Here is a 72,089-nt window from a genome sequence, read left to right as displayed (position 1 = left end):
TCTGTTGAAGGCATTGGATGAAAACACAGCTCGCATATCAGATGAAAAGATTAAAGAGAAATTGTTTGACATTCTCTATGGTCAAGATTCAGGAGTTATTCTTGGAAAGATTGTTTCAATATCATCATCTGAATCTTCGCAGACGTCAGCGGTGACTGATGAGATTTCATCAGTAGAATCTTTTGATTTTGAAGTGGACGAAGATTGGTTAATGGATTTGAAGAAAGCTCATGTTGATGATGGATGGTCTATGCTTGCAGATGAGATATCCAAGACCACATCATCAATGAATGTTGATAAAGATCCAAATGTGTGACAATCGTCAATTTCAGGTTAACTCCGTTAACTCAACTCCGTCAATTCAAACTTAAGATCACTGAATCTATAACGCACACTTCATTACATTTAAACTAGGGTTTAAATGACGCTTAACACTTACTACATGTGTAGTCTTTCGGGAGTTGCACCGAAACGCAAACGAGTTGACGCAAACGATTGATGAATAAACGAAAAACGTCAAAACAGTAATTATGTGATAATTATGTGTTAGACTTATGTGTTATGTGATAACATGGTTATAAACGTTAACTCAAGATGTAAACAAGTTAGTTTAAGCTAGGAAAAGTAATACTTAGAAGTGGAGGGGCCAAAGTGTAACATAGATTATTATAAATAATACTAATAATAAAACCCTAACTTATTATTATTCTTCCCCACACCAAAACCGATCAGCCCACTCCCTTGGCTCTCCTTGGCTGCCGTCCACTATACACACACATACAATCATCAAATCAAGCCTTTGATTAAAGAACTAGGTGCTAGGAAGGTATAATTGATTATCCTATACATCCTTGTTACTTGATTTTGATGTTTGTTGGGTTAATTGTAAACCCTAAGCTGCCGATTTCATGAATACATGTAATCAATATGATTGTTGTTGATTGAGTAATGATTTGATAAGTAGAATTGATATTGTAACATGTTGACTGTTGTGTCTTTGATTTGAGTTCAAACAAAAACCCTAATCAAGTATGTAATATGTAATTGATGTGCATGGATGGTGTTTATGGAGTCTAGAGGATCATATGAATGTATGATAGTTCATAGGTTGTTAATATATTGAGTTTGGATGCAAACAGTTTCTGGACAGAATGTGTATTTGATGTTTAAGTGACTGTAACGAAGTGTAAACGTGAAAATTGGTTGAGATTATTGGTACTACAGTAAACTAGGTTGAGTCTAGTTTCTAAAGAATATAAACTTGTAATTTTTGGACAAGTAGAAGTTAACTTTTATGATTTTACAAAAACGTTGTGCAAAGCTGAGCTGTTAGACCTGCTGTTAGGTTGTTTTGTAAATGTTGTATCTCATGAACTACGAGACCAATTGGGTTGGTTCCACTTCTGGAAGTTGACTCATTGAGTTAGGAACCTAGCCCAAGTGGTCTTGCATTTATTGGATTTTTCGTTTAACGGGAATTGCAAACAACATTCTGTTGCGCATGAATTTGACTGTTATGAGTTTGCTGTAATAATTTGATGATTGTGAGAAAATTATGTGGAATAAAAATATAATTAAATATGTTCTGGAAACCTAAGACATATATGCTTCTGTGATGATTTTTGGTAAATTAATTGAGATGCTATGATCGGTGGAATAGTATAATCTTTTAAGTAGAATTTCTGTCTCGGTGAAACTAGCTGCTGAGTTTTGTGAAAATGCAAGAAATATGATACTTGCTAATTTATTATCGTATTTTGACCAAATTGCCCTTGAGGGGAATGATTGCAAGATAATTGTCATGATTTGACCAAAATGCCCTTACGGGGAATGATTGCTAGTGATGTACTTTATGAATACATGACACGTATATGATTGCTTACACATGTAATGTGTCACAAATACACTTGTTAAAGTCACACACGATTCACAAACGAAACACGAAACATGTTATGTGCATAGGTATTATGTGCCGGGTCTAGAGACTCGATAATATTCCGACACTTAGAAAAATCTCTTTGTTGTTTTAGAACGCTAGAGAGAGTTTTTCTGTGACGCGCATCTTGGTGATTTAATTTGGGAAATTCTTCGCAAACAGTGAGTTTCACTTTCCCCTCTTTAAACTGTTTTCAAACCCTTTTCACTTGGGGGAGATAACATACTCCACAACGCATTTAAGATTTTGTTATAAATTATATATCACTTGTAAAGGCTAAGTGGCAAACGAAACATTTGAAGTCCTACACATCGAACCGGTTAATATTTAGAATAGCGAGTCACTGTTGAGTAGTACTACTGGGTTTGACAAACCCCACCCAACGCTAAACTCGACTGGAGGTCGAGCGGGTGTAATTTTGGCTAACACGTACCATGGTCTGGAGGACCTGGTGACAAGGCACTTAATAAACGAGTCAGCTTCGGTGTCGAACACTTAGTAATACTTGCTTTATAGGCTAGCTACCTATAGATATATAATTGACGTAACACTATCTGGTAACGCAAAACGCTGTAACGCAAAATGCTGTAACGCAAAACGCTGTAACGCAAAACGCTGTAACGCAAAACGCTGTAATGCAATACGCTTAACGCAACACGCTGAACGCAAACGCTAATCGCTTTATTTTTATTTAATCTTGTGAACTCACCAACCTTGTGTTGACACTTTTAGTATGTTATTCTCAGGTAGCCGAAGCGGGCGCGCGGTTTAGGAACATGCATTGCTTGAAAACGCTTTTATTATGCAAACTTATTTTTAACGGTTATCATTGGTTTTAAGTCGTCCTGCGTGACTCAACTTTTGATTAAAGGTTTTTACGCTTCCGCATTTAATTACTCGTAAACGTTTTCATGGTTTTTGAAACTTTATTTTATGGTTTGATTACAACTGATGATTCCGATCCTGTTAGTTCACACCCTCTGACGGTAAAACTCCGTTAGTGGATTTTGAGGGTGTGACAAAATGTGATGGAAATTATCATGCCTACCCAGGTGATTCTTCCTGATAATCTTTATAAATCTTATGATTCCGTGCCAACGTCACCTGAGGTATCTTCTAAACCATCTGATTCGTTCGTTTGTGAAACTTGCGCTAAGAGTTTAAATTCAACTGTTGTTTTGTTCTCAGTGTGGTGAATACAAGTCTAAACTTGAATCAATTCGTCACCACAATGAGCAATTAGTTTTTGATTTAACATGTATTCGTGATAACTATCGACAAGTGGTTGTAAATAATCAAAAATCTAAAGATAAGATTGATGCCTTGTCGATTAGTAATCATGACTTAAAAGCACAGGTTGGATGTAAATTAATAATCATCGAAAAACAATTTCAAAAAATTTTGGAATTAAGAACCAAAATAACTAAGCTTGAAAATGAGGTGCTGGAGTTAAAGAATAAACTGGATAAATTTAGAAATTCATCTTTTTTACTCAATGAAATCATTGAAGTTAACAGCAATCACCGAAAGGGTGGTAAAGCTAGTTTAGGGTTTGTTGAAATCCCTCCTCCTTTTCAAAATGATTACACCATGCGACTAGACACGGTAGATCTAAAATAAGTGGACATTGACTATCCACTGACAGTAGATCCTCCTGTGACTGTTAGTAAGGTTAACTTAATCGACGAAAAGAAAGTTAAACCAATTGATTCGATAAAGGTTGTTAAGAAAGAAACAAATTGTTTAACTCCAAAATCTCATATTCAAAGCAATCTGGTTTTCTGTCAGACTAATAATGATGTTGTTATTGAAGATGTGGTTGAACCAGTGGTGATTCACAAAAATGAAAATATACCTATTGAAAATCATATTCTTTGTGATCCACAAACTTCTGAGAAATCAAAAACTGGTAAACCAAAATTGGTTGGTACACCAAAGACATGTGAGAAGAAAGTTATTTTTGAAAAGATATCAAAAACATTTTCAAAACCGAGTGTTAAGGGTAAAAACTAGAAAGTTTACAAATTAAAAGGTGTTGACAAGATGTTTGCTGATGAACTCTTTCCAATAGCTCTTGTTAAACCTGAGTGTGTTGAAAAAGTTTATAATTGTGATCACTCAGATTTTCTTAATCGTGATGCATCAGTGATGCCTATTGGGGAAATGAAAAAGATGAGAACAAAACCCCAAAAGGAATCTAAACCAGTGTTGTTTCAACTGAACAGATTTGTCAAATCTACTGGTTCTGATGTATTAAAAAATTTTGCACAGTGTTTAAATCTTGAATACTTCCAAAAGAAGAAAAGTGAGAAAATTCAACCCTCCACGTCTAAACTTTTATCAAAGTCATCTTTGACGTGGGTTGAATTGAGAAAGTGTTTTTATTGTAATGTCAAAGGGCATTTGATTGTTGATTGTCCTTATAGAAGAAAACTCAAATTGCCATATGCTGTTAATAAGGTTTCATTAACTTTTGGGCAATTTGAGACACTTGAACGAAAAGCTAAACAACAAAGAGTTTATCTTAATTCATTGTTAAAATCTCCTGAAACGTCTCACAGTTCTGATAATGTTAATTTTTTGAGACAATGAGCTGATAAACCGTTATCAGCTTGGAAGCCAAAGATTCCATCAGCTGTTGCTGATCATGTTGAGGATGCTGGTCGACCTAAGACTATGGTCTGGGTTCCAGTTTCTCATTAATTATTTAGTTTTTGTGTAGGGATATCCAAGAAGTTCTATCAACGATATATGGATTGTTGCTAAATCAAATTTGTTGATAGTGGATTATCTCAGCATATTGGTTTAGTTTGATTTGATTGTTAATTGCAAAGATTTGAAATTCATAAAAATTTTAACCGGCAAACTTGTTCACCATTCATATTTTTAAAATACAAGATTTCTTTTTGGTGAACAAGATCTTCAAAAGAGTTATCCATGTTGGAAGATCGTTTTCATTTTTCGTTATTTTCTACAAATTTTGTGTTATCGTTTATATTTTTAGAGGGAGAAAATTAAAAAAAATCCAAGAATATTGTGTTTTCTGTATAAAAAATATAAAAATACAAAAATATGTTGTTAATTTTGAAAAATATAAAATTTGAGAAATGCGATCCGACATATATGGGAAATAATAGTACATTGAATTAGCGGGCCTAACACATGAATAAACTAGACTAAAAGTGTCGTAAGATCAATTGCATGATGTGTATGATAGGCTTAACAGATCGTATAAGTGTTGAAAAGATGTAAACCTAACTGCTTGCCAAATCTAGTGGTGTTACATCTTGATGCATAGTTAATATCTGTATTAAGTACCAAAAAGTTTAAAGATTGCTGTGTGTGCATACGTTCATTTTGATAAGAAAATTCAGCTTATTTTTCTTTTAATTTTTCAAAGAAATTCAACTTCATTTTTACTCAAATCTTGGATCCTCTCCTGCGCGATAAGATTATCCGACCTAAGGGTTAAGATTTGGATATTCTGCTTTATTTTCTTGGTGTTTCGTATAAAGCATTGGACTTTCTCCGCGCAATAATACGGTATTATCCGAATTGATTGTTAAGGCCTTATACAACTTCAACTTATTTGTATTTTTTTTTTTTGTTAAAAATGGAACCTTATTTGCATGTAGTAATACCGATCTTAAGGGAAAATTTAAACTTTCTGCTTTATTTTCTATTTCATTATTTTTACATGAGTCACAGCTAATCAATTAAAGAAAAATGAAACACGTACATGTGAAATTCACTGTTTAAGAGATATAAAAATTGTGTCTGATGGGTGGGATCCACATAAGATTTGTGCTTAATTGAACCTTAATACGTATCGTAAAGTTACTGAAGGATCTGTATAAAGTTTAAAGTGGACAATTATATCTGCAATCATCATTGGGTTATGTGCATAATAATGTCGAAATTGAAGTGTAGTCTAGGACGTTACTAGTCAATATGATCCCATTTCGTGATCTTTCTCACAAAAATATGTATTGCTTACATTTACTGCTTTAATTTTCTTTTCGTTATTTTGAGGAAAATACAAAAAGAGTTTAGGTATGTTTTGATATGAACTTTGAAAAATCAAAAATATTTTGGGTGTGTTTTAACATAAAGTTTGTAAAAACCAAAAAGATTTTCTTTCCAATTTATTTTTGATCTTCCGACAAGCGATATACATTTTCAATTGTTTTTGCCGAGTTACAAAATGTTTTCACCATTACACATTCTTGTTCATACTATTTTGTGCTCAAATGTTAAATCAAGAAAAAACTTTACGGTTTATTGATGGAATGTGTTGATTGACTGCAGTTTTGATAGAGTGATGATTATTCAATCCTTGAATCTTCTCAAGATGGTGAATTTAAGGTATAGCAGAGTGTTCATGTTAAGGGGGAGTGAAGATGCTGATCGTGTGTACAAGAGTGATGCTGATAAAGATTGAAGACGTACAACTAATGCCAAGGGGGAGTTTGTTAGTGCATTGTTTACATGGCATTATATGTATAAAGACACACGTGAAGACCAGCTGAAAGCGACCAAAAGTTAAACGAACTCCAGCAATTGTCTAGGGGGGAGTTTGTTAGTACATGAAATGTGACAAATGCGGGAGTTGAACCGACGAGCCGCTTTGTCTTTGTAATGAGACTACAATGTGGCGAATGAGCTTGCTTGAAAGGATTAACGAATGAAGATTTTCCAGTGTAACGAATAAGAAGCTTGCATGTAGCAAATGAAGTGTGATTGGAATGCATGACATACATAACGAATGAGATGTCAAGGCTACATGATTAACGAATGCAAATGAGCATGGCATTCATGAACGAATGGAAGCAAATCATGTTAACGAATGTGCCATATCAAGACCTAACGAATGGGCAGTTAGCATTAACAAATGTGTGCATGTATATAAATAGGATTAGTTTGTTTGTTAGGCAGTTACACACAACCGATATTCCTTACGAGACACAAATTGTACCGAATCTCTGACGAATTTTATAATGAGCTTCAACGAGTTATTATTTACCTATCGTGTTCATACTCGGTCGTTTTCGTTTACCGATTAGTACCGAAACGCACAAAAACATTCACCGTGTGTTTTCGGTTTCGTAGACCAATATCGAGTTCATCGATCCTCATCGGGAAAAACAAGAATGCTTAGAAGGACCTTAGGCATTAAAATAAAGACTATTTGCATTATTATTTTGTTTTAGAGTTAGTTGTTTATTTTGGACTATAACTGTCATGTTTGGAATTTGTGTGTTTGAATTGGAAATTGAAATAAATAAATAATAGATATTGTCATAGTTTATTTTGTATGATAGTACCTTGTGAGCTGTGAACCTATGGTTCACACCCCGGTATTTCGGCCGTAGGTTGAGGTGTGACAATAGACTAGTGCTAGCACCAGTTTCTCCAACATAGAATATCTGGTCTCCGCGTCCACCAATGTCCTATTGATATAATAGATAGGAGTTTGGACTGACTTCCTATCCATCAGGAGAACTGCCCAATTGCTATATTAGACGTAGAAAGATACAAAGTTAATGGTTTACCCGCAAATGGTGTCGATTATAGTTGGTAATACCATTAAACAATTCTTGACTTCTTAAAACGCCTGCTCTCCATCTGGCGTCCATTTGAAGTGGGCTTTTTTTACGCATTGCGAAGCGTGGTCACAAAAGGAAAATATTTTGGCCTGATTATCCAAAACTCGATTTAATGCTACCAACCTGCCATTCAATGTTTGAACCTCTTTAAGAGAAGAAAGTGAAGGCATTCTTGTGATAGCTTGAACCTTCTCGAGATTAGCTTTAAATCCGTCATTTGTCGCCATAACCCCCAAAAACTTCCCTTCTTCCATCCAAAAGAGCACTTACTTCGATTGAGTTTCATAAATATTTCTTTAAGCTTTCCGAACGTATCTTAGATACCCCACAACATTCATTCCTCTTTAATTACTTTGATCATGAGTTCATCCGTGTAAACCTCTAAATTGATACCTATTTGTTCCTTGACAACCTGATCCATGAGATGCTGGTAGGTAGCTCCTGCATTCTTGAGGACGAATGGCATCATTTTGTAACAGAAGGTTACTTGATTTGTTCGAAAGGTTGTCTTATCCTTGTCACCAGCTTCCATGCGGATCTAGTGATACCCCTTATAAGTGTCTAAGAAACACTTGAATAGGAAGTGGGCGAAAGCATCCATCTTCAAATTGATTTCAGGAAGCGGGGTAACAATCTTTTAGGCAGGCATTATTCAAATCCTTGAAGTCAACACACATTATCCAGGTATCGTTTCTCTTAGCGACCATGACTGGGTTTGCTACCCATGTTTGGCATTGAATTTCGTGGATGATCCTCCGCATGTAATGAGTCATGTACTTGATCATTCATTGCCTTAGTTTGATCAAGACCCATCTTTCTCTTCTTTTGTACTATTGGCGTGAATGTCGGGTTGAATCTTAACCTATGTTCAACTATGCTTCGCAGAACACCCGTCATGTCTACGGGTTGCCACACGAAAATGTCAATGTTTTTGGTGAGTAGCTGTTTCAAAAATGTTCGAATAGTTTCAGAGACATTCGGTCCTATTATTATTGTCTACTCTGGGAACTTATGATTCAATACACACTTTTCTGGCTCTGTTCTCACGGATAGATTTGGTGTTTTGACACACTGTAAGACCCCGGATCCCGAGAATCCTACAATTGGTAATCATATTAGAAACTTTACAAAAATTTAAAACCCAAAGCAATTCATTTTATTTTGAAACCAGTTTAGAGTAAAAAATCAGCGGAAAATCCATAAGTATCAAAATCAAATTCCCACAACCGAGAAATATGCCAAAAACCCAATTTGAATGCGTTTAGTAATAATTGAAAAGAAACAGTTTGCATTATTAATTTCCCCGACTAGATATGCCTCCAACCGTCCAAGTAGTCTCGAGCACGTCCAAGCGGTAAACATCCACTTCTTAACCTGAAACTCAAACTAACATACACACAAAGTCAGCTAAAGCTGAGTGAGTTCAAGTTTTAATAAATGACATGAACAAATCATTTCAACATTATAAGTATAAAACCGTATAGGAATAATAGGCAAATGTACAAATGATAAGTACATCTAGATATAATGACCAATTAATAAAATCGCGGTCTAACACGTGTACGGCCTAAGTACATACTACGGGATTTTATAAACCCGTTATAATGATGATAATGGCACACGAGCCTCCCCCCCCCCCCCCCACGGGATTTAAGAACCCGCCACGAGATTTAAGAACCCGAGTCGTATAGTTTGGCCCGACCAAATTCATCATTCACACCAGAACTAAGTAATACTACTAATCATAGGCTGTAAAGTAACATATGCATACACATATATATAAGTTATCCCAAGGTACTCAATAATATCCTACGAGAAATCATTTAAACAGTTTAACGAGTAAAATCAGTTAGGTGTGTATGCTAGCCCAAAACATGAAAAGAGTCAAAAAGGGCATCATGAACTCACCTGATACGAGGCACAAAATCACCATGAGCTAGAGAACCCCTAAGTATTCCCACAACTCAAACGGCTGTCAGTTTACACACAATAATTACTAACGATACTGAATGGACTCGTTTATCCTACGAGGCGTTCTAACATGGTTCGAGTTACCTAAAGCCTCAACCTCACCAAGTTCAATTATAACATCCCCTGGAGCCTTGTATTTACCAAAAACACCCTTAGATAATACCGGGAATAAAGGATTCCCAAATTACCCCCAGAAGTTGCTAGGTGAGACGCATATGCGCGTTTATGAGTTGTTTATGCACTTAACACCCAAATCAGCCCCGTGTGGACCAAATTTAATAAAATCACAGCCTCAAAGTCCACACGACACCGCACGAGTTGGATGGGTCGGTAATTCGCAAGCACAATGCACAAACTACCAATAAACGCGAATTCGCGTTGTACCGACCCGTTTGAGTAACCGACAACCAATTCAGCCCCAAAACTTAAAAAAATAATTTTCCAACAGTCCATATCTCAAACCGAAGCTACCCGAACTGAATTGGTTGTTAATTCCTTCAAATCTCGCGCTAAACGCAACAATTTAACAATCTAGACAACCGAATACTAGTTTTCAATCTATCACTATTTGACCAATCAAACGAAAACCATAGCTCGCGATATTAAAGTATGCTATATTAGACATACCTAAGAAGATTATGGAGCAAGAACCTCAATCAAAACAGTCCTGAAAGTGCTAAAAAGGACAGCCACCGATTAAGCCTAGAATAAGCAATTGACGGTCAATAAGCGAGATATAATGATGCATTAAGGTGTAAAAGACTAGTATGGACGTTAGACTAACCTTGAATTGATGTTTCACACCTTAAACTTGGCTGGAAAAAACGAAAAAGGGGTGGGTTTGCTGCTGTCTTGCTGCCGATCAGAAATCACAAAAGGAGGGGGGTAGGGTTTGTGATATAATATAATATGTTACACTCTAGCCCCTCAATTTAGAAAGATGTAACCATTAGGATGAAAATTTAATTAATTTAACTTACGGGAATGACAAGGAGGTCCTCGAAGCATGCCGGATCAAACCCGAGAATTATACAAACTATACATAGCTTCATCATTAAACCAAAATTAACGGACGTTACACACGCTTTGACACTTCTGTGGTAAAGCAATCTTTGTTAACATGAATTATTTCTACGCCTGTAGGAGTTGGAACATCCACTGTTCCATGCACGGTAGAAGGATTAGCATTGAAGTCACCAATCGCTTCACGGCCAAGAATTACGTCATGATTGGAACGCGCTGGTAACACCAAAAACTCTATGTCTTCTATTCTGGAATGAATCCCATCACTCAGGCTGACAGGGAAAGTGATCGTCCCTTGCAGATGCATAACCTCATATTTGGGGCATACAATTGTTGTAGGCAGGCTTTGTTTACATCATTGAGTTACTCAAAAAAGTGCACCTACATGATATCAAACGTTCTTCCAGTGTCAAAAAATGCATATTGTGACCGATAATGACCAATCAAACCCATGCTGACCAATGGGTTTTTCTTGCAAGGAAAGACGACAACTTCCCCACACTTGTCATTATTATTTACTACTCGTCTTTGATGACCACGAGTTTTCCTACCTTGTATCATATGTACATTCAAATCTTTAATCTACCTTTTCGGTTGACCATTTTCAATGCCGGAGGGTTGATTGCGGGCCCTTTACCTTTACGTTTTTAAGCAAATGTTCCAACTTTCCTGACTTGACCGCTTCCTCAATTTCATTTTTCAAGCTAATGCAGTCATCTGTGTTATGACCAATGTCATCATGAAAGATACAATGCTTGTTGGGGTTCAAATTCTTCCTACCGGTCGCTGGTTTTGGCTTTTTAAACTCAATATTTTTAAAAGTCAAACTTTCAGTTGGAGTTTTTGTAAGGGTCTTCACGTTCGTAACTCTGATATTTTTTAACTCGGTTTTGGCTTTTTAAACTCGATATTTTTAAACTCGGTATCTTCCTACCAGTCTTCACGTTCGTGATTCTGATCATTGCACTTCTGTCCAATCAACGCTCGCGCCTCAAGTCCATGGAACTTTCCGCGAGTGGTTGTATCCGCGACCAAATGGAGGACTCTTATTTCCGCAGGTGGTTGTGTCTAATCAACGCTCGCGCCTCAAGTCCATGGAAATTTCTAATCATTGCACTTTGTCCAATCAACACTCGCACCTCAAGTCCATTGCACCTTAGTCTCTCCCCGATACACTTGGCGCGGGACATCTTTTCCCAAAACTTTCTCTATTGTTGCAAAACTTTTGCTGCTGTCATGATCGCGTTCTAAGACTTAGGCATTCCAACATGACCAGTTAAACAACGGATGAGTTCATCGCTACGGACGTTCTACCTGAAAGCACCCCACATCATGTCCTCGCTAATCCCTCCAATATTCAACCCCTCCTTGTTAAAGCGGGTGATGAAATTTAATTGACTCGTTATCCTGGCGGACAGCTTTCAAAATTTCTATGAGATCAAGAGTGTGCTTCTATTGCTAGCTGAAAGTTTGTGAAAACTTCGCCACAAGATCATTCCAACTCTGAATTTGAGCATCGGGTAACTTTTCAAACCATTCGCGGGCGGTTCCAGTTAGCATAAGCGAAAACATATGACACTAGTATAGCAAGCTCCACCCGCTTACCCCTGGTCACACCACTGTAAAATTAAGAAAATGATCGCTAGGTTCAGTCATTCCGTCATGCTTTCCTAGATTACTAGGGATCTTCATGTTTGTAGGGAAAGGCACGTTAGCAATTCGTAGAATAAACTTAGACTTTTCTGCAAATGCCACGGGACAGTAGGGTTTTGTGAAATTCACCTCCACGTCACTATAGTACTTGGTGTGCTTGACCATCGTCCTTGGACGACTAGTACCTTCATGAGCATAGTTTTGACTATCATCAATATGGTAACCTTCATTGTCACATCGGTATGTTTTTTCATGATACCCGTGGGTAGCATAACTCGGATCATACCTATGTTCGCAAGACATCCTCCGGTCCATGCCCCGACCTATGTCGCGGCTTCCTTTCTCCCATTTTCTCCTGCTATAGTCGTGGTTCTGACGCTAACACCAGCTTGACTACAACGTATTGTTGGCAGAGGAGATAGAGATTGTGAAAGAGATTTTTCATACGTCAGTGTTCTCGACGGTACCTACTCATTCTACAACATACGTTCGTACTCTTCGTCAATTCTTTCTTGTTCTAGATGTAACCATTCTTCAGGAGTTTGCATCCTTCATCAAAATCCAGATTGCAGATATCCGGGGAGCATGTCATTCTCCCTAAAATGGAGAGATCCACCGGAACCAGTTTCCAGATCTGGTATCCGTTGACGCCGTCGGTTTTCTACCGTAAGGTGCTCATTGTCCTCAGGGCTAAGACCACCCGTGGTGGCGCCTCCCCTGGAAAACGACGGAGTAACATTCAGGTTCGCCTGATTCTAACTCATGTCAACCAAAACCACAAACAAAATATGTTCTAGAAGAAAAAAGGATGGCGCCAATAAAGAAACACCAACTTAATCAAGGGTTATGGTTAAGTCTATGTCTCAACCAGGTTAGGGTTTTGATAGCATGGTTCTGGCCAAACGGGTTTGAATCAGATCTGAACCTGCAAAACATATCACCATGAGCTTGTTACGAGAATGATAAGATGAGGGTCTTCTCGTAACCATCCTCCGGTGTGAGAATCAGTAACAATTCCGAGGAAATAAAGTACTGAATAATATTATGTGATTGATGGTACCTCTTTGTTGATTGTATGAGGGTATTTATAGCCAGAAGTGGTAGAGAATGATTGGCTGGGCTGTCATTGTCCAAAGGATATTCCATTCACCTGAGGGGACACATGCTTTTTTCTGACTGGATGCAATGGTTAGCCATGTGCAAGGTCGTTTGGGAGTGCCCCGCTGGCTCCTTTTCATAGTTCAAGCTCTCACGTGTTCACCCTTATGAAGGTAAATGCCACTATCAAGGGATCGTTTGGTTATCAAAATCCATTTCACCTAACGGTATTCTTTTTTATCTCCTTCCGCCTGCAGATTGCGTTCGCGTGCTTTTAGAAGCATTTTATATAGTCTCGGCGGATGGTTCTTGCAGATGATTCCATGGAGGGTCGGATTCGCAAGGGTGGTTTGGTGGATTAAGAGTCTCTCTGGGCTTAGCACAAGCTCTTTAGACCCAATCATTCAAATGTATTTGGTGGATAAATTATAAAAAGATTTGGAAAGTTCAAAAAATTATATTGGCAATAAAACCCTTAAATTCCCTTACCCCATTTACTAAAACACGCCATCCTCTCACCCACGTCCCCTATGTCTTTTAATCGAGTTTTAAACATTAAAGATTTTGATAGTTTGATTTAATCGACTTGATCAATTTTAAGCTTTCAATATTTGCATGTTCATTTGAAGAAAAAAACGTCATTGATTTTGTCAAGAGGTGATGATTTAATAAAATAACATAGTTTTTCATTGATTTTGATGGTTCAACATAGAAAATTCAATCCGTGATTTTCAATTTTTTTCGGTTTAGACTTCATTTTCCAAATTTCTTTTTCCACTAGAATTTTGTTTGTGTGATTGAAGAACCAAAGTAGGTGGATTGTGATAATCGAAGAACAATGTGGTTGAATCGTTTAGGAGAGGAAAGCCAAGAGAATTTTGGTAACCTTGAAATATTTCATTGGAAAATATAGAATTCCATCACATGTTGAAAGAAATCTTAAATTCCTTCGATTATTAAAAGATTTCAATTTCCAATTCCACTTCTAACAAACCAACCACAAGTTTTCATGGAATGTATTTAAATTCCAATTCTGATTCCAATGAATTTCATGAACTAAATGGGACCCTAGTTAGAGGTTATTATAAGGTTCTTATCTCAAACAACTGTCAGGGATCTAGGTCGCTAGCTTTATTATAAAAACACTTTTATGTATACAATGCTAACAAATTTTTGATGGATTAAAGGGGGTTAATGGACCTCTTAATTATTGGCCCTCGCTTTAAACATTATCCTCACACTTAACCCTCCAACGGTTTTGCTGTTCATATATTCTTATCGGTTACGGGATAATATCATATAGATTTTGTTTCTAATTCTAATTTAAACAAACTCTATCAATCTAAATCAAATTAGTTAATATAATAAATTAAAAACATGTATTAAAAAATGAATTATTCATTAAAAGAGTTTCAAACTAGAAAGTGACTCCTACCCCAACCTATAACAAATCCAAAACCACTTTCTTGATTTTACATTATTAAATAACGTAGGGTCTTTGTTTGAAATTAAGATGACCACAATACAATAACAAACACAAGCATACAAGTATAGTCGCAAAAATCCCATATAGACATTGACGAATCCTTGATTAATTGCTAGTCGATATCTCATTGACTTGTAACCGATTACTCCATGTTTGGCCAAAATCGGACAAATTTGAAAAATTATATATATGTAATTTGCAATATATGTATATTTGAAAATTTTCATATAAAATTCAATCTGAATAATCCCGATTAATTATAAGTCCATACCAGGGACGCAAACGAGCCGAGCTGCCTGCGAGATACTCGAGATCGGCTAGTGAAAAAGCTAGATCGAGCCGAGCTTAAATGAGACCGAGCTCAAGTCTAAAAATAAGCTCATTTAATAAACGAGCCCGAGCTTCCTAAGCTTGATTAGGCTTGCGGGCCTAAACAAGCCTAGCATAAACAAGCGATGTCATTTATATTGATTACACACACACACACACATAAGGAATGGTTAGAATGAAAACCCATTTATATGATAAAACTTTAGAAGCCCAATATCAACCATTGATCTTGGAGATCAATGGTTGAGATCTAATCTTCTAAAGTGACCCACATCAAAAGTTACAAACATATGCATAGTTTAGTAATCAAATGTTTGATTGCTTTTTGTAGGTGGGGACATATTTCCCACTCACTCTCTCTCTCTCTCTCTCTCTCTCTAAAAAGCTGAATAATGACATTGGGAAACGTGTTTCTCTTTCCAGACGAAAATGTAAAACATGTAAACCCTATGTAAAACATGTAAACTCTTGTAATTAGGAATTGAATATGTGAATGATTTGTGTAGGTGGGGAACATTTTCCGCTCACTCTCTTTCTTTCCAAAAAAGCTGAATACTGACATTGGAAAGCGTGTTTCTCTCTTCAGATGAAAATGCAAAAGATGTAAACTCTTGTAAAATATGTACCCGGACATAATACATGTAAACTGGTAAATGTAAAATGTGTAAAGCACTATCTCTCTAAAAAATGTAGGCAAACGCATTGGGATATGTGTTGAGTTTGTCTCTCTAAATATAGTGCATGTAAACTGGTAAATGTAAAAAGCTATAACCATGTAAACTCTTTAAGACATATGTAAGTGTAATACAAGTATTACATGTAAAATTGTAAATGTAAAACAAGTAAAAGCCTGTAAACGAACTAAGAGTTAGGTGAACTATTCATGAACCGTTCGGACGGGAAGTTCGTTTATTTAATAAACGAATGAAACATGTACAAAAAATTTGTGTTCGTTTAATTAAACAAACGAACATGAACACATGTTCCGTTCGTTCATTTATATTCATGAACGTTCGCTTATGTTTGTTTATGTATTAATATAAATAATTAAATATTATCTGGATAGGTCATCTGCTTAAAGGTTTTATATTTGTTAATTTGTGTTCATTTAAGTGTTTTCATTTTAGTTCGTTTATATTTGTTTTCATTTACATTTTTTCATACATGTTCGTTTATCTTTGTTCAGTTATGTTCGTTTAAATTTTAAACAAACAAATACAAATGTCCATTTTTAAATAAAAGAACATGAACATAAATATTTGATCGATTAAGTGTCCGTGTTCTTTTAAAGTTAAGTGAACGAACACGAACATGCCCTTGTTTGTGTTCATTCGATTCGTTTACAAGCTTTCGTTATTCACATTGATGAATACATCGGTCTCAATCTCTAGGCTCTACGTATTTTATTTGTGTTCGTTTGTGTTCGTGAACCGTTTCGTGAACACATTAATTTCCTTAATAAATGAACAAGAACATAAAATCTCGTTCAGTAAGTGTTTGTAAACCGTTCGTGAACAAATTATTTTCTTAATGAACGAACATGAACAACACATTGTTCGTGTTCGTTCGGTTCGTTTATAGCCCTATGTAAAACATGAAAACTCTTTAGACATATGTAACAGGTAAGTGTAAGACGTGTAAAACATGTAAAATCTTGAATACATATGTAAGTGTAATACAAGTAACTGTGTAGTACAAGTAAATGTGTGAAATACATACACAGCAAATTACATCAAATATATATGTTTACACCTTTTTCTTCGTTTCTTCAATATCATCATCGTCATCGTCGTCATCATCATCATCATTGTCTTTGAAACACAAAAGTCCACCTATGAACACAAAACAAATTCAAATTTTAGAAAGCTAAAATTAAATATACAAAATTACCAACTACATCTACACCAATTACATAAATTACCAAATTACATTAATTACCCAACCACGATAAACGCAAAATTACACAAATCCCAGTACATCTAAACAAATTACACGGATTACCCAAATTACATTAATTACCCAAACTACCCAACCATGAAATACCCATAATTATATCAAACACCAAACTCCAAACAATTTGCTAACTTTTTAAAACACCAAGCTTCAATAAAAGTTTCTTCAAACTCAAAAAAAATATACATACAAAAAAACTCTGCACTTTTATTTTAGCAACTAAAAAACTCTCAAACACTAAATTTAAACTAAATAATTAACAAAGTTCTCAAACAAATTACATGTACCTAAATGGAACCAAATCCAATACCTATTGACCCTAAATACTAAACAATATAAAAAAAATAAATTTGATATCATCAACGAAAAATAAAAGTATCAAAATAAATGCATATATACCTCTACATGTTATTAACCAATAAGCTGGCAATTATTCCAATACTCAGTGCGAATTGAATCCGAACGAATAATACCATGCAAATGCATTAGATGATTGCAGTAAAATTAGGTTAAACGGATTAAGAAGAATACTTGTTTTATACAAGTAGGAGGAAGTAGATTTGGATGGCAAGGATTCCAATCAACGATCTGAACTGAGGTTGGTTTCCGGAGTTTGATTAATTTTGCGTCGGCGGAATCTTTTATGGGAATAAGGAGGAGGCGTTGCATGCTATTGATGATATATATATATATATATATACACACACACACCAACAAGGAACTTTCTTGCTCACTATGGACCTGGTTGAGTGGTTGCTACTTTTATCCTCTTTTTTTCCGGTTTATTACTTGAGATTGGTTCGTATAAAGTGGCAATGTTAAACTCAATGGCCGGATCTGAATGATGGCGGTGGGGACTCCATGGCCGGATTCGGATGGTGGCAGCAGCCTATCACAAATCCTAAATTGCCGCTGGGAAATATCCATGGCCGGATATTCAAAGGTTGATGATTTTGATTTGATGGTTGGAGATAGAATCATGGAGATGGAGAGATTTTTGAGGTTGAAATAATTTAGAGATATTCGAGAATGAGAAGAAAGAGAATGCATATAGCCTAGATTTAAGACACTAACAGGAAAAGAGAACAAGGTGCAGTAAGTTAAAATACCAAAAACGCCCTTCACTTCAATTTAGTTTGACAAACGTGGACACCTTTAAAACCATATATTGGGTTTCCATAGTTTTCTCATATAACTTGGTTTTCAACCAAGTCTTCTCCTATACACACACATATATAGGGGTGCGTTAACATACAATAATTACTCAACGTACATTCGGTACGTGAAATACGTTCAGTGTTAAAAAACCAAAACCGTTAAAGTCAAACTTCCAACCCTAAAATGTTTAGGTTAAACTTTAAAACGTTCAGGCTTAAAACCTAAAACGTTTAGGCAAAACAACCGAAAACGCTCAGGTTTAAATCCTTGTACATTCAAGGTTAAAAACCATCACTCAAAACTCAAAATTGATCGATTGAAGCTTCAAATTGATGATTAATTGGATCAATTACAAGGTTAATTGATCAATTAGGTTCAGCAATTTCAATATCAATTTGTCAATTTGATCAACTGACCTGTGAACAACGATTGATGGTCGTGATGGAAGAAGATAGTGTTCACGAGGTAGACGATGGTCGTGACAGTGGATGGAATCGTTGGACGGTGACAGATTGCTGAACGGTGATGGTGACATTGGACGGAATCAATGAGAGTAGAGGTAGACGAAGACCGGCTCGCGTAGTTGTGATTTTAGGGTTAACGTGGTTATTGAAAATCGACGTTCCAGAGCGTCGCGTACCTATTGCACAATAAAAGATTAATGTATCGGATCCATTATTTATACACGCACACACACCCCTGTGTGTGTGTATGTGTGTATTTAGGATAGGTTTAAATACAAAGGAAAAAAAATGAGAATGATGAGAAGAGATTTAATCTATTGATTTTAGATTTGAATGACAGAGATTAATTTAAGAGGAAAAAATTGATGGAAATGGCATAAAAGTAATAACCCATTTTTGTTGACTTTCTCTTTCAACATGTAAGGCATATGCCAATTCCCCCATTATTTTACAACGTCCATAACTTTTTCATACAACATTGTTTTTTAAAAATATTTCACCATAATAACAAGCGTGTATTTTATCTTTAATATGAGTATCATATTATTATATAAAAATAAAAAAATTAGTGGGTTTTTATATATTGTGCTTTTTAATTGGATTTTTCTACGCATTGTGTTATAGATTTTGATCATTATGTTTTTCAATTGGTATTAATATTTATAACAATTAAGATAAAGATTACGTTATTGTGTCCTTTTGTTCGTCATTGTGTATTGTGCTCATCATTTGTGTTTCTACTTATCATTTTGTTTTAATAATTGTGTAATACGCTCATTATCTTTTGTTCGGGATTGATAAGTGGCTTCTATTTAATTTGAGAAAAAGAGTATTATGTTCATGTCGTTGTGTATTATGTAGTTTCAATTGTGTTTTACTTTTCAAGTCGTTGTGTTATTTGTATTTACCATTGTGTTTTTACGTTTCATGTCATTGTGTTACATGCATTCACCATTGTGTTTTACATTTCAGGTCATTGTGTTATATGTATTCATCATTGTGTTTTATATTTTAAGTTATTGTGTAATATGTATTCATCATTGTGTTTTATGTAATGGATAGTTTGTTGTAATTTATCATTTTATTTACATATTATTATACAACAATGTTATTAATATTAAAAAAAAAACATAATGATGATTTGAAAAACAAAATGACAAAAAAAAAATTACGAAAAGAAACACAATGACAAACAAAAACACACAATGACGTAATTTTTTTTTTTATAATTTTTGTACAACAAATTCATATTCATATTAAAAACAAAAAAACGTTTGTTATTAGAAAAAAAAATACATCATATAAAAAAGTTATAGAAATTTTAAAATGATGAGAAAATTGACATGTGACTTGCATTTTAAGAGAGAAAATATAGACTACTACTTTTATGTCCTTTACTCTTCGGTCCCAAATTGACATATGCCAATTAATTATAGCTTCTCACACTTTTATTTTTGTTCACTTTTGTAGAATAGCTAACCCTATATATTTAGTAGTTATTAATTAATATATAGTTATGATAAAAGTATTAAATAATATATATTATGTTATAGATGAAATTATAATTAAAATAATATAAAATGACTATAAATATAGAAAAATTAATCATAAAATAATAAACGAGTAAAGTGCGAAATAAGCTAACCTCGGGTCGGTTGTTTTGCATCCTGGTCCATACTCACCACCCACCAGTGAAGTATACCGACTGACACGGTGGTCCCTGGTCATAATGAGAAGCAGTAAGTAAAACACACACGTCTCCTCATGTATGAATTAATTATTGACATAAATACCCCTCTCTAAAGCAAAGGCAACTATCTTCCTCTACTGATCCAGCTCAGCTCAGCTCAGCTCAGCTCAACTGCGTGTATAATTAATTAAATGCTGCTGCTGGTGAGTTCCTACTTGAGAGATATTAAATGTTCTGCTGAATTCAGATCTGTTGCAGTTTTCTGACCGGAAAATTGCCGATTTTCCAACCTAAACGCGATTGTAAGGTGCATTGCGTTTTCGTTTAATTTTAATTGCAATTTAGTATCCGTGACTTGGATTTCGTTCCGCCAAGAGTTAGTTTTATTTATCTGTACGTAGTTTGTGAATTGATTATGCTAGATTACAATAATCTGTTTGTGCGTGTGTTTTGGAATTTAGGTTAATTTTATAATATCCAAGGATAATGCTGCTGTGATTTGGTAGCTCAAACTTCGGTTTTATATTTTTATTATTCAAGAGCTTTGTAAGTTATTATTAGGTAAATTGTTGTTCAGAGGCAACCAACCTACTATAGGAAATCTAAAGAGTAAAGACAATTATAGTTGTTTAATCTTATGCCTATGCTTTTGGCCAGCTGATATGGGTTTTACACCCAGGATGTGTGCTGCTGACTCTGTTTCCTGATTTCTTTCCTGCAATATTGGTTTCTTCATTTTGCCAATGTATGAAATTATGTTACCTGGTTAACAACATCACTGACTTCTCTGTAAAACAAATATATTTAAGTGAGTTTCCCCTTTATACCTTTTATGCTTCCTTCTTTCTAATTTCTTTTCTGGTCCAAATTTAAACTTCTTTATGGAGCAATAGATGCTTTGGGAAGTCAACTTCAATAAGATAATAGTTTCATTTTCTTGTATTTGTCAACTGCCTTACCAGTTTATCCTGATTTTTATGACTTCTTTATTTGCAAGACACCAGGATATCTGGCACCGTTTTGTCCATATATCGAGTAAATTGCTTCATATTGTCGCTTTATTTTGCATAATGTTATGTATTGTTTTTCTGATAATTCTGTTCATATCGTCTTAAAGCAGGTCAGTTGCATAATGGAACTTAACTCTGGTCAACTGGCCAAATTAGTCTTCATAGTTTTCCTTCTTCCTCTTGCTTATGCTGACTTGGACTCGGATAAACAAGCTCTCCTTGCATTTGAGAATGCTGTACCACATGGTCGAAAGCTCAACTGGAGTAATGCTACTGCCATCTGTACTTCTTGGGTAGGAGTCAACTGCACTTCTGATGGGACCCGCATATTTTCCCTTCGACTTCCTGCAGTTGGGCTTAAGGGCCCAATACCGCCCAATACACTTGGAAAACTGGATGCATTGCAAGTTCTAAGCCTTAGATCAAACCGCCTTAATGGAATTTTGCCATCTGATCTTCTCTCTCTCCCTTCGCTCCATTATCTGTTCCTTCAAAGAAATAACTTCACTAGTCACATTCCAGCCTCCTTTCCTCCCCGGTTGATTATTTTGGATCTCTCATTTAACTCTTTCACCGGTAACATCCCATATTCAATTCAGAACTTAACTCAGCTAACTGGATTGAACCTCCAAAATAACTCCCTATCTGGGCCCATTCCAAATGTTACGTTCTCGGGCCTTAAAAATTTAAACATAAGCTACAATCATCTCAATGGGTCGATTCCATCTTCCCTCCAAACATTCCCCAGCTCATCATTTCTCGGGAACTCTTTTTCATGTGGGCTACCTTTGAACCCGTGTTCACTACCTCCCTTTCCATCCCCACCCGTTGGCCCGGAAACACATAGCTCCGAAAAGAAATTCCCCTTATGGGCCATCATCGCGATTGCAGTTGGAGGCGGTATTTTACTGCTCGTGCCACTTATTATTATTATTTGCTGCTGCGTGAAGAAAATGAGCAGCGACCCGCGTCGGGTGACAAAGCCGAAAACTTCTACTGGGAGGGGTGAAAAGCCAAGAGAAGAGTTTGGTAGTGGGGTTCAAGAGCCCGAAAAAAACAAGCTGGTTTTCTTTGAAGGGAGTTCTTATAACTTTGATCTTGAGGACTTGCTACGGGCTTCTGCTGAGGTGCTTGGAAAAGGTAGTTTCGGGACTGCATATAAAGCTGTTCTTGAGGAATCAACAACTGTGGTTGTTAAACGGTTGAAAGAAGTAGTAGTTGGGAAGAAAGAGTTTGAACAACAAATGGAGATTGTTGGGCGAGTCGGACAGCATCAAAATGTTGTGCCGCTTCGTGCGTATTATTATTCAAAGGATGAGAAACTTCTTGTTTATGATTATATTTCAGCCGGTAGCTTATTGACCCTCCTTCACGGTATGCTCTTGCGACATCATTAGAACCGTTAATTTTGATTTGTTTACATGAACGGGCTGATTTGGTCTGTGTCTTTTTTCTCAAATGAGTCAAATAAAAATTATAAGGTATAAAGGATCAAGTCAAATGAGTTGAACAAGTTTGAAACTCACCCAAAGTCTGTTTTTAATACATACAACCTTGTAAACCATTTTGTCAAAGATTTAGATTATTATAGTAGTGTTTTTGTGGGTCCAAGTGGGGTGCAAACGAGCCAAACCGCTCGTGGGCTATTTGAGATCGGCTCGCTCAAAGCTTGAATCGAGCCGAGCTTAACCGAGCTCGAGCCTAAAAATAAGCTTGTTTAATAAACGAGCCGAGCCCGGGCATCACTATCGAGCTCAAGCTGGCTTGCGAGCCTAAATGAGTCTATTATTTATATAGTTTTTATTTAATGAAGTAAATATATATGTATAATAATTCTTATTGTATACAAAGTTATGATATAATAACAAAAAATATATATAATGCTACATAGAAAAGTTATAATTTGTAAATGTATATTTATAATAATTATAAATGTTAATAAATTAATTGATAAATAACCAACGAGCCAATCCCGAGCTGACCTCTCTCTTTCGTAAGTTGAGCTTGGGCTTGGCTTGTCTCGTTTATACTTCTAGGTCCAACCCAACTGGACTCAGCCCATACCAAAATGAGCCCGTTTCAGCTTGTAATCCAACCCGCATGACCTGCCCATTGTTTTTGAGTTATAAGTGAACTCCAATGAAATTGCAGGAAGCAGGGGCTCAGAACGAACCGGGGTTGACTGGGAAACCAGAGTCAAAATTGCCTTGGGAGCAGCGAGAGGCATAGCCCATATCCACTCAGTTGGAGGCCCAAAATTCACTCACGGAAACATCAAATCCTCAAATGTTTTAATCACACAAGACACAACCGGATGCATCTCAGACATCGGGCTGGCCCCACTGATGAACTTACCACCTGCTTCCTCCCGTCAAGCTGTCGGGTACCGAGCCCCGGAAGTCCTCGAAACCCGAAAACACACCCATAAATCAGACGTCTACAGCTTCGGTGTACTCCTCCTTGAAATGCTAACGGGGAAACAACCGATTCAATCACCGGGCAGAGAAGACATGGTTGACCTCCCGAGGTGGGTCCAGTCGGTGGTCCGTGAAGAGTGGACCGCGGAGGTGTTTGATGTCGAACTGATGAAGATTCAGAATATTGAAGAGGAGATGGTGCAGATGTTGCAGATCGGGATGGCTTGTGTGGCGCGTGTCCCGGATATGCGACCCGCAATGGATGAAGTTGTTAGAATGATAGAAGAGGTGCGGGCGTCTGACTCAGAGAATCGGCCTTCTTCTGATGATAACAAATCACATGTGCAGACACCTTGATTGAAATTGAAAGTGTAAGTTTGTGAAGAAACAAAAAGTTATTTGATTACTAGGTTTTACATTTAATGTGTAAATTCATCTACTTTTGAGAAAGATTGAATTTGTTTGATTTGGTATGCTTTAGGATTATTTGTAGTGATTAAAGTTGCTTAGATATAGCCTAACGATGACATTTATATCCACATTGACATTGTTTTTGCTTTCCAAGATCCATATTATATGGCATTATATTTGCATGGGATGATTTCTAGAAGCACAAACTATTTGATCATATCATATTGTATGATACATATGTTCATAAACAACTCTTCCAACGGCGGAGCGTACAGATGCAAGCAAAACATTAATCTTAGAGTTGAAATTGTAGTTCGACTGATGTGCTTGAAAGGTTTTATATAAAATGATCAACTTCGAAATATCGATCTGGACAAATTCGAGATCAAGTAGAATGAATCATATAGTAACTCATAGAATTGGAATAATTCCCCTGCCTTCTCATTGATTTACCAACCTGTATATAATGATCATACAATTCTAATTTAAGGCAATGATCCACATGCCATTAAACAATATCAAACTATATCAATTTGTCATACAAAATATCTTCTCTAGTTATGTAGAATATCTTCTCAATATCATCTCTAATATACCCCCGCAGTCTAAGCGGGAGGATCACGGATGCTTAGACTGGCTCTAAAATCTTCAAACAATGCACGTGGTAATCCTTTGGTGAAGATGTCAGCGAATTGATGTCGTGATGGCACATGTAAAACCCGAATGTGACCTCGATGAACCTTTTCTCGAACAAAGTGAATATCAATCTCAATATGCTTGGTACGTTGGTGTTGAACCGGGTTACCCGAAAGATAGATCGCACTGACATTATCACAATAAACCAATGACGCCCGAGTTAGGGGACGCCCTAACTCAAGTAGAAGGTTACGAATCCAACACAATTCAGCCACGACGTTAGCAACCCCACGATACTCTGCTTCGGCACTGGATCTCGAAATAGTAGACTGTCTTTTCGAGGACCAAGAAATGAGGTTGTCACCGAGATAAACACAATAGCCGGAGGTAGATCAGCGAGTGTCCGGGCAGCCTGCCTAGTCGGCATCGATATAAGAAACCAATGTAGAAATATGACTCCGATGCATGTAAAGACCTTTAGAAATGGTACCCTTTACATAACGTAAAATCCTTCGAAGCGCATTCAGATGAGCGGTACGTGGTGCATGCATATGCATGCAAATCTGTTGTACGGCATAGGAGATATCGAGTCGCGTAAAGGTCAGGTATTGTAACGCACCCGCTAACCGCCGGTACAGTGTCGGATCTGTAAGAGGCTCGCCTGCATCGACACTAAGTTTGCCCGTAGTGTTAACGGGAGTGTGTGCGGGATTACATTGCGCCATGTTAGCTCGTTGAAGGATATCCATGGCATAAGTTGACTGGAAAAGAAACAAGCCATTTGGATCTCTAGATACCGAAAGACCCAAGAAATAACTTAACGGTCCAAGATCCTTCATTGCAAACTCACCGGAGAGATGGGATAAAATACTGTCTTTCAGTGTTGCTGACGAAGACGTGAGGATGATGTCGTCCACGTATAGTAGAAGGTAAGCCGTGTCCTGACCACGCGTGTAAATAAATAACGAGTGATCACATGAACTATGTCGAAATCCCAAGGTGTTGACATAATCCGTGAACCGTCGATACCAAGCCCAGGGTGCCTGCTTTATACCATATAAGGATTTCTTTAACCTACAAACATGGTGAGGTAGGTGAGGATTTTTAAACCCCATAGGCTGATGCATGAAGACAGTTTCAGACAAATTCCCATGTAAGAATGCATTCTTAACGTCCAACTGACGAATGTCCCACCCTTGAGCTAGGGCGATGGATAACACAAGGCGTATGGTAGCCGGTTTGACAATCGGGCTAAAAGTCTCATCATAATCAACACCTACTTGCTGGGACCTGCCATCACACACAAGGCGAGCCTTATACCTTTCAAGCGTACCATCCGACTTTGTTTTATGTTTGAATATCCACATACACCGAATAACATTCATATTCGGTTGACGGGGTACCAACTCCCATGTATCATTTTCGATAAGTGCATTGAATTCATCTGTCATGGCATGGGTCCAAATAGGGTTGGCTAAGGCATCGGTTGGGTTGCGTGGAAGGGGTTCAAGGGTTGCGTAAGTGTGGAGGTTAAAAATAGGTTTAGGCTTAGAAATACCGGCCATGCTACGGGCAGTCATGGACCGGGCCGGAGGGGGTGGTGAGGAGGTGTGGGGTGTCGTGACCGAAGGTGGAGAGGTGGGTGTGGGAGGGGAGTCGGGGTCTGGGGTGGTGTTGGGTGTGACGGTGCGAGGTGGAGTAGAAGACGGTGAGGAGAGTGTAGGAGTATCTGATAGATTAGATGGGGTTTGGGCCGTGAGGTGTGGGGATATTGAGTGGGCCGAGGCATCAGGTGAGGGATGTTGGGCCGTACCGGGTGAGGTATGGGTAGGCGGTGTTTGAGTGGGAGAATCGGGAATAGGAGGTGGATCTGGAGATGTCCAAAACACCGAGGATGTCTCGGACGAAATATTTGAGTGGAGAAAATCGTAGGAGGGAGGGGGGGTTTGCATGGTAGCAAAGGGGAAGATGGTTTCATTGAATATGACATGTAGGGATATAATAATTTTACGGGTGGATAGATCATAACATTTATATCCTCGATGGTTAGAAGGATAGCCTAGAAATACACAAGGGGAGGAGCGGTTTTGGAGTTTGTTGATGGAGGTGGACGGGAGGAGGGGGTAGCAAAGGCACCCAAAGGTGCGGAGATGAGAGTAAAGTGGTTGTGTGTGGTATAGAAGCGAGGTGGGGGTATGGTTTTGTTTAGTTTTTCTAGGGAGGATGTTGATAAGATAAGTTGCGAGTTGGAGTGCGTGATGCCAGAGATTTAGCGGGAACAGAAGCGTGGGTGAGGAGTGTGCGAATGATGTTGTTGATAGAGCAAATTTTGCGTTCCGCTTTACCATTTTGAGATGAGCTGTGGGGGCAAGAGAAACGAAAGGACATACCGTGTTGAGCACAAAAGTTGTGAAACGCTTTATTATTGTATTCGGTGCAATTATCACATTGAAACGTTTTAATATGGCTGTTAAATTGGGTGAGTATGAACTTATGGAAATTGAGAAAAATGGAGAAAACTTGTGATTTATTAGTGAGGGGAAAGGTCCATAAGTAGTTCGTTAAGTCATCAAGGAATAATATGTAATATCGGTGGCCACCGGTGCTAAGCACAGGAGATGTCCATAAATCACTATGCAATATATCAAAAGGAAGATAAGTACTAGATAAGAAATCATAAAATGGTAACTTAACATGTTTACCAAAAACACACGATTGACAAATACGTTTAACAAGAGGTCTAGTACTAGAAATAAATTTATGTTTATTCAAATGTTGCAATAGTGAAATTCCAGAATGCCCTAGTCTCTTGTGCCAGAGATCCTGAAAGAGAGCAGCAAAGGTTGTTGGACTTGTGAACTTGGTGTCGGAAGAGAGTGTGAGTGGGTAGAGGTCGCCAGTACTATTGCTGCGGAGGATAGGGATCCGCGTTAGGTAGTCCTTCACAAGAAAACCAAATGGGTCAAATTCAATAGAAAACATATTGTCAATAGTAAGACGACGAACTGAAAGTAAATTTTTAATATGATTAGGTGCATAAAGGATGTTGTTGATATGTAAAGGTTTGAAGGTGGTATTGAGTTTGGTATAGCCAGCCCCTAGGATAGGGATTTGGAACCCGTTTCCCACGACAATATTATTCGAAATGCAATTATTGAAAATTTTTGATAAAGTACCTGTCGTGTTGGTCATGTGATTCGTTGCACCGGAGTCAAGGTTCCATTGCAGATCGGGGTTTAAGGTCATGGTTTGAAAAGCTTGTTCAAGATTGGTAAGAATGTATTGTTGTGAAGCAAACTGTTGTGGTGGGTTGTTATGGTGGGTTTGGCCAAAATGGGCTTGAGGTGCTGGGCCGAGCAGGCCTGCTTGTGAGTTATGTCCAGGAGTAGCAGTAGCAGGGGGACGGTTGTAGTATATGGGTGTGGCAGGGTGAGGAGAGGGTGGTATATGCATGTTATTGTAGGGAGTATTAAGCCCCCATTGGTTGGTGTAAGTGGGATAGAACGCACCCTGAGCTGGTTGACCCGGGGTAGTGTTATGACCAGGGAAACCCCGTCCCCGAGATCGACCACGACCTTGTCCCCGAGAACCACGACCCCGACCTCGACCCCGTTGAGAAGAATCAAAGGACCCAACCACGGTTTTCAGTTGTTGACCCAGATGAGCCGCGACCAGATGTATCACGAGGCGAGTTGGTTAGGCTAGTGTGTAGGGCCGTACCCGTAATGGGGTTAGGATTGTAGCTTGCTCGCCTGGTTTCTTCTTGTGTGAGTCTTGATCTAGCTTGTGAGAATGTGGGCAACAGAACCGTTTGATTGATGAACATACCAATAGCGTCGTATTCTGTGTTTGTGAGACCGGTCACCAACTGTAGGACCAAATTGGCATTGGAGATTGGTGATTCGACATTAGCTAACTGGTCAGATAGTACCTTTAGTTCTTGGCAATAGGCTGAGATGCTGGAAAAAGATTCCAGTTTAATGTTGGTGAAACAGGTTTTCAACGCCATAGCTCGAGATGCTTGATTGTCTTGGAAAATATGGGCAATGGCGTCCCATGTTTCTTTTGCGGTGGCTTTTGGTTTAATAGCATTCATCAGTAGATTGTGCCATAGATCCATTGCTTTACCACGGCGTCCAGCCTATCCCAAGAGGCAAGAACAGTAGTTGACGATGCATCGTGTTGTTTTTCTTTGTCTGCGGTAGATGAGGAAGATGGGGCAGTAGTTGGAAGAATATGGTCAAGTACCTCATAAACCGTACAATGGATTGTAAAGAGTTCGACCCATGAGGTATATTGACCGGTTTCAAGATCTAGTATGAGCGGGATGAAGTTGCGGATGTTATTAACTGTTAGAGCGGGGTGTATTGCAGCCATGAAAGAGTATGCTGTAAAACACAGGTTGTAGGATCGAAAGAGGTGGAAGAGGCCGAAGAAGGAGGTGGATGGCGCTAGGGTTTTAGTGGTATGATACCATGATAGAATTGGAATAATTCCCCTGCCTTCTCATTGATTTACCAACCTGTATATAATGATCGTACAATTCTAATTTAAGACAATGATCCTCATGCCATTAAACAATATCAAACTATATCAATTACAAAATATCTTCTCTAGTTATGTAGAATATCTTCTCAATATCATCTCTAATAGTAACAAAACTCAAAATCAACAATCTTTAAATGGTATACGATAATGAAAAGGTCATATGAATTGGTCTTAAAATATTTTAATACAGTCTCTGTAAAACTACAGTTTGTAAGATAAATTAAATCTAATCTCAAAATGAAAAATTAATAAAAAAATGCAAAAAAAACCTATTTAAGATTTTTATTACTTTATAAAACCAAAATAATTATATATATATATATATATATATATATATATAGGGGAGGGATATTTTGAGAACTATGTTGAGTTTTAAGAACTTAAGAACTCAATTATAGGCCACACATTTAATTAAATGGATTGGAATATGTGGTTGAGATTAAATCTGGCAAAAAAGTCAAAATAGGAGAGAGAATAAATATGTAAGTGGTTACACTAACTTTTACGTCCGTTACACATGTGTAAAAAGTCGACTTGGTGCATAGAAAATTCTGTAATTTTTTTATGTGTATGTAATTTACATATATTACGTATGTGTAAAAAAAATTCGAAAAAAAAAATCGTTACACTGAGTTCTTTCAAGTTCTTAAAACTCAAAAGGGTTCTTAATTGAAATCTCCACTATATATATATATATATATATATATATATATATCAAAAACCATCTTTATCTACACTTTCATTTTTCACTATTCATGAATTTATGGTTCTCCCGCTTACACGTATATGCGTTGTTTTATAACATTCACCTTCTCTCTCTTTCTATCTCACAAACAGACTCTCTTTGTATCCCCCACCACAGTCTCTTCACCCTGCTACGCCTCTGTGGCGATCACCTCGCACGCTGCGATTCACTCCCTAGGAGGCGGTTGTGGGTGGTCATTGGTATGATGATTCATTTCTTATACGTTTGAAGGTTATTTAATTTAGATTTTAATTTTAGTCTGGAGACATGAGTTTCAATGAGGTTTGGTTGATAACGGCCTTTATGACTTGGTTTGGTTGATAACGACTATGATGATCATATATATGAGCTTATGACGATTGTCCCCCACCGTTGTCGGGTTCCAATTAGGAATCCTTGGTTACGGTCAATATATGTTGTCAACTGATTTGGTACATGATGTTGAAAGATATTTACTTGATTCATAACAAGGCTACTATGATAAGTTGTGAACTGATTTGGTACACAAGATTGAGAGTGAAGAAAATAGGATAAAAAATCTTTAATTTGTACAACTGGTAGCTCATCCAGTTCTTTGGTTTCATGAGAAACAACTTGAACCGGAAGGGTACTCTAAAAACCGTTGTGGGCCCTCCATATAATAAGTTCCATGAATCCCTATTGAAGTCCTAAAGTTTGTTGACAGCAACGTAGGCGAGTCAGTTAACAAATGCAATGCCCGTGTGTAGCCTTTTTGTTTAAAACCATGTACATGAGGCTCGAGCCGGTTGCAAGGCAGTATGCGATTTCGACTTTGCACGGTCTGAATCAGCTGCCCCTTTTCGCTATAGCGCTTGTCTAGCTGCATGCATTTTATGATTTGATATTGAGAAATGTTACCTTTTACTAGTTATAAAATAAAATGTATGATTTAAGATCTTTTATAAAATAGCGTTATAAAAGTTTGTAAGTCTTTCATTAGTTAAAGAATATGTTTGCGAGGAATCTAATATAAATAGAAATGATTCAAATGAAACTGGAGTCAAAAGACGATTGATTAAAAAAAACAAAAGTGATCCGATGGAGGTCTTGAGTCAGGTCCTGTTTGAGAATGTGTGTGTGTATATATATATATATAGAAGTATAGTTTGAAAACACTCTTGAGTTGAGAAAACCCGTGAATACCCTATGTAACATCGTTTTTTTTTTGTTACATGTAATATATGTTGTTACATTTAATACAAAACATCGAAAACATAAAAAAAAATATTTTGTTATTTTTTTTTTTACATTTTTTTAGTAATTTTTATATATGTTTTCAGGAGAGAGAAAATGTAAATAAACTTTTACATTTTTTATTAACTTTAGTTGTGGACTACAAGATTTAATCTTTAATTAAAAACATGTGGTTGAGAATGGATTTCTAGAGTTTTCACAACTCAAGTGGGTTTTTATTCTAACCTAACCCTATATATATATATATATATATATATATATATATATATATATATATATATATATATACTAGTTTTAAAACCCGTGTATTACACGAGATTTGTCGATGTGCAAATTAATACAATGAATTATTTGAAATAAATAGAAAAAAATGCTAAATATTAAACATAAGAACATAATAATATAAAAAATATGTATTACAAATATATTCGAGTATATATACTACAAATACTAAGAAGCTTAGAATTTACAAAAGTGAGAAGTGTAAAAAGGATTACTTGCAAGAAATTGTCATAAACATGAATGTAAAGTGTATTTTCTGTAGATATAGTTAGTCTCTCAAAAGTAAACCTTTCGTTAAAAGCTCCCCAAAAAACCAATGATCCCAACCGCAAAATGCATTTTCTCTGGCATTGAGCTTATTGTTAAGCATGCATTTTATCAATTTAGCAAAAATGTTACAAATAAAAGAGCTCACCCATGGGCAATGCCATTGTAACGTTAAAGTTTGAAAACAAAAAAAGTTGATTGAGTCCACTGAAACATTTATTTTCGTTAGAATTTTTGATATGCAATTGCATAATAAATCAAAAGAAAATACTTGGATATAAAAACTTAAAATATTGAAGGTGTGATATGCTTGAAATTAATCTAGAACACATTGATTAATTGTAAAAGTAATATTCTCAATTAAAATTGTATATTTTTATATACAAGGTGGATTAGAGAAGAGTTCGTGAAAACAATTCGAATTTGTTATAATAAATAAATATTAGGTTGATCAGCTATTAGTGTCACAGACCCATTAAATTCATATTTTTTTGTGATTTAAATATGGTTTTTATATATGAAAAGATTTTTTAAGTTAGATAATATGTATGTATGTATGTATATTTTTGTTGTTATGTTACAAAATATAGATATTTAGATTTTTTAAATATAGATATTAAGAAAAGTGATTTAATTTTTAAATGAAAACGTAATTTAAGAATCGTATAGTATTATTGTTATTGTCGTTGTTGTTGTTGTTATTATTATAATTAATTATTATTATTATTGGTACATTCATTATTATTATATATTATATTATTATATATAATAAATTAAAATTGGAATTGATTAAATATTTCAATTCCATTTTTAGTTTATCTTTTCTCATCTAAATTGCAATAAACATTATTTGCTTTATTAGGAATTGTTCAATTTTAGAATTTATAATCTTTATTTATATGAAAAGTTTCTAAAATGCTTATAAAAGGATATTAAAATTTTGAGTGGGAAAATTAGTTAAGAATCAATATAGGACTGTCAAATCATCCTTATTATTTTCTTTTATTAGTATAGGTAGATATATGGGCTCAAGTTGGGTAAGCGGGTATTCCCACCTATTGGTGAGTTTCCTTCTGAGGATGAAATAAAGATGATCGAGTGAATCAACAGTCTGTTATTATTATAATTAATTATTATTATTATTGGTACATTCATTATTATTATATATTATATTATTATATATAATAAATTAAAATTGGAATTGATTAAATATTTCAATTCCATTTTTAGTTTATCTTTTCTCATGTAAATTGCAATAAACATTATTTGCTTTATTAGGAATTGTTCAATTTTAGAATTTATAATCTTTATTTATATGAAAAGTTTCTAAAATGCTTATAAAAGGATATTAAAATTTTGAGTGGGAAAATTAGTTAAGAATCAATATAGGACTGTCAAATCATCCTTATTATTTTCTTTTATTAGTATAGGTAGATATATGGGCTCAAGTTGGGTAAGCGGGTATTCCCACCTATTGGTGAGTTTCCTTCTGAGGATGAAATAAAGATGATCGAGTGAATCAACAGTCTGCCAATTATCCGAATTGGCCGTTAAAAGCACAATCGCTGCCGTTGTGATTTTCGGCCCATCTCGAACCAATGCCACCGCTTGCCGAAAATGCCATCATTGTCTCGTCTACAACCATCAATCTCCTTCACGAAAACCAGTTAAAAATGTGCTCTTTCTCTAACTCCTAACGGCGATTTGGGTTTTCAAATCGTGGCTGGTAAGTCACAACAAGGAGACTAGCAATTGATGGCGAGATCTCTTTGACAATGTTCCTGACTAATTTTCCTCCGAGCGTGATGTCAAAGATCTTTGTAAGAGGTGGTTAAAATGGATGTTTACACTTCTTGAAAATTATTGAAGAATATCAATGTTAAAATAACAAGTTTAGGTTTGGTTGTAGAAGTTGTTAGGCGATTGAGGAGTTGAGAATACTCAATCTAGGTGGGGAGTACTCGGATTTGATAAACTATAAATAAGTAAATATTTGAAAAATGGCATATATATTAAATATCATAAGTTTATTATTATTTAAAATATGAATATGTATTTAAAGTATGCATGCCCAAATACTATTTCAAAAATTAATATTCATTCTTTAATATTGTAGAGGTAGTAATCGTTCAATTCTCTTTTCGTAACATCTGGCCTTTCGCCATCAAGATTGTCTGCTTTGCCCCCGATGGATACCCCATCCAAGAACTCACGAATTTATTTTTTGTTGCTCCGGTGAAGACTATCCAATAGGCCATCCATTTTGGTACTACGCCAACCTGAGCATACTTAACTATGGAGTTGTTATCTGCTCCATAGCTAACTAAGCCCAAATGTGTTGATGATTTAAGAGGCAGGACATTCCTTATGAACCAAAAATCTCTTGTCGTGGCCGATGTAAGATTTGCATAAGGTGTTACAATTGATCATGTTAAGCTTCTTTGTATCGTTATAACCTCCGGTCCCTCATACCACCAATATTGTCCACTTCGTTTCCAATGAATGGCCCATCCATGAACTCACTTATTTGTTTTTGGTTTCCTCAATTGAGACTTTCCAGAAGGTCACCCATCATAGTACTATTTCAACTTGAACAGCTTAGCTGCACGGTTTTCATATGCTCCATATGCCAACTAATCCTGAACTACATTGGTGATTTAAGTGTCTGGGGATTCCATATGAACCAAGAATCTCTCTTGTTCATGGGCAATGTGGGATTTGCCTAAAAGTGTTACAATTGATTATGTTAATCTTCTCTATATTGTTACACGTCTTCCAAAGTATCTATGTGAGAACCAACAAAAATCGGTAAAAATAGCGAAAATCAGTAAAAGCAAGAAAATCGGTGAAAAACAACGTAATTCGATTTGATCGAGTTGTTCGAGTTGGACCGGTTCCATGTAACGTTGATCAAATCAAAGATAGTCGCCTCCACAATACCAGGTATCGAGTAATTGGTCGCCTAAATCGACTATTACACCACCGGTCATACTGATGGGCTCACGTTCATCTCACATCACCATTGTCAACTACCAACAATTTACCGTCCCACAATCTTGTGAATGGTACCTGGTTTCTTCCACTGCGTTACACGCACGCTTTTCATTTAATTTGTTGAGCCACTCACAAGTTACCACATCATACAAATGAGAAAGTTTCCCTTCTTTTCTGTTTATATATTCATGTCCCACGTCATCCAAACAACAGGTACATCAAATAAATGACTCGTATAAACGAGTACTTGAATCCCAATTAAAAAGATAAATAAGTTTATATTTGCATAATTCTTCTCCAAAAGTTTACTAGGTTATAAGTTAAAGATTCCACTCACCACCTTAAAGCTAGAATATTTCCTACGTGTATCAAACAAGATCTTCTCAACATATTTAAAAAAAAAAAATCATTTTATAACTAATAAGATAATTGTCACATATCCCTTGGTTGACAAGCAAACAAAAAGTCTATAATTGAAGCCATTATATATTTTAATAATTACAAGCTTGTGGTGGTGTGGGTCGGTCTTCTTCCATTTGCTCATTCGCTTTTTCTTCACGCCAAACCTCCCCCCATTTTTTATTAATATAACCCAATAATCCTACCTCGACGCATCACATAGTCACGCATACAATCTTAAACATTTTTAATTGGAATAAAGTTTTAGCAATTATTACAAATTATAAGTGTTACACTTGTAGAGTGGAAAATTGAGAATTAGTCATGGCCAAAATACTATTTTTAGATTTCAAGTATTCAGTGTAAGTCTTTTTCAGTCGAGTAATTATTCTTTTGATGAAGTATTTATTCAGTTGAACCTCACCAACCGTACTAAATCCAGTAAGTTGAAAAAAATACGGTTCGGTTTATGATTTGTAGAAGCCAGGTAAGCCATACCAGGTGATATAATCAAAAAGTAAAAAGGATACCACGTAAGAATTTAACAGTTATAATACACTATGTTAGAATTCGTGGTTTAATGTGTGATAAAATGTGAAATGAAAAAACAAACTGTTTATAAATCTGAAGTTGTGTAAAATGCTTAATTGAATACAACATTTAATGGCTTTTTGGTACGTGTCATGCACTTGATAAATAAATAACAAAAACGTGAAACAACTTTAAAGTTTACATAATACTTGCTAGGTGAAACTTTTTGATTAAAACCACATAAATATTTACCTTACTCGTATTGAGTGAAGAGTATGGTGTCTTCATCTAAAGAGTATTGGGTAGTGGAGAGCTCGAAATGATATCGGGTTCGATTCTGAAAATCCGCATCCCGAAAATTTAAAATATTTAGTACCGGTATTTCGTGCAAAATTTGAAAAATACCAAACTATACCGAACCGTACCGACACCAAAAACTAAAAACTTGGTATCAATTCGATACCAACTGTATCAAATCGATACCAAATTTGATGTCGATACTAGTACCAAATATGAGTCAGGCCTAAAAGAAATATATGTTATTCATAAATGATGAAAATGGATATGCACTTTGATTTTGAAATTAATATTGTAAGATAAATGTTATTTTATAACTTCCAACAACTTCAAAATTTAAGAACAAGATTATAATCATGCTAGTGAGAATTATCACCCATCCTGATACTATTTCTATCTGAGCACGCTTAATTGTGGAGTTTTCCTCTCATTCACTACCATTAAGCGCCCAAAACGTGTTATGGTGGGGAAGGTATCCACCTCCTTATAAAGAAGGCTTAGTTCTCCTCCAACCGATGTGGGATGTCACAACCATTTGTAACATCCAGCCCCTCGCACCACCAATAGTCCGCTTTGCCCACGAAGAGCTCACGGATTTGTTTTTGGTTGCCCGGGTGGAGACTTCCCAGGAGGTCACCCATCCTGCTACTACTCCCACCTGAGCACGCTTAACTGTGGAGCTTTCCTCTCATCCATTACCATTAAGCCCAAAACGCGTTGGTGATTTAAGAGACAGGACATTTACTTATGAACCAAGGATCTCTCCTATCCACGACCGATGTGGGATTTGCCTAGGGTGTTACAAACACACCCCCCCCCCCCTTTGGACTCATCGTCCTCGATGAGGTTTGCCCCACCATCCAATCCAGGATGTGGGATTCGCCTAAGGTGTACCTCGCAACACCCCCGGGGACCCACTGTCTCTGATGAGGTTTGCCCCACCATCCCGAACGGCACAGGAGTGGATCTGATACCATCTATAACAGCCCAGCTACCGCCGCATCATAATATTGTTCGATTTGGCCAGGACGTACCACCATCGCCTCACGGATTTGCTTTTTGGTTGCCCAGGTGAAGACTTCCTAGGAGGTCACCCATCCTGATACCACTTCCACCTGAGCACGCTTAACTGTGAAGTTCTCCTCTCATCCACTACCATTAAGCGCCCAAAACACGTTATGATGGGGAAGGTATCCACCTCCTTATAAAGAAGGCTTAGTTCTCCTCCCAACCGATGTGGGATGTCACAAAAAGCCTCTCGAAATTAATGTCGGTGACCGTGTCCTTCTCAAGGTTTCTCCTTGGAAAGGAGTGGTTCGATTTGGCAAAAAAGGGCAAGTTAGCACCTTAATTCGTTGGACATTTCAAAATTCTTGAACGAGTTGGTAAAGTGGTGTACACTCTCGAGCTTCCGCAAGAACTCTCAAACATTCATCTGAAGTTCCATGTATCTAATCCCAAGAAATACCTCGCGAATGGAAATCTCCACACTTCTCTCAACAAGGTGCGCATCGAGATGCACTTTTTCAAGAAACCTATGTAAATCATGGACCACAGAGATAAGAAAACCAAGCGAAGTCATATACCTTTGGTAAAGATTCGCTGGGAACCAAAACGTGGTGCCGAATTCACTTAGGAGCGTGAAGATCAAATGAAGACCAAGAATCCGCATCTCTTTGTTACGGGTTCTTCTACTTAATTCCAGGACGAAATTCTTAAAAGTAGGGAATGTTGTGACATCCATCAAATTTGATTTGTATTTGTATTTATTTACCCGAACCATTTGTAAACGGATCCACATTTATTAATAAAATCTCACAATTTATTGAGTATTTATTTGTGTTATTTGTTTGTTTAATACTAATTAATTTGTATGCTGCAATCGTGTGGTTTAAATCCCGTTAAATCAAGTTTTATGCCCGAAATGCGTCCAACCTAAAGTTCAGAGACAAAAATGCAAGTTTCCCAAACCTTTTTTCCCCCTAAGGCGCGTCGTGCTATGGATAGGAGGGCTCACCTTCCCTCGCGCTATGCGGCGGAGGCCTCGTTTATTAGTTAAAACCCAGCGCCCTGCATCTCACACCCCGACTTAGGGCCTGGGTGCGACGCCCGTTAGTTGGTATCCGGTTTTGAAAATATATCAGAGTTGCGGGTTTTTAGCGGAAGTCTTTAAAATTTTAATCTTTATTTATATAAAATAATGAGTTCAATTACCCATTTCAATATTTGACAAAATGTGAGCGGAAGCCTAAAATATTCATTTATAAAATGTCGGGTCAGAATACCCTTTTTGTTATTTCAATACCTGTTATTTCAAAATATGATTCTTTACAATATTTAACTAAAATATCTGAGCCATCAGATCACCTCTAATGACTATGTCTCCAATCTTCTATCAGTTCCTGTCTGTCAGATCTATTCTTTATAGTTCCCTGAAATGTGGGGGGGAAATACGTCAGCACACAGCCAGTGAATGACGCTGACTCAATAATACCGGTGTGTAAACAATAACAATACCTTTGTGACAACACTCATTAGGCACCCAACTCAATTGGGTTACAATTACCCTAAGTACATGTACAATTAATCATATACACAATATCATTTCTCTGATCAGTCCCGTAGACTACCAGAGGCATGTTTGATGATATGCATGGCCTCGGGGAAATCTGAGTCACCATGTATGTATGGATCCAGACACATGTATACTCTTAATTTGAGTATGCCCGTTTCTCATTATTGTAGCACAAAGTTTTATGGATTCGTAAATCCTATGTAAACAGTTCAGACTCTAAAAGAGTTGTAAAAGTTTAGGGCGTATTCACCTGTTATGATTGTAATCAGTTTCTGATACTGATTCCTGTATATTGATCAGTTTCGGTTACTGACCCCTGTCTATAAATCAGTTTCTGTTACTGATTCCTGTTTCTGTTTTCTGCTTTCAGATTGATTGATTGGCTGTTATCTCGGACCTATAGTACGAGTATAACATTTGTATAAATATCTAGATCAACGATCTAGCTTCAGACCCCGTAGTCTGTTTTGTATAGTTGTAACCTTGATAATTTATTTGTACAAAACATGTGGACATTTAGTCCCTTGGTTTATTTATTAATTATATCTCAGGTTTCTTCTTCAGAAAGAAACATTTATACCAGGTTTCTTCTTCAAAAAGAAACATTACTTTGTCTATAACCTGTGAATGAATAGTATCTTTCTTAATTAGTAAGAAATACTATTTAACTATAACCGTTGCATGTAAATGGTTACGTTTCTTAATCGTGAAGAAACAATATTTTAACTCTAACCCTTGCTTATGAAAAGTTATATTATGCTTATCAGTAATCAAGGTTCGGGCTATATCCCCGACTATGGTCTAAGCTATTATTATAATAATAAAATAATAACTTAATAAGAACGCCTACCTCGTACGGGTGTTTGGAGTTAAATGCCTTATGACTGATCGAGCAGCACCTCTACTCTATATCGTGTACTAAAGCTTAGACTGTCAGAGCTTCGGAGCTTGGCACGTTCCACGAGACCGGCACGCTAACCGAGGCTAGTGTGTGTGAATTTTGGTGTGAAATGAAATGCCGTGAGCCTTCCCTTTTATAGCCGAATTTGGGATCCATCGCGTAGCGCGATGGTCCATTGTCTTAAGCCATCGCGTAGCGCGATGTTAGAGAAACGACGCGTGGCTGCTGACTCAGCCCTAGCGTCTGCCACGTGTCCCCTGGTCGCGACACGTGTTGTTGCGTCATCACAGGCCATCGCGTAGCGCGATGGTCTTGAGGCTGTGCTCATCGCGTAGCGCGATGGGTTCCAGAATTCAGATTTTTATTTTTAGTCCATCGTCTCTGATAACTTGCCACTTCTTGATCATACTTCCATCTTCCAAAAATACTAAAGCGGCCGCGTAGCGCGATGGTCTTGAGGCTGGGCTCATCGCGTAGCGCGATGGGTACCAGAATTCAGATTTTTATTTTTAGTCCCTCATCTCTGATAACTTGCCACTTCTTGATCATACTTCCATCTTCAAAAAATACTAAAGCGGCCTGCGGATCGCGGCAATGAGAGCGTGCAAAGTGCCAAGTGCGCCATCAAAACGCCACATTACGCCCATCGCCCCAGCCCGAGTTCGAGTCCAAGTCCGTGCTGCTTTGCACCCTCCGCTAGGACTATGGAGAGTGGTTAGCCACATTAAAACATTTTTATGGAAACTTGCTTCCTTATAAAGAGCTTCCATTTCTTTATTTGTTTCTATGTGGGATGAAAGTATCTTTTCCTTATTTATACCCATGTGAAATGCTTACCTTTTCTTCCATCTTTCCATGTGGGATGGATTTTCTTATTTTCTTAAGATAAGATGCCTTTATTTTCTTATCTTATTTTTCCTTATTACCTTAACATAAGAATGCTTTGTTTTTCTTTATCTCATTCTTCCCTTTACTTATCTTTAATTATTTTTAATCCTTCAACTTTCAAAGTTGGCAATTTTTAACCCAAAATAAATATGGGTTTTTCCTAGATGTTACACTGCGCCACGCGAGGAGGAGGGCCTAGCCTGCCGCGCGTCGCGGTGGTCTTGTCTGTTCAAATTTTGGCAGGTCAATTGCCTTGGCCTCATCCTCCCCGATTTCTCACATTCTGATTCAATTTTGCAAGTCTTGGATGTACCTAGACCATTATCAAGTTGATAATTAACATCTAGGATCATCAATTGGGTCAATACTCATTAATTTGGTGATTATTGTTGTTTAAGACTAGGATTATGACTAGTATATGCAATTACTGACTTCAACCTTGTAATTAACGATTTATAGCCTATATACACCTCATACCTCAGCTAATAATCCTTTGCCTTATCTCGAATTCCACTCAATTGCTCCCTAGGTGTTGCATTAGTACTAAAGTCCAAGTTTGACCAAGAAAGTCAAACCGTTCAAGTTCTTCTTTCTCTTTTGTTATTGCATCATCAGGTAATTTATTGTCTTATTTCTGTACAACATATCATGTGATCACTAGGATGTTGTCACTCTAAATTGGTAATCATGGTTGTCTTTCACTATCGCTCGTCGGCGCATTAATGTTTTGTTATAAGAGAAGTTTATATTAAAAACTAACTTTTGCCAAACTAATAAGTAAGACTAAACTTTTCCAACATAACACTTCATCTTATCATTTCAAATATGTTAGACATAAACCTGACTCAAAGTCGAGTTCATGCCCGACCAAAAATGAACCACTCGTTAAACTTGTTTTCTTAAATAATAATCAGTTCGAAAAATGAACCGAAATCATTAAATTAATAATAAACATTATAACCTATATTTTACCTAAAACTAAAATAAATTGACTAAAAATCAAGTAACTAACCTTTTTCACTTAACTTATAAAATTAGAATAAAATTATATTTTAACAAACTTTTTGTTTAAGAATTTATAAACCGAACATGTTGGTCATCTTTTCTTATCTAGGATCGCTTGTTGAATCGAACTTTGTCAATTCACTCGCTTAAAGACATCTTCGCTTAGTTACTCCTTCTCGCTTACTTATCATATAAGTTTCTCACACCCCTTTTTACTTTATTATTTGGGGGAGGGGGGGAGGGTAGCATATATTTCCTATCAAAGTACTTTGTATGTTTTTCTTCATTGCCTCAAACTACAATTCACATCATGGGCTTATGCGTTATTACTTACTTGTATGAATTATGTCTCATTGATTATTGTTATTATTTGTAGCCTCATAACCACAGTACCCTCAATAAGTATGCTCATACACTCCCTTTACTATTTAGACTTTATGTCAAATGGAAAAGGGCCCCATCTGTATTTTTTACATATTTTGTTACTTGTTTAATATGCATGCTTTGGAATCGTACGATTTGCCTCGTATAATATATTATTTCAACTTGTGAGAAATTTACCAACTATTTTTAGTTGACCTTTATTTTATATACATGCTACAGTTATGAATGTTTGATGAGATTTATCAAGACTGAAGACATTAGTTTGCCTTTAGGTTACATAAATAAAATGATGTAATAGTTGATTGGTTTGTTATGACGTATTTCCATTTCAAACTTGTGTATTTGAGATTTAATACGATAATGATAATATTGCCGCTTTAATAGTTATCAAATGTGTTTTGAGAAATCTATACGTTATGTCCCGACGTAAATTCCGTTGTCGATCGGGATGTGACACTCCGAATACACCCAACTCCCCAGTCGGCCTCCTAGGATCCGCCTAGTGACATTTGCAACCTTGAATACAAGTATAAAAGACTTGCGTTTTCGAGCAAGAAAAATTCGTAGATGTTGCGTAATATAGGAAATTGTGCAAAAAGCTTGATAGCACACATAAAACATCATAGAAAGTGCATGCGTATAAGGTAAAATTAACGTGCAAAGGCCACCCAAAGCATTTGTAAAGCTAAGAACCTACAACAAAGAGTAAATACACCGTACCACATCGTAAAAGTTCTTAACCTTAATCTTATGCCTCTATGAAGTTCTATCATCGACCATCTCCTCAGAGAGGTGCAAATCAAGAAAATCTCGTCTAATCTGCTCAATCCAAGTATGTTTGGGTCACATTAACATATTAAGGGGTTAGACCACCTTAACATCATCATCTCTGCTACTTACTATGTATCTTCTTGGTGACATAAAAATTTGTCCCATATAACATAACCGGTCTAACAACAACCCAATTAAAATCTCCCACTCAATTTAGTTGTGAACCTCCTGTTGCATAATACCCATGTGGGTGTTCTCCACATATACAAACCTATTTGGACGCGGTGGGCTACATCATGATATATGTCCGTGTCAGGACCGTCCGTTGGGTGAAACCTTAGCAAAGGTTTGACAAGAACACACCGACTCAAATACTCAAAGACCAATTGAATATCCTGGCGGAATCATGATATCCAATGATTGAGAATGAAGGATTGTGAACAGATATCAAACACAAAACAATAACTGATAATCAGTAAAAGCTATTTCAAAGACAAAGATTCACTATATTTAATGATATATCAGTGGTACAGTGAACGGAATGTCTAGGGTTTTGTGTGACGGCGGCGACTCTCGAAATCCGTACCTAGAAATCCGTGTCTCCAAAAAACCGTCTCCCAATCCGTACCCTAAAGGTAACCTAGGACGTCTATTTATAGACCTTGACTTTCCTTTTCAGAAGTCCTAGTCATTACATAATGAAAGATAAATCTAATACAAGTGTTACAGTCCTCGAGCAAGGTACATACCTTGCTCGAGCAAACTTCCTATACTAGGTGTGCTCGGTGAGTATCCTCGAGCAGACTTTACTTGGAATATATTCTCTTTCGAAGAATACATATTCCCTTTGAGTAAGCTTCATTCCTCTTGACTTGTTCAAACTTTGCTCGAATAAGTCCATCGAGCAAGCTCATTCTTCTTCATGTCTTCAGCTTTTCTTATTCAGCAATCTTTAGCATGCTCGGAAGTAAATCTTGCTCGGTAACTGAACTGTGCTCGAAGTCTTTGCTTTGATTCACGTGACATCCTCTTATTGCATCCATGCTCGTCCCCATGTGCTCGATCATCCTGTGCTCGTAACACTTGGCTGGAACTTGTATAATCAAGCTGTTTGCTCGATTGGCAATCCATGCTCGATAGAAGAATACTCTTGCTCGTTGAAGTGTAGCATGCTCGAAGCCTTTAACACTTAGAAGAATCAACCATTTAAGGTTCAGAACCTTGCTCGAAGTAGTAAAAACCATGCTCGATCGTCTGGGCTTGCTCGAATTCCATACTTAGCCGTTTCTGAGGAGGTTGAAAAGATTCCAATCTTCCTTATCAAAAATCCGACCCAACAATCTCCCCCTAGATTGGAACAAGCTCAGATGCACCAAAACATACCTTCATAGAGTTACACATGTATCAGATTTCTAGATAAATCATTCAAGAACATGTCATTTCATTACATAATTGGAATTCTGCCACATGGGCATTACAAACTAAATTTTTACAAATCAAACAAAATATAAATATAAACAGAAATAAGAATTAATCATTCATTAGCTCCATTCTATTATCTTCTTCCTCTGTTCTTGGCTTCAGCTCTTTCTTTTAGTTTCTTCACATATGCAGCTCTTTGCTTCAGCATGTCAAGTTCTGAGAAGTCAAAGGCATCACTTGGAAATCTTGCATTAATTAAATCTTGTAGGTCTTGAGGATGCATATAATGCAGATCTCCATCCTCCCTTATGACTGCAATAGGTATCCCAGACTCATTTCTCAAAATGGTCGAATCATCATGTTGATTGTACGTTAAGTATGCGATTCTTCCAAATTGTTGTATTCTTGAGTTGGATTCCTTCATCACTTCTATCGTAGCCAAGCACTCTTTTAAGGTCTTCCTTTTCTGCTGAGAGCTGCTTGCTAGAGTTCTTTGTTTCTTTGATTCAGAGAGGGAAAGCTCAGATATGTGAACTTCACTGATTCTCTTCCTCCTCTTATCTTTTTCTGCTTGGCTCCTGATCTCTCTCTTCTTTTGCTACAGAAATGGGAATCCCTTTTCTGCTTGTTCCTTCAAAAACTTGGAGAGATCATTCCTCAGTTGACCAGATGGTTGACTCCTTACTTGATTGTCATATAAATTCAGCTCAGCCATCTTGGTCAGTTGTTCTTTTGAAAAATTTCTCAAATCATCTCTGAAGATGATGAGATGTTCTGCTTCATCTTCAGTCACCACCCTTAAGGTCTTCGATCTTCTGTCAAAATAGAGATGTGTGGGCAAATTCAAGTTTCTTGGCTGCACAGGCCTCACACTCCCTGACCTATGGGTTCTACTTGAGCTCCCTATTTCAACTTTCTTAATCTTATCAAGACCCTCTTCAACATACCATATCTTTATAGTATCTTCTGTTTGCATTACCAGTCTTGACATTTTTACTCCCTTTTTGTGGAGGGCATTCATCATTTCTGCATGAACTTCTTGTTCTGCCCTCAATCTGTCTTCCTGCAGTTTCCTCTGTGTTTCAAGATACATCCTCTGCTCTCTGTGGTATATTTCCATTAGCTCAACAAGAGGCATGTTCTGAAACTGTTCTTGTGATATCCCTTTATCTGTTACAAAAGTTTTTAACATTTCCATCCTTTGAGGATCCTCAAACCACCTCTTTGCTTTTTGATCTTTCTTTTCTTTTTCCTCCCCTTCCTTATGTAATCTCATTTTTAACTCCTGCTCTCTTTCAAATTTTTCTCGACTTTCTTGATCTTTGTGAGAGTCTTTAATATGTTGAATTCTTCTTTTAAGTTCTTCAGGAGAGAGATTTATCAGGAAGTTGTAGCTGTAGCCATACAGCTGAAGGAATTTGATATCCTTATGTTTTGACTTTAAGGATTCATATTCTTCTTCATCTTTTTGTTTCTTTTCTGTCATTTTCCTGCTACTGTCTGATTCTTTGAATTCTTTCTCTTTCTCTTTCTTCCTTTCAGACACCTTTCTCACATAGTCAGATAGATTCTCCATGAGAGCCCTTTTGTACAAACTATCAATCTTGTCAAATGGTTGTAAGTTCAGGAAAGCAGGCTTGTGACCAGCCTTTATCAAAACTTCCCTTTTACCTTTCCTTACTCTCCAACCCTCAGCTTCTTTTGCCACATCCTCTTTTGATAGTCTTTGAACATACAGAGGATCATAACCCAAGCTAATCAGATATTCAACATCTTCATTTGTCTTTTCAGCTTCCTTCAATTCTTCCTCATCTTCACTTTCACCATCCAAGTCCACCACTTCTTCAAGATTATGAAGAGCCTCAATCATTGGTTCATCATTTTGTTTGGATTGAGCTCTTCTTCTTTCTTCAAGCATCTCTGACCTCAGTCTGTAGACCATTTTCTTCACATATTTTTGTCTCTTTGGCATTGGGGTCTCAATTTCAGATGAAGGTTTTCTTTTGAGTTGTATTTCCTCTGGTTCTTCTAGGATTATTTCTTCATCAACAGACTCAGATTCGTCATTTTCAGTTTCAACTGTTTGTGTGTCTACAAGTTTTTCCGTAACTTCTTCAATGATAGGTTCACTTGGTTCAACATGTTCTTCAAATCTTGGTTCTCCTTTGCTCAGATTTATAAATTCTAGTTGAGCCTTTCTTGCTGCCATCACAATCTCTGGGTGATGTCTCTCTGGATTATTCAGAATCAGTGTAAGATCCTTCATTATAATCAACTTAACCATAGTGCTTGCTGAGACTTCAATGGTTTCATCTTCTTCATGAATAACTGGTCCCAATCCCAGTTCATCTTCATTTACTTCAACCTCTTCAGGCTCAGTGATCAAAGGCTCTGCATCTTTTTCTTGTTCATTCTTTGCAGGCTCTTCAGCCACTTCAGGCTCAAATACATCTTGTTCAACTGATGTAGGCTCTTGTGTATCATCATTTTGTCTTGCTTTTAAAGCCTCCAATGTAGCTTTAATAGTATCATCAGCCTCCTTTAATTTCCTCTCTTCTGTCTCTTCCTTTTCCATCATGTTTATTAAGGCTTCTATGACTTCTTGTGGGATTTCCTCCTCTTCTTCCATCTCCAAGTTCTCCAGTTCCTCATTCATCAATTCTATAGCTGTTTTCACGGATTCAGCCTCAGCCATGTCTTGATCAACTACATTTTCTTTAAACAAAATGTCATCAGACTGAGTTGTGTGTTGAGGTAGGGAGTGTAAATCATCGTCTGTAAGTACAACCCCCTTGCCCTTTTCTTTCCTTTTCAAACTTTCTATTTCAGATTCATCTTCTTGTTTATCCTCCCCCTCATCCTCCGATTCTCCATCATCATATGCTTGGTTTAGCATGTTCAAAGCATCAGATGGTCCAACCTCCTCTTCAACCTCAATATTCTCCCCCTTTTTTGGTGCATCTGAGGTCTTCTCAACCTCAGATTGCCCCTCAAGAGTTTGAATTTTCAATAACGCCTCCTACAGTGCAGCTTCCAGAGCCAAGTTCTTGGCAGCCAAAATGGCATTCTTTTCTCTTAACATGATGTTTTTAAATTCAAGTTTGGCATTTTCACACACAACATCATAAAGATTGGGACTCAATGTTGGGGTTTCAGCAGTAGGTTTTGGAGCTGGTTCAGAGGATGGTTCAGATTCTGCAGTTTCAGGGGATGGAACTTTGTATGGTTCTGGGATTTGGGTTGGGAGAGTAGGTGCAGTTGGTTCTGTAGTAGGTTGAGGATGGATAGGTATGTCTTGTTCAGTTGGATCAGTTGTGGCAGGTGAAGTACGAATATCAGCATTATCAGTTGGCTCATGAGCTTCTTGACCAATTTCATACACAGTCTCGTCAACTACAACCTGTGCATCAACAGCATTTTCAATAACCATCTCATCTCCTCCATCGACACCATCATCATCATCACTATCATTATCATCACCATCATCATCTTCCTCATCACTGTTGCCAGGGGTCCTCGGTACATCAATGGCACCCAGTGCAGGTACGAGTAACCATGGGAGTACATCCCAGTCAGCATTCTCAATAAACTTACTCTGAGCATCCTTCATACGTTTGCATATATTTGGGTCTCGCAACCCCAAAATCTGCCCTGTCCTTTGAATGTCTGGTAAGACTATGTTTATTAAGATCTGCAGAAAACGTGGATACATTATGAATCTTTGATGTACTGGCCTCTCTGCATTTGAAATCAACCCTTGAAAGACGAGTCTTGAAATGTTGAAGGGTTGCTGGTAAAGAATGGCGATAGTGAGAGTCCCAAGCTCTCTGCTCAATAAAGTCCAGGTCCCTCTCCGAGGAGATAAGGACTGGATCACGTGATGAATCAGGAACCTGTAGAGTAAAGGAAAACTTCCCTTTTGAAACTGTCCCTCCTTAACTCCTCCCAGATATCCCATAGTCTCTTGAAAGACTCTCAGTAACCTTGGGACTGAATAGGACGGCTGAGCCTCAAAATTGTCATTTAGGTCCAGTGCATCTCTGATTGAGGCTTCTGTTATCTCAATTTCATGATTTAGAATCGACGCCTCAATTCTTTCCCCATTGACGTCATTGACATATGTAACAGACCCCCAAAAATCTGAAATATGATTTCTGTATATTGTGGGGTCGGTAGTTAAAGCCACCCTCAGAGTGGAGTTTCTCAAAAAGTTTATCATTGGCTCCAACTCACGGTTGTCATCATCTATCTCCAACCGAGCGCACATATTATGCCGTTTTTCGAATTTGAACGCCATCAGTTATGTTCCGTAGTAAGATGCGTACCTGCAAAACAAGTAAACAGTTAGTCAATTTGTTCAATTTGAAACCCTAATTTCAAAATCGGTACGACGGTTATCGAACAGCGATGTCTTACCGAAGTCGAAACAGAGCTAATGGCAGCGGCGGCGGCTCTCGAAATCCGTACCTAGAAATCCGTGTCTCCAAAAAACCGTCTCCCAATCCGTACCCTAAAGGTAACCTAGGACGTCTATTTATAGACCTTGACTTTCCTTTTCAGACGTCCTAGTCATTACATAATGAAAGATAAATCTAATACAAGTGTTACAGTCCTCGAGCAAGGTACATACCTTGCTCGAGCAAACTTCCTATACTAGGTGTGCTCGGTGAGTATCCTCGAGCAGACTTTACTTGGAATATATTCTCTTTCGAAGAATACATATTCCCTTTGAGTAAGCTTCATTCCTCTTGACTTGTTCAAACTTTGCTCGAATAAGTCCATCGAGCAAGCTCATTCTTCTTCATGTCTTCAGCTTTTCTTATTTAGCAATCTTTAGCATGCTCGAATGTAAATCTTGCTCGGTAACTGAACTATGCTCGAAGTCTTTGCTTTGATTCACGTGACATCCTCTTATTGCATCCATGCTCGTCCCCATGTGCTCGATCATCCTGTGCTCGTAACACTTGGCTGGAACTTGTATGATCAAGCTGTTTGCTCGATTGGCAATCCATGCTCGATAGAAGAATACTTTTGCTCGTTGAAGTGTAGCTTGCTCGAAGCCTTTAACACTTAGAAGAATCAACCATTTAAGTTTCAGAACCTTGCTCGAAGTAGTAAAAACCATGCTTGATTGTCTAGGCTTGCTCAAATTCCATACTTAGCCATTTCTGAGGAGGTTGAGAAGATTCCAATCTTCCTTATCAAAAATCCGACCCAACAGTCTGCGTCACGCTGTACAAATGATCCTAAATCTTTAAGCTTGGTTAACTTTGAAACCATATGCCTTCATGGTTATCTAAGCGTACTCCTTTATGTTTATCCAGCTAAAATCACTATAACCGTAATCAATTTTAGAGTGATTAATCTTTAGATCTTTGCTCTTTAAAGTTGATCATCACTCCTCTAGTCTTCAATTTAGACTTTGTTTACTCTTTTCAACTGGCATAAAATCGTCTACAAAAAACATGCCCCATGGAAATAGCTCTTGGATCGACTTTGACAACTCGTTTGGGATTACTACAAAAAGAGAAGAGCTCAACACGGACAGTTGATGGAGACCTACCTCCACGAAAATCAGTATCCCTTGCAGTCGTACAAACACTAGTCTTAGTCTCATCAATTATATCTCTAATAAATGTTTTATAAAACATACAAATAATGTTTGAAAGATGGTGTAAAATCACGTATTAATAACATAGTACCGAAGAAATTTGAACCAAAATTCTTGGAGCCTTGTACAGTCTGCATCAACACTTGTACTGTTGAAAGAATGAGTCAAAGACAGCTTTTGACCAAGGTAGGGGAAAGAACGTTGGATTTTCCACAGCACCTGCCCCGTCGCTCTCTTTTTTCAATCCGACACGACCACAAACGTCTAAAGACAAAGGTGTGCTGCTTCTATAATAGTGCTTTACATTAATATATTTCGTTTTCCACATATAATTATCGTGAATGACTTATCTGACCCCTAACTTTTGTCTTTTGCTTAAAATATTAATTTCAGTTGTTGAACGTTAATCATGAGAATGACAAAAACAATATTATACATTAAGAAAAAGCATTACATGGAATAAATAATAGTAGGCAAAATCACATGGAAAGACCACTTTGAATAAGTTTTTTTAAGACAAAATGTTCATTTTGACTAACTTTATAAAAATATGTAACTAAATTATAACACTTTTAAAAATTAAGAAAAATATGTATGAGTGACCTAATTATAACACTTTTAAAAATTGGTTACTATTCTATTAGATATTCCCATTATTAAAACGTATAATGTTAAAATTAAAAAAAGAAAACTTAAATATTAATTACTAAACGTATAATTATAAAATTAACCCAATAAAAATATCAAACTGGCAACCTAAGTTTGTAACCAAACTTTTTACATATAACTTGGTTTTTTTATGAAATATACAACTTTTAACCTTTAAAAAAAATGAAACGACACGGTTTTATTAATAAAAAGATATTGAACATTTTGATATAAATTTTATAAAAAATAAATTATTTTTATTTAATAAAATACTAGTTTAAGTTGGATTATAATATTAAGTAAAATATTGAATTGGGTTAGGTTGTTTAGGTATAAGAGAGAGAAATTAGTTTTTTAATAAATGGTTAGGTTGGATTGTGAGACTCGATGACCTTACAAACGAAAAAAGAAAGGGACCAATGAAAAGTTTAAAAGACACAAGCGGCGAATTTTGTGATAATTAGAAACCTCACCTCATGATTTTTGGTTGAATAAAGTTTATTTGAAATAAACAAAAAATAATAAATGTAGGGATCAAAATAAACTTATTGTCAGTGTGGTTGGATGCTACTGGAGTATGTTTTGATTCACACCTCCTCTCCACCTTTATATTCATTTCATTCCCCTAAGTCACACTTCATTCTTTCTTCCCCTCTCACTCTCCCAATTGGAGGGAAAACCTTCCCGCCAAAACCCAACAGCTCCCCTAATTTACCTTGAGATCTAAATGAAGACCGGTCGTACGGTCACCACCGTACGATCGGCGGTCAAATTCTCCGAGCACGTCGTAACGACGACCAAACCACCTCACTGCGAGCCTCCGGAGATAAAGCGTCGGATTGTACGGATCACGGTGACGGATCCGTACGCTACGGACTCCTCCGGCGACGAGGACGAGCGCCCGATGAAGAGACTGAAGAAGCACGTGTCAGTGATCGATTTCGGCGCCAAATCATTGAATTCCGGTGGCAAATCGACGGCGAAGAAGTTTAGAGGCGTTCGCCGGCGGCCGTGGGGGCGGTGGGCGGCTGAGATCCGTGATCCGCACCGGAGAAAACGAGTTTGGCTTGGGACGTTCGATACGCCGGAGGAAGCCGCGACGGTGTACGACGACGCCGCCGTAAAACTGAAAGGCCCGGCGGCCGTAACGAACTTTCCACGTGTCACCGTTACGAAAACGGTTACTGTGGACAGTCAAAGTCAAACGAGTAGTAGCGGTAGTGTTATTATGTTGCCGACCTCTGTTCTCCGTGATGACGGAGAGTTAACGTCGTTTGACGGTTTGAACTTCGCTGACGTGGACCCGTTTGTGTTTGATATGGACTGGCCGTTTAGTTTGCCGGAGGATTTCGACGACTTTAATATTGATGATTTTCTCGTTGACTTATGAAAAAAATGTTAAATTAAATTATTAAATATTGTATACTTTGTGAAGTTTGGTACAAGGGTTCATTTGTAGGAAACAAGGGGTAGTTTGGTAAATTGATTCGGATAGGAGTGAGTTGGTTTTGTATATTGAAATTTTGTGTATGTATTTTGTCTGTGAACCACTGAACTGGGGACATTTGCTGGTAATTAAATATATTTATAGATTTTGTATTATTAGATGGTTTTATTGAGTTTATTTTATTTTAGTGTTGAATTATGGTTTTGATAAGAATGAAAATACGTACATGCGTCTGACATATGTGCATGAGCGTGATATTTAAGTATTTTCTTTTGTTTTTTAAGAACTACGTACATTTGGCTATATCCATCATTGTCTACTCGGAAAGTCAATAGCAAACCTTTGATTATGTTTTTGAAAAGAATTTTCTATAAACGCCTCCTTTTTTTTACTAAATAATCTATCTATACATTACGTATAGTGTTATATGCGGTATGTAAACGCATATATATATATTTCAAATCGACACTTTTTTTGTTTGGCTATTTTTATTTTTATCTATTATTAATAAATTTTAAATAGTTGTTATTAGCAATCAGTTCAATTATAGGAGTTCGTTCAAAAACAATAAACACATATGTACACCAAAAGAATAAACGCATATATACACTAAAACAATAAACACATATATACACAAAAATAAGGAGTTCGTACAAATAAAATATAACGCCCCATCGTTTGTACCGTCGTCGCCCGTCATCATGAACGTCGATGTGGTCGTCGCCCCTGCGTCTGACGCCCGATCCCCGACCGACATCGTCCACGTCATCGACCCGTTCACGTCTGACGCCCGACGTGCTCGCCTCGTGGTCAAAACAAGGTGGGGAGGTATTGTGTATATCTCACCGTGTTGAGTGGCTCCCAAGTAACTAACAACCCATCTAATTTGACGTTGCATGTGTAGCATGCAACGCTCAATGGTCTGTAACCGGGTGTCAGTGCTGATATCCAAATGCACGGCTCAATAAGTACGGGAAACGTGCTGCGATGGTGGTTGATATCAAACAATAAAAAAACGTTTAATAATTAAACGAATTAAAAGTAACCCGAAACGACAATATAATAAGCGTACCTCATGTCTGTCTTGATCAGGAGCCGCGTCCCCACCATCATCTGCATCCGTGCCAACCCCCTCCCCAATGGCTCTGATACCAACTTTTGTCACATCCCATTTAGCAAATTGCGTAAGCGTAAAATAGAAATGTAACAGACACCTCTGGTATCAACCACATTGTTTATAAAGAGCAATACAAACTAATTTACAATATTTTACATTCGATCTAACTTCGTTTACAAATAGGTAATACAAACCAAATCCAGCCCGTTAAGCGGCTATACTTCTTACTAGCATACTTGCATCAATTCACCCCGCATTGATCGCAAGTCAAACACATAGCACATTGACTTTCTAGTCCAAGTTCGTTATATCTGAAAAACATGTTAGAATGAGTCAACTACAAGTAGTTGGTGAGTTTCACGAGTTTTAAGAAATCAATTGTGCGTATAACAATCATAGTTTGTAAATACGCAAGTATGTATGTATGTTCGCAAGAACGTTTGTTTGTATATTAGTGATGTTATTATACTAAGCTACAGTGAAGCCTTGAGTGTTTGTACGTTCTTCATGCCTTCATTTTCTACGCGCAATCAACCACTATGGCTCCCCTTCCGCTCACAACATGCCCCAAGTAGCCATGCCTAACACTATATAGCTTGTTTGTATAATTATGGACATGTGCAAACGGGATAAGGTCTCAGCAAACCGTGTTGGCCCCGTCTGGGGTTGTCAAACCAATAGTACTATTCACAAGCCAACGGCTCGAAGTTAATCATCGTGTTCGTGGGGACTTTTGTGTGTTAGCACTTAGATCATTCCCATCATCAAACAATTCAAAGTATATAAAGATATATCAACATGTTTTTCATCCCAAAAGTTCGTAAAACAGTTTAAAAAGTGGGGTCATAAAACTCGCGGTTTAGCAGGTATTCAACACGGGATCAGATAATGGTTCGTTCTGCTTGCTAACACTCAAACCCTATAACCAATATTATAATAATATATACCCACCACCCTACTAGAATCAATTTTCAATTTACTTATTTTTATATTTGACCAAGTTTAGCCAACTCCAACTTTAATCTTTTTAGTCTTGAAAACCGTTTATCAATTATCATAATTTCACTTTAGTAGGGATTTAGTTTCTAATATATATATATATATATATATATATACTAGATTTTATCCTCCGTATTACGGGGACTGTTTTACATTATTTTAATTTTATTTATTATAAGAAAATTAATAAATAATATAATTGAGGTTTGATGATAATATGGTTTCACAAATAAATGATATGTTACAATCCGGTTTAAAAGCTATCTGGGTTTGGTGATACCCATTACCCGTTTATTTTCTTTATTACGGGCGTGGACTACTTATGTGGCCGCATAAGTAGGCAAAAAGTTTACACAAAAGTATGTCTAGTTCAAGCACTTAAAAAAGCAACCACCTCCTCTCTTGCAAGGCTGCATACTAGTCAGCATCTCGTGAGTTACTCAAGTTTAAATCAATAAAAAACTTGAATTAAGCTGAGTCACTGGTCCGAGCATGAGCCTCTAATAAAACTCGGTTATTTATCGAGCCCAAGCTCAAGCCTTTTATAAGAACATCGTTTAGATTCGTCGAGTCTTAATGAGCCTCGTAAAGTATTTTTAGTTATAACTTTTTGGACTTTTATATATAAATTTTGCACTGCACTGCACAGCCTAGCCTTTGTTTGTTTAAGGTATCGCAGGCTAGTTTGAGCTGAGATTACTAGCCTGAGTTGTGAAATACCCAAACTTTTAGAAACTTGTAGGCGAAAAATTTGTTTATTTAATAAGCAAAAAAACATAACCAACATGTTTCCTCATTTAAATAAACGAAAAACATATGAACAAAGATGTTCTTTCACTTTACATTTATCAGCACTTGTTTAATGTTCAATTATTAAAGATCATTCATGGTCATGACTGTATTTATATAATCGACCACGTTAAGCTAAATACTACATTGTTTGTGTTTCAATTTTTGTAGTTGAAAATAAATAACCTAACTTTTGTGTATTGGCCGATAATAATTTCAACTTTAAAAATCACTACCAGCGGTCCTAACTATCAAATATTTTTGTCTCAATGGACCTCCGTTAAAAAACACTTAACGCCGTTAAGTTTTTTTTCGAGTTAAAACTGATGTTTTAGGGATTTTGATCAGAAGAACGATACGATTCGACGGACGTAAAACTTATCACGAAACGGTGATCCAACCAACGAAACAATGTTTCAATTCGGGTGTATAAAATCAAGTCATTTGAATCACCGTTTCATAATAAGTTTTAAATTAGTCAGATCGTATCGTTCTTCTGATCAAAAAGCCTAAAACGTCGGTTTGAAACTCGGAAAAAAAGCTTAACGGAGTTAAGTGTTTTTTAACGAGCTCCATTGAGACAAAAATAGTTGAAAGTTGAGACCGTTGGTAGTGATTTTTAAAGTTAGGATTATTATCGACCAATACACAAAACTTATGATTATTTATTTTCAAATTGCCTTAGTTAATTAATTTATATTGAACAAAAATGTAAAAAAAAGTAATAAAAATAGTGCTTGAACATATAATCCAAATTTGGTTTTATATCAATTACTTCTCACAAGTTAACCATGAACTCGAAAGGAAAACAAAAGTTTGTTTTCTAGCATAGCTAAAATACTAATTATATGTAATATATGCAATTTGAAAATAAAAGTTGATATCACTTTTTATCTATCTTCGTTTACACTCATAGCTTGGATAAGATACGAAGTTAATTATAAGAAAAAGAAAAAAAAACCTAAGGGTGACCTTTGTAGTGGTGTTGCAGCATTTTGGGATGTCGCATGAGATGGGCAATGCCACACACTACACATGCCCTTAGATACGAGGACATATGCATTCAAATTGGTATGAAAAATAATAACTAACACATTAATGAATATGTCAGCATGTCAGTAAATCTAGAATTCTTAGCTAAGAATTCATTATTTTTTTCTAAATAATCTTAATATATATGGTTCACTACTTTTATAGAGTGGTCAGGAGGTTTTTTTTGAGATGGGGTCCTATGCTCGATTTCCGTCTTATATGCAAGCTTTGAAATATGGGCAGCAATATTATAGGGGGGACTCGGACTAAGTAATGAAAATGATAAGTATGATAACCCTATGGGAGAGACCGTTGTCACCGTAAACAGATGTCCTTTGGAAAAAGAATTAAACTATCAAACTTATATTTAGCAAAGAATTTATAAAATTATTCTACACAAAGCAAGCGTGAATGATGGGTGTCAGGTCAAGTGAGTGGATTTCATGGGACCCAAAGCTGGTCACCAATAAGATGTGATCACGATGTCTCCAAACTAAAAGCCCCCATTACTATCGACCACGGCCGCCCATACATCACCGACTTGTTTAATTACAAATTTATATTGTCAAATATTTTTTTTAACAGTTATTAAAATTAACACTTTGTCATAAATCTATCTATCTATCTATAATAATATATATATAAACGAAAACCCAAAAATCATATGTGTCGTGATTTGGTCGCTCCCTCCTTTTATAGAAGCCATCAGATTTATTGATTTTTAAATGGAGGTCTCTCATTGATTTAACCTAAATTCATGGGTATGTGTCTTACCAAAACCAGATAACTCTTAAATGGGTTATAACATCTCATTAAATTAAAAATTAATCTTACCAATTATTTGATATGAAAATCCTACAAAATAGGAATATACTAAAATTTAATATCCAATTTAAAAAGAAAAAGATATTATTTATAATTAATAAACAATTTTATAGTAAAAAGCATAAGCGGGTCATGGGTCACCAAATCCAGATAGCTTTTAAACAGGTTATAACATATCATTTATTTATGAAAGCCTTTTATCATCAAACCCCAAGTATATTATTAACTTTCTTACAATAAAGAAAATTAAAATACAAAAAATAAATATTAAAAATTGAAAAATGTAAAATAACCATTCTCTCAAGCTATCAGATTACTTTATTTGTAAATGAAGGTTTCTCACGCATTTGACCCGAATTCACGGGTAAAGGTCTTACCAAACCCAGATAGCTCTTTAACGGGTTATAATATCTTATTATATTAAAAAATAATCTCATCAAATATTTGATATGAAAATCATATAAAATAGTAATATACTAAAAATTAATATCCTATTTTATTTAAAAAAAATATTATTTATAATTAAGAAACAATTTTATAATAAAGAAAATAAACGGGTAATGGGTATCACCAAACCCAGATAGTTTTTAAACCGGATTATAACATATCATTTATTTGTGAAATCATTTCATTATCAAATTTCAAGTATATTAATTATTAACTTTCTTTACAATAAATAAAGTTAAAATCCAAATATACATATATAAATATTAAAAATGAATAATGTAAAACAACCCCCGTAATACGGGGGATAAAATCTAGTATATTTATATAAAACAATAAAGTTTTGATGTATAAAATATATAATGGTTTTAAAAGCCTAGTAACTATGTAAAATTATAAAGTTTTAAGTCTGTATGAAATAATGCAATATAAAATTACGGAATGCTTGGTTAACTCCAGGAATAATCATGTGTCAATAAACAGCCCAGACAGGGATCGAAACGGAGGAAGGGAAAAGACAAGGACCGAAGATCAGACCACTTATGTTCGGGTCGGTATTGGGGTCATCAGCTGATTTGGGTCGGGTTGGGACCAAACTTGGATAAGGCTGTCGAACTGCATATGGACCGCAGGACCTGTGTTTATTTTGGGCTAGCAAATGTTTCGGCTGACAAAATGGTTTTGGGCTGTCGGCATATTTACAATATTGGCCCAAATTCTAATGACTCAAGTTGCAAACCGTTTAGGAATAGGGAATTTGGGATTGTAACAATTTACAAATACGAGAGGTTTTCATGACACAAAATGGTACAAGATCAAGATCTTGAATAAAAGGTAAAAACTAGTGAATGAATAATGAACTTAGAATGGTGATGAAGATATGAAGCGAAGCTAGTGGAAAAATTACTTAGCGAGTAGAAGACTAATTATTAACATAAACTTTTGATGAAGAAAAGAAATGAACTTACGAAGAACAACGTGATGGTTACTGATTAAGAGCATTCACAGCAAAACCTCCAAATTTTTGTGAGTGAGTTTTGCAAATAATAGTATGGGGTTTTAAATGGTTGTGAAAAGAGAAGAGAGACTAGCTAGTAATTTTTTGTAAATTTTGGGGAATATTGATTGTCTCCATTTATTTTTTAATATATGTTGAATTAGTTGTGAGTAAGGCAGAGAGAATACTGTAATGATGAAGGTATAAAAAATATTATTTAATTAAACAGGAGAGAGAAATATAGTGATTTTTAGTGTCATTATAGAGATAGGGACGGGGACCTACTAAGAATACAACTCCAACCGTGATGAACACATAAACCAAATGGTTTGAAAATCGTGTTGAACTTAGCTTGGCGTAAACCAACCAAAATGAAATTAACACACAAACCGAATGCTGATGAAATGGGGAAGAACGCAACTTTGAAAGTGTATCACTTTTTTTATGCTGACAAGAACCCATGAACCGATAATTATTAACATAGACTTCCAATGAACGCAAAAGATGAACTTACGAATAACAACATGATGATTATCTAACACGTATATATATATATATATTATAGAACTAATTAAATAAATATTTTCGGATATCCTAAATATCTAAGATCTGAAATATCCGAATTCTTTTAAATTGGTATATGAATATCCGCGTTTTTCATTCGGATGTTTGGACACCTTTTTGAACACCCCTAATTTAATGGGTTGATCTAGTTATATTTTCCAAGTTTTTCATGCTAAGTTGCTAACTCTATTCAGCTCTATTAGATGGTACAAAGTGAAAGCAAAACAGCACAACTACTTTTACCTGGTCATTAGATAATGTCCTCGCAATTGTGTTTTACAATATTGGTCTCATCCTCAAAACATATTGATTTTAAAAGGAGAAAATTAGTTTAATTCTAAAAAATTAAAACTTTAAATAAGTCAAAAAAATTTGTAAACTGATTTTGTTAGTTAATTTGGTACATTTGATCTAGTCCACATAATACGATTTAATCCCTAACCCATGTTCATCTTGAAGGAGTTAAATCACTATTAAGTCATCTCAATTAGTTATTGAACGACTTTAATTGCAATGGATAGAAGACAAGATACTGAACACCTCAATTTTATATACATGTACGAAACAAAATGAAATTAATCAATACCAAATAAAGCAACATGATATATAAACCGCCCTGCTATATAAATATCGAGGAATCTAGCCTAGAAGGATGTAAAAAACCATGATTGTCAATGCGAAGAAGTCACCTTCAAGGTGATACGATCCAAACCAACGGTTGCTGCCTCAACCACGTAGCCATGCCATATTCACATTAATTAATTTATGTTCTCATAGTAGCTAGCTTTTTGTTTATTTAATTTGCATTATTTATTTAAGTTATATTTTAATTCTAGGTAATGGGTCGACTTAATAGGATAATGGGTTGTTTCTTTTAATTGGTTTTGTAGACTATAAAAGGCATTTGAATTATGATATTGAAGGGGAGAAAAATTGTTGCGAAACTTGTGATGCTCTTATTCTTATTCTTTAGAGCTTAATTCACTCAACGTATTAACTATCTTGAAGTTTAATCCACTTAATGTCAATAGTATGCTAAAAAATAAAATAAATTATTAAGCGGATATAGGAAAGTGATTGCTAAATAGTTGGCGTTTTAAGAGCAAATAAGGAAAAATGGGCCATTAAAATAAGGGAAAATTCCCAAAATAAACTCGACTCGTTTTCAATTTTTATTTCTTTCTTGCGGTTTGGTCCAACCTACCAAGCCCAATCACTTTACGTAAATCATTATTTAATCGATTTTAATGAAGCCCACGTGACTGATTATTTTAAGGGAAAAATCTCAAAATAACCCTTTTTAGAGAGAGAAAGTCCAAAATAGCCTTTTTTTTCCTTAGAATTTTTGAGAATTTGGACTCTCAAGACACATTGGGAAAAAATAATAAAGATGAGGGAGCAGGCCAAATCTTTAAAGAAAGTTAGAGAGCAGACCAGATTTGGTAAAATAATGAGGGTAAAGTCCAAATAATTATGACAAACTGAAATTTTTCTTACTTCTTCAGACACTCATCACGACTTGACTCAAATTTTCGGGACGAAAATTCTTTAACATGGGAATGATGTGACAATCGTCAATTTCAGGTTAACTCCGTTAACTCAACTCCGTCAATTCAAACTTAAGATCACTGAATCTATAACGCACACTTCATTACATTTAAACTAGGGTTTAAATGACGCTTAACACTTACTACATGTGTAGTCTTTCGGGAATTGCACCGAAACGCAAACGAGTTGACGCAAACGATTGATGAATAAACGAAAAACGTCAAAACAGTAATTATGTGATAATTATGTGTTAGACTTATGTGTTGTGTGATAACATGGTTATAAACGTTAACTCAAGAGGTAAACTAGTTATTTAAGTTAGAAAAACAACAATTGAAAGTGGAGGGACTTGAGTGTAACATATTATGTTTATAAATAATAACTAAACCCTAACTTATTATTATTCTCCCCACACACAAGTCCCGATCGGAAACCCTTTCCCCCTCCCTTGGCTGCCGTCGACTTACACACACACATACAATCAAGAAATCAAGTGTTTGATTGAAGAATTAGGTGCTAGGAAGGTATAATCGATTATCCTATGCATCCTTTATACTTGATTTTGATGTTTGTTGGGTTAATCACAAACCCTAGCTGCCGATTCTATATGGTTATGTGTTCATATGATTTTGTTTGATTGGATGATGATTTGATAATGATATGATAACTAGTATTGATATTGTTATACGTTAATTGTTGAGTCTTTGAATTGAGTTCAAACAAGAACCCTAATCATGTATGTAATGTGTAATTGATGTGCATGGATGGTGTTTATGGAGTCTAGAGTGTTATATGAATGCATGATAGTCCATAGATAGTTAATATGTTGAGTTTGGATGCAAACAGTTTCTGGACAGAATGTGTTATTGATGTTTAAGTGACTGTAACGAAGTGTAAATGTGAAAATTGGTTGAGATTATTGGTACTACAGTAAACTAGGTTGAGTCTAGTTTCTATAGAGTATAAATTTGTAATTTTTGGACTAGTAAAGGTTAACTTTTATGATTTTACAAAAACGTTGTGCAAAGCTGAGCTGTTAGACCTACTGTTAGGTTGTTTTGTAAATATTATATCTCATGAACTACGAGACCAATTGGGTTGGTTCTACTTCTGGAAGTTGACTTATTGAGTTAGGAACCTAACCCAAGTGGTCTTGCATTTATTGTATTTTTCGTTTAACAAGAATTTCAAATAACATTCTGTTGCGCATGAATTTGACTGTTATGAGTTTGCTGTAATGATTTGATGATTGTGAGAAAACTATGTGGAATAAAAATATAATAAAATATGTTCTGGAAACCTAAGACATATATGCTTCTGTGATGATTTTTGGTAAATTAATTGAGATGCTATGATCGGTGGAATAGTACAATCTTTCAAGTAGAATTTCTGTCTCGGTGAAACTAGCTGCTGAGTTTTGTGAAAACGCATGAAACATGATACTTGCTATATAATTGTTATGTTTTGACCAAATTACCCTTGCGGGGAATAATTGCTAATTGATTGTCATAATTTGACCAAATTGCCCTTATGGGGAATAATGGCTAGTTAATTGTCTTGATTTGACCAAAATGCCCTTACGGGGAGAAATTGCTAGTGATGTACTTTATGAATACATGACACGTATATGATTGCTTACACATGTAATGTGTCACAAATACACTTGTTAAAGTCACACACGATTCACAAACGAAACACGAAACATGTTATGTGCATAGGTATTATGTGCCGGGTCTAGAGACTCGATAATATTCCGACACTTAGAAAAATCTCTTTGTTGTTTTAGAACGCTAGAGAGAGTTTTTCTGTGACGCGCATCTTGGTGATTTAATTTGGGAATTTCTTCGCAAACAGTGAGTTTCACTTTCCCCTTTTAAACTCTTTAAACGCTTTTCTCTTGGGGGAGATAACATACTCCGCAACGCATTTAAGATTTTGTTAATATAGATTATATATCACTTGTAAAGACTAAGTGGCAAACGCGTAAACTAAAGTCCTTCATAACATCGAACCGGTTAATATTTGGATAATAGCGAGTCACTGTTGAGTAGTACTACTGGGTTTGACAAACCCCACCCAACGCTAAACTCAACTGGATGTCGAGCTGGTGTAATCTTGGCTAAACATATACCATGGTCTGGACTACCTATAGATATATAATTGACATATAATTGACATAACACTATCTGTAACGCAAAACGCTGTAACGCACAACGCTTAACGCAAAACGCTGGACGCAAACGCTAAACATTTATTTTTATATAAACTTGTGAACTCACCAACCTTGTGTTGACACTTTTAGTATGTTATTCTCAGGTAGCCGAGGCGGGCGCGCGGTTAGGAACATGCATTGCTTGAAAACGCTTTTGTTATGCAAACTTATTTTTAACAGTTATCATTGGTTTTAAGTCGTCCTGCGTGACGCAACTTTTGGTTAAAGGTTTTTACGCTTCCGCATTTAATTTCTCGTAAACGTTTTCATGGTTTTGAAACTTTGTTTTATGGTTTGATTATAACTAATGATTCCGATCCTGTTAGTTCACACCATCTGACGGTAAAACTCCGTTAGTGGATTTTGAGGGTGTGACAGATTGGTATCAGAGACATTGGTTATAGCGAACTAGAAGCTGCATGCATACTAGACTATAACCGCGACGACCCATTAGTTATAATGATACGCACTGCATAGATTTGTGTAGTCTTTGTTATCTTATCTCTTTACCTCTTTCGCTCATACGCGCGCGCATACATGGCTTACCTGTAGGAATGTCGACGCCGCCATCCTCATCACCATCTGATCCGATGACTCATGCTCACGGGAAGGAACCGCAGTTACCTACCGCATCGCCACCCCGAGTAGTCCCGGAACTCGAAGCTCCCTCACCGAAGAGGTACCGCCTATCCGGAGGCATATACGAAAACGACGTTAGCTGGGATTGGTACCCTAACATGATTAGACGTACGGTCTATCGCGAGCAAGTTCCCCCGTTACCTCACCCGAACCACCCTGCTTATCCCAACACCCTACCACCCATAACCGAACCTGTAGAGCGAGTTCTCGCAGCTGTTGTTTCATGTTTGGAGCGTGATGTGGGTTACATGCGCTATACGAGAGCGAACGTTTCCGGACTGTTAAAAGATGGAACCGAGACCAAGGAGGAGATTGCCCGCATGGCAGCGGCAATGAAGGAAATGCAAGAGGCTAGTGATCAACAGATGAAGATTATGAGGAAGATGCAAGCCGAGATGATAGACTTGCAAGAGCAACTCCAAGTAGCAAGGACCCGAACCGAGATAGCTCTAGAGCGTTGCGATGTCTTAAAAATGCAACTTGCTCAGAACGCAGCCGAGCCTGAGGCCGAGCCTGAGGTGGAGCCTGAGGCCGAACCTGAAGAAGATCCCGAAGAGGAACCTGAAGAAGATCCCGAGGAAGATCCCGAGGAGGAACCCGAAAAAGAACCGGAGGAAGAACCGGCTGAGGAGGAGGCACACTCAGAGGTGTCCTCAGACGATGACATCTAGTGATGATAACACTTAGATGGAGGGGTTGTCTCCATCCGAACTATTATTTTCTATGATTTTAAGGATTGATTGGAAATACTTTGTAGCGAATACAATGGTTTTAATCATGAATTTTTATTTAGATTAATATATGGTTGTGATGGGATGTTGTTTCTTATTTCTTTCTTACCTATCTTTTTATTACATGTATGGTGTGTTGTATATGAAAGAAAAATTCATGTTTAACATTTTATACTGTGATTCTAGGAAATGGCTGGAAGAAACGCTGGACACGGACGTGGTAACATCAACTTGACTGCAGCTGAACTCCAAACTCTGCTGAACGACCATGCGGCGGCCGCTCTAGCCGCACATGTTCAGAACCAAGCTGGAGGTCCAAGTGGAACGTGTACCTTCAAGAACTACCTTGACTGCAAGCCCAGTACGTTTAAGGGCACTGAGGGAGCTATAGGCTTCCTGCGTTGGGCTGAGAAGGCCGAGTCGGCATTTGAGATGTGCAATTGTCCCCCTGCCAGTAGGGTCAAATTCGCTGCTGGAACACTTGAGGATTCTGCCCTCACTTGGTGGAATTCGAACGTGCAGATCCTTGGATTGGAACTGGCTAACGCGATGAACTGGGAGGAGTTCAAAAACATGATGCGAGAGGTGTACTGTCCGAGAGAGGAGATTTCGAAGTTAGAGTCAGAATTTTGGTCACTGAAGATGGTGGGCTCAAAAATTGAAGCCTACACTACCCGTTCTCACGAGTTGGCTGTGATGTGTCCGCGGATGGTGGATCCGCCGAGTAAGAGGATTGAGATGTATATCGATGGGTTAGCACCGCAGATTCAGGGCAGGGTGACGTCTTCCATACCAGCCACGATTCAACAAGCGATCCGTTTAGCTCACAAACTGACGGATCAGGCTGTGACCCAAGGTGCGTTACCACCTAGGGGTTCAACCGCTAAAGCCCGTGACAACCAGAGTAATGACAACCACAGCAACAGCAACCCGAGCAGCGGAAAGAGGAAGTTTGACAACACCAGATCCTCGTCCTCGAACCTCCCACCGCAACAACACTACCGTAAGCCCGAATTCACTCGGAGCTTTAACAATCAAAGTCACAACAACAATAACAACGGTAGCGGGCAGGGTTCGAGCGGATATGCTGGGAAATATCCGAAGTGCAATAGGTGCAACTATCATCATGTTGGCCCGTGTGACCGTGTCAAGTGTCAGAGATGCGGGAAGATGAGTCACTAGGCGAAGGAATGTAGAGGAGACCTTGCGGCAAAGGGTGCTCCTAAACCACCTATGACGACGAAGGGATGTTTCGAATGTGGGCAGGAAGGTCATTTCAGGAAAGATTGTCCCAAGCTGAAACAGAACGACAACAACGGAGGTAATGGAAGTGGCAGTAGTGGTGGAAGCAATGGCAAGGGAAGAGCTTTTGTAATTGGGTCGGGTCAAGCCCGCAATGATCCGCACGTGGTGATTGGTAAGTTCCCTATGAACGATTGTTTTGCTTCTGTATTGTTTGACACTGGAGCTGATAGGAGTTTTGTGTCGAAAGCCTTTAGCCAACTCTTAGACTTAACTCCAACTCCGTTAGATGCTAAGTTTCCTGTTGAATTAGCTGACGGTAAGACTATAGTAACGACTCATGTACTTGCGGGATGTAAGTTAAAACTATCAGGTCATGTCTTTGATATCGACCTTATTCCTTTTACGCTTAGTAGTTTCGATGTCGTTGTCGGCATGGACTGGTTATTCGAGAACCGAGCGGAGATTATATGTCACGACAAGATAGTTCACATTACTACCCCTTCCGACGAGATCATTTCGGTCCGAGGTGAGAGAAGCGGCATGACCACCAGCGTCATTACCCTTATGAAGGCGCAGAAGTACCTACGAAAGGGTCATCCGGCAATTTTGGCGCAGATTATTGAGAAACCTGCGGAGGAGAAGCGAATTGAAGATATACCGATTGTGCGAGATTTTCCGGAAATTTTCCCAGAGGATTTGCCTGGACTCCCTCCTATTCGTCAAGTCGAATTCCAAATCGAGTTGACACCCGGTGCAGCACCATAGCACGAGCCCCATATCGGCTCGCACCGGCGGAACTTCAGGAGTTGTCCACTCAGTTTGAAGATTTGTTGGATAAGGGTTTTATCCGACCTAGCTTATCGCCATGGGGAGCCCCAGTCTTATTTGTCCGAAAGAAGGACGGGACTTTTCGCATGTGTATCGACTACCGGGAGTTGAACAAGGTGACGGTCAAGAACCGTTATCCTTTACCCCGAATTGATGATCTGTTTGACCAGCTTCAAGGATCGAGTTACTACTCGAAGATCGATCTGCGATCCGGTTATCATCAACTGAGACTGCGCGAAGAAGATATCTCGAAGACGGCTTTCAGAACACGGTATGGTCACTACGAGTTTTCGGTTATGCCTTTTGGACTAACCAACGCACCAACCGTATTTATGGATCTCAAGAATCGAGTATGCAAGGCGTACCTCGACAAGTTTGTGATTGTTTTCATTGATGATATTCTTGTCTACTCCAAGAACGAAGCTGACCATGAAGAACACTTAAGGGTAATTCTGGAATTGTTGAAGAAGGAACAACTGTATGCTAAACTCTCAAAATGTGAGTTTTGGCTTCGCGAGGTTCACTTTTTAGGACATGTGATCAACGAGAATGGTATCCATGTCGATCCCGGTAAGGTAGAGGCCATCAAAAACTGGGAAGCACCTAAGACTCCGACTGAGGTGCGGCAATTCCTAGGACTGGCCGGCTACTACCGACGTTTCATCGAGGGATTTTCAAAGATTGCTCAACCCCTCACCGCTTTGACTCACAAAGGCATTAAGTACAATTGGGGTGACGCGCAAGAATCCGCTTTTCAACTGTTGAAAACCAAACTCTGTAGCGCCCCTATTCTAGCCCTCCCCGAGGGAACGGAAAATTTTGAGGTACACTGTGACGCATCTATACAAGGTCTCGGTTGTGTGCTAATGCAACTCGAGAAGGTTATAGCTTACGCCTCTCGACAACTACAGGTTCACGAGAAGAACTACACGACCCATGATTTGGAACTTGGAGCTGTGGTGTTTGCTGTTAAGATATGGAGGCATTACTTGTACGGTACCAAGTTTACCATTTACACCGACCACAAGAGTCTCCAACATATCTACGATCAGAAGGAGCTGAACATGCGACAGCGTCGTTGGGTCGAGCTGCTTAAAGATTACGATTGTGCCATCAAGTACCACCCTGGCAAGGCCAATGTAGTGGCCGACACACTCAGTAGAAAAGAAACAGATAAACCCAGACGAGTGCGAGCATTGCAACTCACGATTCATGCAAACTTACCCGACCAGATTCGCGAGGCGCAACTTGAAGCTTTGAAAGATGATAATCTTCCATCGGAACTCATGCGGGGCATGAACAAGCAACTTGAAACCAGATCGGACGGGGTCCGATATTTTGAGAACCGGATTTGGGTTCCACGGTACGGAGAGTTGAGAACTCTGGTGATGGACGAAGCTCACAAGTCCCGATATTCTATCCACCCTGGCTCAGATAAAATGTACCATGATTTAAAGGCACTTTACTGGTGGCCGAACATGAAAGCCGACATTGCCACCTACGTGAGCAAATGCTTGACTTGTGCCCGAGTCAAAATAGAATACCAGAAACCATCTGGCCTACTACAACAACCGAAACTCCCAATGTGGAAATGGGAACACATCTCAATGGATTTTATCACGGGTTTACCTAAGACACCTACGGGATGCGATACCATCTGGGTGATCGTTGACCGGTTGACTAAGTCTGCACACTTCTTAGCGATTAAGGAATCGGACAAAATGGAAAGACTGACTCGTGTTTACATGAAAGAAGTGGTGTCTAGGCACGGAGTGCCTGTCTCAATCATTTCTGATCGAGATTCTCGTTTCACTTCGCACTTTTGGAAGTCGCTGCAAAGCGCACTAGGCACCCGTCTTGATATGAGCACAGCATACCATCCTCAGACGGATGGGCAAAGTGAACGAACTATTCAGACCCTGGAGGATATGTTGCGTGCATGCGTGTTGGATTTCAGAAAAAGTTGGGAACCTCACTTACCTTTGGTAGAGTTTTCGTATAATAACAGCTACCACGCAAGTATTAAAGCAGCGCCGTTTGAAGCGCTGTACGGACGAAAGTGTCGATCACCACTCTGCTGGGCAGAGGTGGGTGACAGCCAAATCACTGGTCCAGAACTGGTACTCGAAACTTCGGAAAAGATTGTTCAAATCCGAAATCGCATAGCAGCAGCACGAGATCGCCAAAAGAGTTACGCCGAAAAGCGCCGAAAACCTCTCGAATTTCAAGTGAATGACCAAGTGTTACTCAAAGTCTCACCTTGGAAAGATGTGGTTCGCTTTGGTAAGCGAAACAAACTCAACCCACGATATGTTGGTCCCTATCGAATAACTGAGCGCATTGGTCTGGTGGCGTACCGACTGGACCTACCAACAGAACTCAGTGGCGTACACAATGTATTCCACGTGTCCAATTTGAAGAAATGCCTGTCCGATGAAACCCAAGTAGTCCCTTTGGATGAACTACAAGTTGATGAACAGTTACGTTTCATTGAAGAACCAGTTGAAGTTTTGGACTGGGAAACCAAAACACTCAAGCACAGCAAAATTCCAATCGTTAAGGTTCGTTGGAACTCGAGACGTGGACCGGAGTTCACGTGGGAACGCGAGGATCAAATGATGAAGAAGTATCCTCACCTTTTTGAAGGGCTGACCAAACACAGAAAACCGCGAAACCCGACAAACCGTCAGAAATCACCGGAGGTATGAATTAAATTTCGGGACGAAATTTCTTTCTACTAGGGGATGATATGACAAACTGAAATTTTTCTTACTTCTTCAGACACTCATCACGACTTGACTCAAATTTTCGGGACGGAAATTCTTTAACATGGGAATGATGTGACAATCGTCAATTTCAGGTTAACTCCGTTAACTCAACTCCGTCAATTCAAACTTAAGATCACTGAATCTATAACGCACACTTCATTACATTTAAACTAGGGTTTAAATGACGCTTAACACTTACTACATGTGTAGTCTTTCGGGAATTGCACCGAAACGCAAACGAGTTGACGCAAACGATTGATGAATAAACGAAAAACGTCAAAACAGTAATTATGTGATAATTATGTGTTAGACTTATGTGTTGTGTGATAACATGGTTATAAACGTTAACTCAAGAGGTAAACTAGTTATTTAAGTTAGAAAAACAACAATTGAAAGTGGAGGGACTTGAGTGTAACATATTATGTTTATAAATAATAACTAAACCCTAACTTATTATTATTCTCCCCACACACAAGTCCCGATCGGAAACCCTTTCCCCCTCCCTTGGCTGCCGTCGACTTACACACACACATACAATCAAGAAATCAAGTGTTTGATTGAAGAATTAGGTGCTAGGAAGGTATAATCGATTATCCTATGCATCCTTTATACTTGATTTTGATGTTTGTTGGGTTAATCACAAACCCTAGCTGCCGATTCTATATGGTTATGTGTTCATATGATTTTGTTTGATTGGATGATGATTTGATAATGATATGATAACTAGTATTGATATTGTTATACGTTAATTGTTGAGTCTTTGAATTGAGTTCAAACAAGAACCCTAATCATGTATGTAATGTGTAATTGATGTGCATGGATGGTGTTTATGGAGTCTAGAGTGTTATATGAATGCATGATAGTCCATAGATAGTTAATATGTTGAGTTTGGATGCAAACAGTTTCTGGACAGAATGTGTTATTGATGTTTAAGTGACTGTAACGAAGTGTAAATGTGAAAATTGGTTGAGATTATTGGTACTACAGTAAACTAGGTTGAGTCTAGTTTCTATAGAGTATAAATTTGTAATTTTTGGACTAGTAAAGGTTAACTTTTATGATTTTACAAAAACGTTGTGCAAAGCTGAGCTGTTAGACCTACTGTTAGGTTGTTTTGTAAATATTATATCTCATGAACTACGAGACCAATTGGGTTGGTTCTACTTCTGGAAGTTGACTTATTGAGTTAGGAACCTAACCCAAGTGGTCTTGCATTTATTGTATTTTTCGTTTAACAAGAATTTCAAATAACATTCTGTTGCGCATGAATTTGACTGTTATGAGTTTGCTGTAATGATTTGATGATTGTGAGAAAACTATGTGGAATAAAAATATAATAAAATATGTTCTGGAAACCTAAGACATATATGCTTCTGTGATGATTTTTGGTAAATTAATTGAGATGCTATGATCGGTGGAATAGTACAATCTTTCAAGTAGAATTTCTGTCTCGGTGAAACTAGCTGCTGAGTTTTGTGAAAACGCATGAAACATGATACTTGCTATATAATTGTTATGTTTTGACCAAATTACCCTTGCGGGGAATAATTGCTAATTGATTGTCATAATTTGACCAAATTGCCCTTATGGGGAATAATGGCTAGTTAATTGTCTTGATTTGACCAAAATGCCCTTACGGGGAGAAATTGCTAGTGATGTACTTTATGAATACATGACACGTATATGATTGCTTACACATGTAATGTGTCACAAATACACTTGTTAAAGTCACACACGATTCACAAACGAAACACGAAACATGTTATGTGCATAGGTATTATGTGCCGGGTCTAAAGACTCGATAATATTCCGACACTTAGAAAAATCTCTTTGTTGTTTTAGAACGCTAGAGAGAGTTTTTCTGTGACGCGCATCTTGGTGATTTAATTTGGGAATTTCTTCGCAAACAGTGAGTTTCACTTTCCCCTTTTAAACTCTTTAAACGCTTTTCTCTTGGGGGAGATAACATACTCCGCAACGCATTTAAGATTTTGTTAATATAGATTATATATCACTTGTAAAGACTAAGTGGCAAACGCGTAAACTAAAGTCCTTCATAACATCGAACCGGTTAATATTTGGATAATAGCGAGTCACTGTTGAGTAGTACTACTGGGTTTGACAAACCCCACCCAACGCTAAACTCAACTGGATGTCGAGCTGGTGTAATCTTGGCTAAACATATACCATGGTCTGGACTACCTATAGATATATAATTGACATATAATTGACATAACACTATCTGTAACGCAAAACGCTGTAACGCACAACGCTTAACGCAAAACGCTGGACGCAAACGCTAAACATTTATTTTTATATAAACTTGTGAACTCACCAACCTTGTGTTGACACTTTTAGTATGTTATTCTCAGGTAGCCGAGGCGGGCGCGCGGTTAGGAACATGCATTGCTTGAAAACGCTTTTGTTATGCAAACTTATTTTTAACAGTTATCATTGGTTTTAAGTCGTCCTGCGTGACGCAACTTTTGGTTAAAGGTTTTTACGCTTCCGCATTTAATTTCTCGTAAACGTTTTCATGGTTTTGAAACTTTGTTTTATGGTTTGATTATAACTAATGATTCCGATCCTGTTAGTTCACACCATCTGACGGTAAAACTCCGTTAGTGGATTTTGAGGGTGTGACAGATTGGTATCAGAGACATTGGTTATAGCGAACTAGAAGCTGCATGCATACTAGACTATAACCGCGACGACCCATTAGTTATAATGATACGCACTGCATAGATTTGTGTAGTCTTTGTTATCTTATCTCTTTACCTCTTTCGCTCATACGCGCGCGCATACATGGCTTACCTGTAGGAATGTCGACGCCGCCATCCTCATCACCATCTGATCCGATGACTCATGCTCACGGGAAGGAACCGCAGTTACCTACCGCATCGCCACCCCGAGTAGTCCCGGAACTCGAAGCTCCCTCACCGAAGAGGTACCGCCTATCCGGAGGCATATACGAAAACGACGTTAGCTGGGATTGGTACCCTAACATGATTAGACGTACGGTCTATCGCGAGCAAGTTCCCCCGTTACCTCACCCGAACCACCCTGCTTATCCCAACACCCTACCACCCATAACCGAACCTGTAGAGCGAGTTCTCGCAGCTGTTGTTTCATGTTTGGAGCGTGATGTGGGTTACATGCGCTATACGAGAGCGAACGTTTCCGGACTGTTAAAAGATGGAACCGAGACCAAGGAGGAGATTGCCCGCATGGCAGCGGCAATGAAGGAAATGCAAGAGGCTAGTGATCAACAGATGAAGATTATGAGGAAGATGCAAGCCGAGATGATAGACTTGCAAGAGCAACTCCAAGTAGCAAGGACCCGAACCGAGATAGCTCTAGAGCGTTGCGATGTCTTAAAAATGCAACTTGCTCAGAACGCAGCCGAGCCTGAGGCCGAGCCTGAGGCCGAACCTTATTTTCAAATTCTAGGAAAAAGAGATTTTGAAATCTCGTCTTGAGAGACGAGATTCTACCACTACCACCACTCACCGTTCGCCTTCTACCACCGCCACCATCCACCACTACCACCACCATCCACCGTTCGCCACCACCACCATC

General features: G+C 37.4%; 3 protein-coding genes across 3 annotated transcripts; 2 read left to right on the top strand and 1 right to left on the bottom strand.

Annotated features, from left to right (window-relative positions):
* The first annotated feature begins 21,500 nt into the window (after positions 1 to 21,500).
* Positions 21,501 to 24,370, top strand: LOC143586891 (putative inactive receptor kinase At5g58300). Its single transcript, XM_077068339.1, has 2 exons — positions 21,501 to 22,752; positions 23,530 to 24,370. The coding sequence occupies exons 1-2, from the start codon at positions 21,501 to 21,503 to the stop codon at positions 24,150 to 24,152; spliced, it is 1,875 nt and encodes a 624-aa protein (XP_076924454.1). The 3' UTR covers positions 24,153 to 24,370.
* A 4,094-nt stretch (positions 24,371 to 28,464) lies between these two features.
* LOC143586894 (uncharacterized) lies at positions 28,465 to 28,962 on the bottom strand. Its single transcript, XM_077068343.1, has one exon. The coding sequence runs from the start codon at positions 28,960 to 28,962 to the stop codon at positions 28,465 to 28,467; it is 498 nt and encodes a 165-aa protein (XP_076924458.1).
* A 22,090-nt stretch (positions 28,963 to 51,052) lies between these two features.
* On the top strand, positions 51,053 to 51,715 carry LOC143586893 (pathogenesis-related genes transcriptional activator PTI6-like). The gene has a single exon (XM_077068342.1). The coding sequence runs from the start codon at positions 51,053 to 51,055 to the stop codon at positions 51,713 to 51,715; it is 663 nt and encodes a 220-aa protein (XP_076924457.1).
* Positions 51,716 to 72,089: the final 20,374 nt, after the last annotated feature.

This window comes from Bidens hawaiensis, unplaced genomic scaffold (genome assembly GCF_021521415.1).
Source record: "Bidens hawaiensis isolate Kalapana, Puna unplaced genomic scaffold, B.hawaiensis_p1.1 tig00035042_1, whole genome shotgun sequence".
In the NCBI taxonomy this organism is placed as follows: Eukaryota; Viridiplantae; Streptophyta; class Magnoliopsida; order Asterales; family Asteraceae; genus Bidens; species Bidens hawaiensis.
Note: the sequence above shows the minus strand (reverse complement) of the source record. Positions and strands in the feature narration are given on the sequence as shown.

What these genes read in the sequence shown, in the direction of transcription:
- LOC143586893 (XM_077068342.1), top strand. Translation starts at nt 51,053, where the DNA reads ATGAAGACCGGTCGTACGGTCACCACCGTACGATCGGCGGTCAAATTC.
- LOC143586891 (XM_077068339.1), top strand. Translation starts at nt 21,501, where the DNA reads ATGGAACTTAACTCTGGTCAACTGGCCAAATTAGTCTTCATAGTTTTC. An exon ending in CTTATTGACCCTCCTTCACG is followed by an intron (nt 22,753 to 23,529) that starts GTATGCTCTTGC and finishes ATGAAATTGCAG; the next exon opens with GAAGCAGGGGCTCAGAACGA.
- LOC143586894 (XM_077068343.1), bottom strand. Translation starts at nt 28,962, where the DNA reads ATGGATCTATGGCACAATCTACTGATGAATGCTATTAAACCAAAAGCC.